The sequence below is a fragment of the Plectropomus leopardus genome, chromosome 11 (assembly GCF_008729295.1).
Source record: "Plectropomus leopardus isolate mb chromosome 11, YSFRI_Pleo_2.0, whole genome shotgun sequence".
Lineage (NCBI taxonomy): Eukaryota > Metazoa > Chordata > Actinopteri > Perciformes > Serranidae > Plectropomus > Plectropomus leopardus.
Genome location: NC_056473.1, coordinates 30,019,299 through 30,082,232, shown reverse-complemented (window position 1 = coordinate 30,082,232; position 62,934 = coordinate 30,019,299). Strand labels below are relative to the sequence as shown.

The window sequence follows — 62,934 nt, the reverse complement described above, 5'->3', positions numbered from 1 at the left end:
CTTTCTGCTCAAACCAGTAATGCAGTGGTTCCTAACAGGGGGGTCGCAGTCCAAAAGTGAGTCACAGGTCTATTCTGAAAGGACCGTAGGTGACTCGTGACAATGTGAAAAACATACTGCCTGTTTTGGGTTTTTTTTACTTTTTTTTTTTTTTTTTTTAAACATTTTTGGTGATTTTTATTTTTTTGAGCGAAAAAAAAGCCTCCTTTTTTTAGAGGCAAAAAGCAAAAACATTTTAGAGGAACAAGAAGGTTGCCATTTTCTTTTTCTTTTAAATTACCCCAAATTTTTTAAGGGAAAAAAGCCCTGAGCGATTTTCTTTCTATGAAGGTTCAGGCTCAGCCCCAATGTCTTTAAAAGCTAGAAATGCCCCAGGTTTTTAACTAATTTCACAAAATTTTTGCAATATGTTTTATTTAATTGTGTTTTAAGCCTACTTATTTACATTTTGTCGAATAAAATGTAATATGTGTTAATTCCCCTAACCCTAACCCTTATGTGCAGACCTAAAACTAATAGGAACAATTGCTCTAATAACACCTGTAGCTATGGTCTGCCATTTATTGGTTGCTCTTATTCAAGTTGGAAAGTCTTTTTTGTTCAATTGTTCAGGTTTTACAGACATAAAGCACTACTTTCTTGGTTTTGTTTGCAATTTCTTTCAATATTTGCAAGTTTCTAAAGCAGTCTGCAAAGTTCTGTTCTCCACCTGTGACCGACTGCACTGACAAAAACGTCGACCAGATGGGAGCAAAGTCTGTCTAGAAATATAAAAGTACATGGTACAGTGGAAACAGTGGAATTTTTCAAACGTTTGCAAATGTGTTACTGTTAAAAATTACATTGTCAGAGATTTATGTGTTTATTCACTATGAAAATGTACCTTTATTACTGTGATGCATAACAAGACATGCAGTATAATTTTCTTTCCATTTTTGTCTTCTTTTTGTATTACCACTTTTCTAAGCTGTCCTCAACACTATAAAGTGGATCATTGCAAAAGCTTTGTGGCAAACAAACATTTATAATACGTACATGTTTTACTCATCATGATAATCTTCACAAACACCACTTTTATGGTTGTTGAAGTCTAAAGGTAAAAAGTTAACATTAGGCTATAAACGAACTACACTAAGGTCACATCGCCACCAATACGAGGCTGTAAAGTCATTTTTGTCGCGGTTCGGCATGATGATGTTCTGTATTCTTGTTTTGCCTCAAAAAAGCGTCAAAGTTAACAGCGCAGTTTCTTTAGCTTGTGTTAACCACAGATCTTATTTCAGGCTTCTAACCAAAAACCCATCCAAAAAACCCATCCACTTTGAGACGAGGGAACTGGAGGTGCTCAAATTATAACTAATGTCCTGGTTTTAGGACTCATTACTGTTTAGTTTAAGCTACGACAACTGTTTGACAGTGAAACATGCAAAACGGCTTCCACGCCACAGCAATGTTGTCCTGCGAAAACTCCAAATTTTAGCAACTTTTCATTGTTAAGGTCTTCACCATTCAAATTATTTCTTCTATAGGAGAAGTTAATTAAAGTAGAAAACATGTCATGTCATGCTCAGGCCATAATTATCACATCACTCCGCAGTTCCCCTCACTTCTACAGGCCGTTTTAATGTTTTTCAGCTAATTGTTCTGGCTTTAGAGCCTGAAACTTTAATGTTTTGATTCACTTCTCTTATCAACCATGTTGCCAGCAGCAGGAAGCTGTTTTCAGTGTAAAAAAAACAACAAAAAAACACTGTGCACCACCAATCCAGTACCATATTGCACCTGAAAAAGCAGGCATCCAGCTTGTGAACATACAAACAGCTAAGAGGTGAATGAATGCTGAACTTACCTTCATCAGGCAGAAACAACAACTCCCAATGAATGCTTATGTTGCTCCGCATCACCTGAGTGTGTAAACAGGCAGCAGTTTGCCAACAGATTTTTCACCATCTCAACTTTACTGATTGATGATATCTAAATGTTGTGTTTAGTTTGTTCTGCTGCCCCCAAGTGGGCAGAAAAATCACCTAAAGTGGGTTTAAGTGTAGTCAAGTTTTAGTTCTGGCACAAATCTGACAAGCTTGCAGGTAAAACACCCCCTGTGACATCACTGATCTATAAGCAATAAAAGAGGAACGCTACACAGATGTTTTTGGGATAAAAAGAGCCATGTTAAAGGGAAGATAATAATTTAGCAGTTTGTACAACCCCCAACTTTTTTAGTCCTCATGACATGACGATGCAATTTAATTTCAATACTCACCTGCACTAAGATGTGGCTCCGAGTATTTAAACACTACTGTCTTATTTACTTTGCCTCAACACACTGGTCTCAAAAACGGACAGCAGCAAAATACCTAAAAATGTTAACGTTAAATGTTACCATGTGAAGTCACACAGCGTTATTCTTACTGAGATTTGATGAACAACTGTCAACATACCAGAAATATAACAGTGTACTCGTAAAAATAGTCAATATATACAAATTTAATTTCAACAGTGGGAGAAATTTAAGTGTTTTTTTTTTTATTTTCCGTTTTAAATTTGAATGATATTCAATTTGCATTATTTGAACTTTTTGCAGGGCAGTTCAAAACTTTATAAAAGTTCCTTACAAAGAACACACATACACGCACACACACAAACCGCAAACTCACAGTCACTCAAACAGTTTTGGGCAAATCCCACTACTGGTCTTCAAAGAAGACTTTAGCCATAGCGAGGGCAACCTTGGCGACCTTTTTGTCCTTGGCGTCGGGGCCCATGTTGGCACGTGCAAGTCCTATCCAGTACTGCTCTGTGCGGGTCTGGTAATCCGTCACTGTCTCTCCCTCCTGCACTGCGGGGTGCTCCTCTTCATCTGGAAACACACAGTTATTCAAATTACTGCTTACATTTTAAAAATCATGGTCAAATTTAGTGAGAACAGCTTCTAGCTGGTTTCCTGCCAAATCCAACATCACCTTTAAAAGGAGCCTATCTGCTCCAAATTTCCCAACATGCAGCTCATGGTCACTTCTTCCCGGCTTCATGTTTAACACAGACCGCGTTTTTGGGCTAATACTGCCTCCTGTCCCCGCTCGGACGTGACATAATGGCTTGATATTCCTGCCTTGAATCAGCAATGTAAAAGTGGCCTAAAGATTCAAATTTAACTTCAAATACATTTTTCCCCAAAAAATATTTAGGCCATTTTGGGTAGTCCTTATCACTGTTTGTTGATGTGGGTATGAAGTTTGGTTTTAATTAGTTATTTAATGATATAAAAAGCAGGTGTGACGTCATTATAGACAGCTGTGTGTGCCAATTTCATTTTATTTAATTTAATTTCTTTCATTGGCTTTAAGTTAGGTCTGTTTTTTTTATTGATTTATTGGTTTATTTATTATTTGGTCTTTTTATGGTTTTACTCAATTATGTTATCATCTTTTAGATCTATTTTTCCTATTGTATTTTATTCTTAGTTCTTAGTCATTTAATTCATATGTATTATCCTCTTTCAATGGCTACATGTACTATTATTTTTTTTTCTTTTATAAATTTTGACTCATGTCTTTGTATCTTTTATTTGTTTATTCATCAACTTTATCTGATGAGTTTTTAGTTTTGTTTTTAATGTATTTGATTCCCTTTTATGGTCAGTAAATGGTTTTATTTTGCACCTTATATCCAACACTTGTGCAGCACATTGTGCTTCCACCTGGAATTAAATTTCCTATATAAATAAAGTTTTGCTTTCTTGCTATAACTTATATTATCATGTTTAATGTCAAGCATATACTGATCCAAATACTGTGTTTGTTGCTTATTTTTAAGTTGCATTAAGTGGTAAAGACAGACAGGATCATGCGTAAGTTTAAGAGGCAAAATAATTCCTTGCCTTCCTCATCCTCGCTTTCCTCTTCAGACTCCTCCTCCTCTTCCTCCCCTTCTGCTCCTTTCGCCTCCTCCTCCTCCTCCTCATCTTCCTCTGACTCAGACTCTTCCAGCCACTCCTGCGTCTCTGTGGAGGAAAAATCATTAATCCAAATGAAACCTCACACACTTCTCTCTCATCTAATCGTCCTCCATCTCCTCTCCTGCATCACAAGATATTCAAATGAGTCAAAACAGCAAACTGGCTGCTTTCAGACGAGCTGAACACATTTTTTATCATGTTTTGTTTACTTTATTTTACGTTTTCGATGTGTCTTTTTCACCCACTTGGATCCATTTCAACCAGAACGTCCCACTGGTCCATCTTGTTGAGGTCCAGACAGTAGAAGTCGTTCAGTGTGAACTGACGGTCGCCAACCTCGAACATCCCTCCGTATAGGAAGAGCTTGCCCTGACGCACCGTTGCCATGGCGCTGGACCTCGCACAGGGCTCCACCAGAGGGGCCGAGGCTGAACCAGAGGGGATAAGAAAACATCTGATGGTCAAACCATCTATATTTTTACTGTTTTTTCACATCTTCGCCTTTTGAACTCTGCGATAGAGAAGTGAAACACTAAAAGACGGAAAAAGTGCCTACATTGGTATTTTTGCTTATTGGGGTGTCATTTCATGAAATATCTTCAAATGCTTCATATTTCTAAAATCTGTACAACCTAAGCTCAAAGGCCAATGTAAATACCCCGGTATCTGCGGTGAAATACTACGTTTGCACAGCACATAAAGTAAGATAACAGCTTTTATGGCTGTTTTAACGGGTGAAATAAGTTTAGTCTGTGTGTGTGTGTGCGTGTGTGTGTAATCTTGCCATCGTCCTCGTCCTCCTCTTCCTCCTCCTCCTCCTCCTCCTCCTCCTCCTCCTGAGCTCCAGGGATCACCTCCTTGATGGTCATCACGGTGCCGTCCTCAGTGATAATCTCCTTGATGACCTCCGTGGGTCCTTGAGGTGTCCCCTCCTGCTGCTCCTCCTCTTTCGTCTCCTCTCCCTCCCCCTCTGCTCCACCCTTCTTCCCTCTTCTTCTTTTCTTCTTCTCTGGCTTGTTTCCCTGGACACAGGAACAAAACAATTAAAAATCGCAGACATCGGACGAAGCACCGATAACCTGCTGCTCCCCTGAGAGATGCTGGTTCCAACCAGAGATGAGCACTTTTTGAAAATTGATAGAAATAATTTAGGGATTTTTAGAATTGTTGGTCATTCATTTTTGTGTCTTTCCAAGACAAGGCAGCTTTATGCATAACACATTTCATAAAACAAGTGCTGTACAGAGCAATAAGATATATAACATACTAAAGGATAGAGACTTAAAATAAAAGAATAAATAGAAAATATATAAAATGTGATATTAATTACAAAATGATTTGCAATAACAACAATAAAGAATTAACAAAATAAAATTAAATTTAATTCAAATTCACCACTAAAATGGCAAAAGTGCAGAAAAGAGCCTCAGAGAAAAAAAAAATAATTCAGTTTTTTTTTTTAAATCAAGTTTTAAAATGAATTTGCAGTCATTCTAAAGAAATGATCAAGAGATGATCATGCAGTGGCGGTGGCGAGGGACTTGTTCAGCATCAATTATATACACAGAACAGAGTCTGAAGCTTAAAAACGTCCTCCATCCAAACAAACAGTCACTCTTTCAGCAGGATTGTGGCCTCGCAGCTTACCCTGAGCAGGCCGGGGAACCAGCGGTTCTTCGCTGTGTCGTACAGGTAGAGGTCGTTGTAGAAGTCGCCCTCCAGTGTCTCCTCCTCTTCCTCATCACAAACTCCACCAAACAGCACCGCCCGCCCTGCTGGACCCACCGCCAGAGAAAAACCAGAGCGAGGTGGAGGCTTGTTCCCAGAGGGGTTCAACCTGGACCATGACCACTTCTCTGCAGGACAACCACAAAAAACAAGTAAGAACAGAAACTAAAGGTTCATACACATTATTACCAATAACTTTCCATGACTTTGAAGCAAATTTTAAAGACTAGACATTCTCTTTACTCCTTATCAGTTCTATTTCATTACTATATAAGAGGGGAAAAAAAAGACATTCAGAACAGGATTAGAGCTGAAAATAAATTTGTTATTTGTTCTTTATTTATGAGAGGGGAGGAGGGTAGAGCACAAACAAATGATCTCTTTTTAAAGACAAAATTTTGGGAATTTTCTTTTCTTTGAAAATGTTGGTGATTTTTAAAGAAAACAATTTTGGGGATTTTTTTGCAGAAAATTCATTTATTTTTATTTTTAATTTTGAAGAAAAAATAACGGCTTTTTTTTTCTTTAAAAATGTTTGGCAATTTCTTTTTTCCTTTAAAAATTTCTGGTAATATTAAAGAAAACATGCATTTTCTTTAACAATCACCAAATATTACACCATTTATCACAGCCAGAAAATGTAAAAAAACAGTAGTTATCTTTGGACTTTCAAAAACCTGTGTAAAATCTTGAAAATGTGAAAGAAAATTCCATGCCTTTTCCAAAACGTTCAGGGTATACTTAGTTTTCCAAAACCTTTTCAGGCCTGGAAACTGCTATTTGCAAAATTCATGACTTTTCCATGACTGGAAGCTGAATAGTTTCTATTAATATCTATAATTTGTACTATCTCTGGTAAATTAAGTTGTTTGTACCTTGGCCATCTTTACCCTCTCGCTTGAGAAGGAACATGTCTGAGTGGATGGTTCCCTTCTCTACATCCTTCTTGACTCTCTAGATAAAACACACACACACAATTAAGCAGAACAAATCACAAAAGTATTGTTTAATCAGTATGGGACACAAACACACACTCACCACTTTAGAGTATCCCCCATAAATGATGACACCCGTGCTGTCTGGCGTGGAGGTCATCTGACAGGCGGAGCGCGGGGAGGGGGCGGTGCCTGACGGAGTGAGGCGTGACCAGGAGAAGGTGTCCAGGGAGAAGGAGTAGATGTCATTGTAGTAGATAAAATCCCTGCAGGGGGAGGAGGAGGAAGCAGGAGAGGAAACTGAATCCTTAATTGAAAACAGAAGGATCTGATGCATTTAAGAGCTCGAGGAGTCAACTTAATGACCTTTTGCGAGGAGATCGCTGTTTAGACGACAGTCTGGAGTTCATTCTCACAGTTGCATTAATCAGTTTTATGGTCACTTTGGGGCAGAGCTCCATAACGAGCTAAATATAACTCACTTTTGTCCAATAAGTCCCATAATACTGCCGCAACAAAGACCTCTCATTATGCTGCCTTTGTTTCTTTATACAGAGTAAAACAAAACGGGCATAAATGTGCCCCAGTGTGTGATTTTAGAGAGCATGACGGCGTTCAACAGGCAAACACTCCCTCCAGGATCTTTAACAACAGATGCAATTGCAGCTAATCCCTGTGATTTTTTTGCACAACTTTGCAATTTTGTCCAATCAATGCAACTTTAAGGCAAATTTGACTATTTATTTTAGTGAATTTATTTATTTGGTTACCCATCAGCCACTTCTAGGATAGCAACTACTCTTCCCGGGCTCCACACAAGTAAATATAAAATAGAACAAATATATCATTTTGAAATCAAAGGCAAATATGAATGAAAAACAATGAGAAAACATGAAAACTAAAAACTAAAAATATAAATAAATAGCAATGAAAATAATGATTGTAACAATCACAACAAGTATCCTCACTACATCTGAACAGAATTTAAAGAGAATTAGAAATAGAATTTAAAATGGGTAACACAACAGCATCAGCATTTAGTGTAACATAACATATATGTCAGGTACGGCTTTCTGAACAATAACAATAACATGATAACAGCCGTCAATGATGATAATTGATCATTAAGTTTCAGATATATGAGCAGTGTTTCAAGTCGCTGGAGAGGTAAATGTTTAAGTTTTAACTGCACAAATGGTAAAATGATATAGAATGAAACTTTAATTTTTGATTAATGTACTGTGTTTATATAATAATGTTTTCTATTAATGAACAATGTTAATGGTGGTGATGTCTTTATTTTCTTCAAGCGCTCTCTTAATCTCTTTGTTTTTAAATGTTGTTTTGTTTGTAATCCATGTCATTGTGTTTTTGTGAAGCCAAAGACAATTTTCCACATTTTGGACAAATAAAGATCTAATCTAATCAAATCAAATCTAAACTAATCTATATAGACATACTGTCCTTGGTGATTTTTCGGAAACTTACCTGGTGCTCTCGTGAAAACCTCCAAACACCAGCAGCTGTTTCTTGCCGAGGACCATCCGGTGACCGCTGCGTCCTGATGGACCGCCAGGCGCCCTGGAAAAACACACAGCCTGAAATTATTTTGGATTACTCATTTCTGTAAAATAATGACTGTAAATGTCCAAAGCACCATGCACCTATTGGACTTGGTTCAAGCAGTGATTTTATGGCAGTTTAATTTTTATTACCTAATCAATCAATTTATCTTCTAATAAAACTTACATTAAAAGACTGTAACATAATAATATAAGTAATATAAGTAACTAATTAAGATGTCCTCATAAATGAATTTAAGGTTGAAGATCTTTACAATCAGCAGTTTCAAGGTCAGCAGCCATGATCAGTGTCACCCTCACACAGAAAAGTGTTTCTGCAGAACTTTATGACGTCGCAGTCAAGTTGACCTTTGACCTTTAGGATACAGAACAGTATCACCTCATCATTACATCCAATTAGATATTTGTGTGCAAGTTTGTCTAAATTAGGGTATGAATTCCAAAATTATGGGGTAAAAAACATGTTTTATGAGGTCACAGCGACCTTTGACCTGCAAATTTTAATCACTTCATTCTAGTCCATGTGGATGTTTGTGACAAATTTGAGGAAATTCTCTCAAGGTCTTCATGAGATATCACCTTCATCAAATGAGTCAGGTTACAATGACTTTAACCTTTGACCTCCAAAATCCAATCAGTTCATCCTTGGGTGAAAGTAGATGTTTGTGCCAAATTTGACGAAATTCTCTCGAGGCGTTCTTGAGATATTGAGTTCATGCGACTGCGATGGACGAGGTACAGTGACCTTGACCTTTGACCACCAAATTCGAATGACTTCATCCTTAACTCCGAGTGGACGTTTGTGCCAAATTTGAAAAAAAATTGTCGCTCTTGGCATACAACGTTCAAGTGCCGTATTACCAGCACGGAGTCACAAAAAGTGTTCCTGGTCCCCCTGAGATCTCTGTATTCAAACATTCAGTCTTCATTCATAACTATATTTACGATTCCTCCAAATCATCATCATGTCTATTTTTATAACCCTCTGCACATACTTGATGTTCTCCCACGTGTGTGTAGCCAGGTGCAGCACCCAGAGGTCCTTGTAGTGGTAGAACTGCTCCCCGTTCGGAGAGGCAAACTCTCCCCCAAACACCCAGAGCTGACCCCCACCCTGGGGAACCACCACCGCCTGCAGAGGAGGACAGCAGGGAGGAGTGAGACAGAGGGGAGGAAGACAGGAGGAGAGGGCTGCATAAACAGAGCGAGATAAGGAGGTTTTGATGTCCTCAGATTTAATTGGTTGTCTCGCAGCAGGCCATCAGCCGTGATGACATCACTGATAAGATCCTGTGATCGGTGCTGCAGCAGTCTGCCCTCTTGTGGTTTACATGAACAAACACATAATTGATGAAGGACTTCAAAGAAAAATCACGTTTCAGTGAAGCAAAATGTTGCTATACAAGGGCGTGATTAATACAGATGCAAAATAATCCTGAACACTTTAATTAATATTAGTTCCCTTCTTTTTCCTTACTTGAAAGTTGTGCTGCATGATCATAAACTTTCTACCAAATTGTACCTGCGAACTGCATCACAGTGCAGAAGGAAGTGTGTATCTACTGCGATCTCACCGAGCACGACTGAGCGAGCTAAAGGCAAAGCTCAGCTGAGGAGGACGCCAGCAATGTTTACGTCTCGTGCTGTCACCTGCACGAGTCTCTCGTTATACACTGGCCCTTGACAGGGTGGCTGGTGGCCCCAACCACTTTCTAATTCACAATAACAAATAAAGTGATCCACACTGGGATTGTTTTTGTACTTTTGTGATACAAAAGATGTCAAGGTGCATAAAACAACATCAAAATAGAGCTTGTTTATCAAAAAAAGTGCCCATGGAGGATCTCCTGCAGCCCCTGGCAGAGCTCCTAGCTAAGCCCCTAATGCCTTAAAATCCTAGAAATGTCCAAAATCCTAGGAACATCCAAAAATCTGAGAATCATCCTAAAATCCAGGAAATTATCTAAAATCCTAGACACATTCTAAAATCCTAGGAACATCCAAAAATCTAAGAATCATCCTTATATCCTACAAATGTCCTAAAATCCTACAATCATCCTAGAAAATCCTAGAAACATCTGAAATTCTGAGAAATGTCTTAAAAATCATCCTCCTAAGAAACGTCCTATAATCCTCAAAATGTCCAAAACTTTCCGAAACATCCTAAAATGCTTGAAACACGTATGAGGCTGCTGTCATTTTGCAAAAGTGGCCCCCAAGCAAAGCAGGTTAGGTATCCTCGCTCTCCTCCATGAGTAGATGCACGCCTCCTTCTGCGCAGTGATACAATTGGCAGGTTTAGTTCATGAGAGAGAAATTAGTTCCTGAATGAGACAGTTCACAGCAAGATCTGTGGATTATCTTGAGGAACCCGATCATGATTCCTGGAAAGAGACATTTCTGTTGTGGTTTTCAGATGTATTTTTTGGTGCTTTGAGCACCACAAGCCGAGTGCCATCTGGTTCCATTATTAAGAGAAGGCAGACATTTCTACAGCCAAAATCTCCAAAACTCAGCAACTCACACAAAACAACCAGGACTAATAAAAAGCACCATAGGCAAGAAGAAAAATCTATATTTTTGGTTTTGGGGTGAACTGTCCCTTTAAGGATCCGGACCTCTTGGTGAGCGTACCTGGTGGGAGCAGCGTGGGGGAGGAGGGTTGGGGATCTCAGATTTAACCCAGCTGTTCTTCTTTATGTTGTAGAAAAACAGATCGTTGTACAGGTACGTCTGCAAAAAAAGAAAAAAGAAAGAAAACAGGTTTATAAATAAAGACTATATTCAGTGGAATTTCTGCTGATGAAACAAATGCAGCAAAACTCATGAGCCTCACTGACAGTTTGTGCATGTGGACGATTGTGAAACAGTCAGTTCTACAAAATCTCAGTCGACCAATCGTTTACACTAAGAATAAAGACGGCTTCTGCTTTATACACTTTGTACACTTTGATGTGAATTTTAAAGACCATACATCCTCTGAAACTAACTTTGATGCTTCTTATCAGTTCTTTTACATTACCATATAATAGCTTTTTAAAACATATATTAACATATATAAAAAAACTCATTCAGAATAGGATTAGAATTGAATATTCAAATGTAATTTAGGGACTGTTTGTTGTTTATAAGAAGGGAGGCGGTGCAAATTGGGGGGGGGGCTTGTCAAATATCTTTTCAAGCACTGGGGAGGGGCTTGTGTTTTTAGTTTGGCTTTAAGAGAGAGGAAAGCAACTTTAAATGGCTTTATTTTTTATCTTTTTTACTGTCGATTTTTAGAGAGGAAATTCTAAACACACCAGCACATGGATGTGGAAGGCATGTGTTCTTTAAATAATTTTGGTCTTTTTTTCTTTATAATTTTCTGCAATTTTCAAAGAAATCATGCCTTCCAAGTTTTCTTTTTAAAATCCACTCAAATTAAACCTTTTATTATAGTCAGAAACTGTAAAACTGAAATCGTTGTTGGATTTTTTTTAAAATTTACAATAGCCCATGAACTCATTGTGTTATTATACCAGTCCATGAAACAAAATTTCAATAGTTTCAAAACTTTCAGGGTAAACAGTTTTCCAAAACTTTTCCAGGCCTAGAATTTGCTATTTGCAGATGTCATGACTTTTCTAGGTTTTTCATGACCCTCCAAGTGTTGGTAGTAATAAAAAAATCCTCTCTGCCTCTGTGGCTGTGAGCTGGTGGACACAGATTAATCACCATCACTCAGACTGTTTTACCTTCTTTCCGTTGAAGAATTCTCCCCCAAACAGGATGAGCTCATCTTTCTCAGGATGCGCAGAAAGAGACGCGCTCAATCTGAAAAACATGAAAACACGACAGAGACAAAGATTCAAACATCCTCCTAACGTGGCTGACCAACAAGATTCATGCATAATGTTACAATCTCCTCTCCTCTTAGCCAAACTAGCAGCACGGCTCTAAGGACGGAAAAGTAAGTGTGACGGTCAGTCAGGAGTTGATCGTGAACAAAGAGATGCGGTCTCTCACCTCGGTGATGGAGGTGGACATGTTGACTCTACGACTTGGGTCTTCTTTGCATCCAGATTCTGAAACTCAGCGATCAGAGCCTCTAAATCCTCCTAAAGACAGAGAAGGAAGGAAGAAACCATAATGATGTGTTTCAAACTAATGTTGTGGGTCCTGGCAATCAGTGGTGGTACATTTACTCAAGTACTCTACTTAAGAGCCAGTTTGAAGTACTGAGGTATTCTTTTCATGCCACTTCATACTTTTACTCCACTTCATTTCAGAGGAAAGTATTGTACCTTTTACTTCACTACATTTATCTGACATTTAAAGTTACTTTACAAATTATGATTTTCACATTAAAAAACACGAGTTTATACAATGATGATTTGTTTGAAATAAATGACAAAACAGTTTATACAAGTACAAGTGAAATAAATAGTTAATTAACCAATTAGCTCATTGAAAGAAAAATAATTTTAATTTTAATAATTTTGTGTGGTGTTTTTTTTTTCTTTTTCTCTTTAATAATTTTGAGTTTCACTGGGTTTTTTATTTTCTTTTTAATAATATTGAGATTTGGGAGATTTTTTTTCGTTTTAGTTTTGGGGTGTTTTTTTTAAATCATAATTTTAAATGTTAAAAGTTTTCTATTTCTTAAACATAGTTTTGTATTTTTTTGGGAAGGTGTGTTGTTTTCTTTCTTTTATTTGAGTTGTGTCTGCATAGGGTGCTTTTACTTTTAACACTTGATGTACATATTCCTGATTGTACTTAAATTAAGTAAAATCATATTTTTAATGCAGGACTTTTACTTGTAACAGAGTATTTTCACAATTTTGCATTAGTACTTTCTTTGGTAAAGGCAAAATCCTGTTAACAGCCAGTTTTAATACTTTATTATAATTTAGTTTGAGCGTTGCATTGTTGTTAACATTCATAGTAAAGTGTGCAGTGAAAGACCAGCAGCTTACTAAAAATAACACAAAGCATCAATAAACATCAAACGTCAAAACATATTAACGGACATTTGTACGAAGAGACAAATCTACTGTCACCGCGGTGCAAATATGTCCTCTTTGTCATGTAAAAAACAAAAATATCAACATTTATATTAACAGTTTAGTCCCCCGGTTCGGCTGAGTGTTGTTACCTCCTCTCGTTTGGACCTTTTTGAAACCTTTTTCTCCATTTTGGCGGCTGTTTTCTCCGCTCCCTTCACCTTCTTCTCTTTCTTGCCTTTCTTTCCCATCACTGCTGTCTCACACGGACAGATTTCGCTTAGTTTCCGGCGGTTTTATCGGTTATTTTAGATGAAGTCGGTGTCACATGGAAATCCAAACAAATTGGCATGCCTTGACCCTTTCCTGTGGAAACTGAGATTTACTTCCGGCAACAAACTTGACGTAAGCACGGCGTGGAACTAAACACCGCCCTCTGGCGTGTCGGAGGACAAGTGGACGGAAAATGCAGGACAAAATGTTGAAAATTGCTCCCAAGTGGTGCAAAAAGTGAATGTTTTATTGTTAATACTTAGATTTCGCGGTGTACCGATACGAAATTATAAAGTACACATATCAAGAGATTTTGAATTTTAAATTAAAACAAAAATTATCAGTACACTTAATTCACAATGTCTTATTATTGCAGGATGTGTGTATATATGTATATTTCTCTTTGCATTGTATTCTATGTATTTCTTGTTTTTTATTGTATTAATGTTAACTGGCTGGTTACTTTTTTTCTGCTCAGTGTGCTTTTTGTTGTCATTTATCTTTTTTGTATTTTTCTGTATAATGTTTTTGATGGGGTTTTATTAAAAAAAACTTTCCTCTTTTTTATTTTTTATTTGTTGTTTTCAAGTTGAGGGGGGTACATTTATATAAGCTTATGGCTTCTTGACCTCTCCTGATACAGTTCTTATTCATTTATTTATTTATTGTTTTGGATTTAGTTCAGTTTTATGAGTGTGTGTAAATAAATAAAAAACTACAATAAAATTCCCTTGATGCAATGTGTGTTTCCCGTATTACATAATTTATACACCAGTAGCCTAATTTTACATATTTGAGTTGATTTGATTTATCAGATTATTTTTCTTTATTCCAAAGACAAACACCATTTCACATAAACACACACACAAAAATTAATCAAACAAGAAAACAATACTACAGATGCTGTATACCACAGCAGACATTACAAAAAGTGAATGCAGTGATCACGCGTGGATACACTCTGTGTTCCCATATGCAGTAAGTGTTTGCGTGTTTGAAAACACGTGTCCATTTATCTTCAGTGTGTGTGGAATGTCACAGAGAGAAACGACAGGTGCTAATGAGCAGGAAAGTGTCTTGACACTCTGATATGGCATTTTTCTTTGTCACTAAAGCCCTCATATAACAGGCCATACATGCACACAGCAGCAGTTTCCTCAAAGATGATTTGAACATTGTGCAGATGCAGCAAATACCGCAGAGATAAGGACACTTGGATGACAGTACTGATTATAATCGAAAGAGGGCAGCTGTGTGTTTCTGTGGAGACAGTCTTTAAAAACCTTAACAGAGATACTCAACTTGCTTTTCTTGGGAGCCACTTTTGTAAAATGACAGGAGGTCAGGGGCCAGTCGCAGCATCCACATACATTTTTATGGATTTTAAGACATTTCTAGGATTTAAGGACATTTTTCAGGATTTTAGGCCTTTTTTATTTTAGGATGTTTCTAGAATTTGAGGACCTGCAGCTCGTGAGTTGAGTATCACTGCCCTAACAGACAACTTTGGCCACAGTATATCTCATTATCTCTTTGATTTTAAGAAGTTAAGACATATATTTTATTGGCTGACACTCAAAGAGATAAAATGTCCAACTAATCCCTTATGCTGAGTAATGCTGTCTGCTATCTTTTATCTTTTTTTTTTTTTATTTTTTTTTACAAATAAATACTGCCAACTGCAAAATTAAATGTCACAGTCACAATGATTGCAGAGATTGCTATATATATTGCTTTCACAATATCAGTGAGGATGTCTCTTCTATGATTTCCGCTCCTTTGAATAGATCGTCCCTCTCTGGTTAAATGGAGGTGTTATCACCTTCATTTCTATCACCTTTGATTATTTCGTATCTGTTCACAGTGATTAAAAACGCAGGAGACAATGTTCAGAGCGGACCTATGAATTCATCAGTGCTGTCTTCTGCTGTGGCTCTTTCCAACCATCTGTCAGCATATTGTGATATTCATTTTCCTTCCCACCATTTACAAACACTCACAATAGCTCACACACATGCACACACACACACACACACACACACACACACACACACACACACACACACACACACACACAAGCAGCACATGACTGCTCAACCCACCACTCACTCCTGACCGCTAACCTTTGGTGCTTTTCTGAGGCGCCCCGGGGTTTTATGCTGCAACACGTGGGCAAAGGACATGAATTCAAATGAATTTACAGTTGTATTTGATGTGATAATTCCTGTTCAAGTTGTAAAGACAGAGAGAGTAATGTGCTCAGATGAAAAGGTTAGCAGAAAGCAATAGGAACCACAAATTCATCTTCTCCACCTTAGGGTGCTGCACGGCAGTCACGCATTTTATCACAAGTTATCCACTCATGCCACTAAACATAACGTCAGACGACTAATTGAAATTATGAACTACAAATTCACATTGTATCTATTTTCCTAGTAAGTAATAAACCCCACTTCCTTGCAGCCAAACCCACTGAAACGTTTCATTGAAGTCATGTGAGGATGCATGAAACATTAAGCTTTAATGAATGAAAATACCAAAATCATTGGTCGTCTCATCTGGTGGTGGATGTTTGCATCAGATGCAGGTGTTACTTTAACTATAGCTTACACCTACTGCAGGAGGCAGGTTATAATTTCAGTGCAGGCAGAGAAAATTGTCTGCCCACACCATCAACACGGGTTCAGTGGAATATATTTCACTGATTGTCCACGTGTGAGGGACATTTAGATAAAGAGACAGCCTCTTTAAATGAGAGCCAGTGTTGTAGTGTCAGTGAACTACCAAAGATTAGAGGTTTCAGAGTTTATGCTAATTTCAAGTAACATGCAGTCTTTAAAGGTCCGGTGTGTAGGATTAAGGGGATATATTGGCAGAAGCAGAACATAATATTTAAAGTATGTTTTCTTTAGAAGAAGAAGGTAGAAGGTGGATTTATTCGTCTTTTTTTTTTAAACAAAGCTTAAAAAACGAAATTTCATTGGTCATTGAACCTGCAATATCTTTGGAGTTGAAGGAAGAGTTGATTTAAATCAGCAGTATAGTAATATATCAGTATGTAATCACCTGAAAATATAAATTATGTTGTTCTCGTTACCTTAGAATGAGCCGTTTATATCTACACAGAGAGCGCTGATCATCTGCATATCATGTTGCTGCATTCTCAGCTGATGACGTCCAGTGGCGTATCATGCGGACGCGAAAGGTGGCTCTTTGCATCAGGACCTTACGCCGAAAGCAATGCAAAAGCAGACAACTTCGGTATGAGAAACGGCTGGCCTTTCATGATGGTTACTCCAATATGTGAGCATCAGAAGAACAGTTTTCTGATGTAAAACACCATTATTCAGTGTTTACGCTAACAGCCCAGCTCTGACATACAAAGCAGCGCAGAAGACAGAAACTGCTTGTTTTAAAGAAGAAGAGACCTCTGAGGATATTTCAGCTCCCTGTCAAAACCTCCTGAATGTCTGGATCTTAAAATATCATCAGAGAAAGTAAAGTGAGCACACATTAGCAGGTCCCGGGCAAGCTGACTCTGCAGCGTGCAGAAAAGTGTCAGAGAAACACTTACTTGTAACATAAAACTGCTGTATTCAGTGTTTTTACTGGTTGAAATCACTTAGTCCATTTGATTTGCAGCGTAAAAAGACCTCTGCAGATAATTTTGTTCCCGATAAATAAATAAAAAAACCTCTGAACAATAAACACTGACAGAATCCTAAGAGGGAGAAGTATCAGCTTGCTGCAATCTGCAATCCTCCCCACTAAGATGGCATTAAATCGCCTCAAATCTTACACACTGCTCCTTTAATAAATAATGTGAACAATGTCTGCTTCAGTTCCTCCTATTAACGAGTTGCCTTTGTCATTTTCTCATCTCAGAAAGCAGGAATTAACTGTGTTTGTTTGATTTTAATGAACATGTCATGTCGTGTCTCTGAATTGACATGACATGGACTGACTAGATGTGATTTTAAATTACTCGATCTTGCGTGGCATGATCAAGTTTGACCCGACTAGATTTGATTTAAGTTCATTCGAGACAATTTAACTTGACTTGACAACGCAGGTACTTTTCAAGCCCAGTGAGTCAAAGGGAACATCTCTGAGCAAATGTTGTTTACTCTGCTGAAGACAGAAGAACAGATGGCTGCCTCGCACCTGTGCACCTCTGCATGGATACACACACACACACACACACACACACACACTCTCACAAGCACACACACAAATGCTTTTGTGACTCAGCATCCTTGCGTCAATACTGCCCTCAGCACCGGGCCGTCTGCCTGTTAGCCTGAACGTCTGGTCGTGATTGACGCTGGGGAGAGAGAATAAAGAAAAGAGGGATGAGATAAACGGAGACGCTGACACCTGAAATGAGATTCAATAACTGAGGGTGTGGTTATTAGGGTTTTTGAAATAGACACACGAATGAGGAGGCAGGAATACACACACAGTTGTTGACCGATATGGAAAATTGATTTCATGCGCCTGTTGTTTGAAATAAAAGAAACCAATCTTAACGCTCGGCTGTGGGGTAAAATACATTTTTAAAAAAGGGAAGCGTGTCCATTGAAAGTATCTTTAAAAATACAGATATCTTTTAAAATAAATTTCAGCATTTTGAGGGGTCATTTTCTTGTTTGTTTGTTTTTTTAATTGTCTTTTTTTCTTATTTTCTGCCAATTTTCTTGTAACATTTTTTACTGATTTCTTACTAATTTTTTGATCATGTTTTATTAAGTTGCTTTTTGCCTTTCCCAATGTATATAAAAAGAAATCAAACTAAATTGCCTGGGTTTCAAAGGGTTAAACACAGGTGTAGCCTAGTATTTAGCTTCTTGATGTAAAAACAACAGTCAAGAAAACAGTAGTACACAGTAGAAAGCAGCATGGAGGCCTGTGAAAACTTCACAGTGGTTACTTCTTTTTATATATCGCTTACTTATGGACTCTTAATTTCAAACTCGGTGCAGACTAATTTGAAAAGATTTAGGTTTTAGTGCTTCTTGGGCAAAGATAGACAGTATTTTGCGCTGGTGCATCATTGCATCTCGCCCGTTAGGGGCTAAAGTAAATGCATTCTCAGTCTTGGTCCATTTCAATCTGCCACTGATTTTTTAAATTTTTATCATGAGATTAGATTCTTGATTTTTTTAAGACCAACAGTATATTTAGCCCACACCTTTAGCTTCAGAACAGCATGATAAAAAGTATCAGGTCATTTAATTATAATACAAAATATTTGGATGCATTTTTGCTGGAACAAAAGACTAGTGTGTTCAATGATCCTCTATCCTTTTCTTTTTATTCGTCCTCTTTGTCTGTAGTTTAATCAGTCCACAATTAGCTGGCAGCACACACCGTAATATCTTCTCGAAACTAGTTTATGACGCAATAACAGACAGAGGCTTTCCTACTCACTTCCCTTTTCTTTGTTCTCCTTTGAGCCTCATCTTCTGTCTCTTTAATTATTTCCCGAACAAAAACACCAAAAAGGGGGGGCAATACAACAATACAATGTGTAATGAATGTTCCTGTGCAGCTTCCACAACATGCATTGAAAAGGTGCCATGTTCAAACAATAAAATACAGTGCAACTGCATGCAATACATAAACTACATAAAAATAGAATAAAAATTCCAGTGCAGGTTTAATTTAAGTATTTACAAGGTCACTCCTGGTGAGAGCAAATATTTTTGCTTCAACAAATTACGTTGACAAGGTGCTATGGTCAATGATAGTCTTTTTACTTTAAGTATTTGGTTCCCTGTAAACAACAGGGCTTAAAGAGGCAGAGTGTGTAAAGAAAATAGAGATTGGACACGCCTGGAAATCCTGGTGGCAAAGGAATCTATTGTATTTTCAAATCATAAATGCATTGCAATTCTGAGCTCATATACCAAGAATTATGACTTTACACACAGAGTGATCATTTCTTATATTTCTAATTGTTTTAAATATTTTGATTAAAATTCCTCTAAGTATGAAAATGCTATAACATTTTTGTGAGAATCACATGAAATATGTTCTCCTCATAATTTACCAAAGTTTTGTAAAAATACAATTGGCAGCAAGACTATTACAAACATGCGCAGAGGGCCTGGGTGTGTATGTGTGTGCGTGCGTGTGTGTGTGTGTGTGTGTGTGTGTGTGTGTGTGTGTGTGTGTGTGTGTGTGTGTGTGTGTGCGTGTGTTTCACATTGTCTTCCTCTGTGCTCCTTTAAACTTCACAAACAATCGAGACAGACAAGAAAAAGTAAACAGACTGATTGATCCCGAGGCACCACCCAATGTGTGTTTGTGTGAACCTCCATGCACATGAGAGTTCAGTATGTCCCAAGGAGCATGCAAATATGTGTGTGTGTGTGTTTGTGTGTGTGTGTGTGTGTGTGTGTTTGCGTTTGTGTAGGGAAGTGAAAATCAGAGCTCACACCTGTCTGTGTTCCCTGTAGTGTGGATATAAACTGTTTGTTGTACTGCGGTCAGGTTTCCTCTCAGACAGCCTTTATCTGCAGCTGCAAAATGTGAAAAAAAGAGAAAATGGTTAACAGAAAATAGGATGAAACAGAAGTGACAATGTGATATTTTCCATTTTGTGAAGCTGTTAGAAATATGTCCTAAATGAAGAAAAAAAACATAACAGATTATCCACTGAAAAATGAAATACAGTACAGTGCAGTGCAGTTTTAGTAACGGTACAGTTATTTCCTTGCAGACCTCAGTGAGACGGCTGCCAAACTGCAGAACACTGTTTAGACCAGTGACATTTACGGACGTATTAGTGGCCACAAAAGCAGGTATTTTTTAACGAGACGTCTGATATTTCCAGCCATGTTTTTGGCAACCAAACTGGGTCTCTATCAATGAGACGTTAGGACATTCTCAGCCATGTCTGTGGCAACAAAACCAGGTGTTCTTTTAATGAGACGTCAGGACATTTCCAGCTATTTTTGTGTTGACCAAACCAGGTATTTTTTAATGGGTGGGGGGGCTTGTTAGCAAGCCTGTAGTGTATATAACACACACTGTAACATGGCAGTATGTTACATTTGTGTGCACTGTAGCAACCATGAACATACATCCATCCTGAAATCCCAGAAACGTCCTAAATACCAAAAAAATGTCCTCAATCCTAAAAATGTTTTAAAACCCTAAAAATGTCCTAAAATCTGAGAAATGTCCTCAAATCCTATAAATGTCCTAAAATCCTAAAAACATCCTAAAATCCTATAAATGTCCCAAAATCTGAAAAATGACCTCAAATCTTATAAATGTCCTAAAATCTGAAACATGCCCTCAAATCCTTTAAATGTTCCAACTCAGACTCAGTAAATGTCTCTCTGTATCCAAACAATGAGCTAAAATAGGCTCAGACAACCCATTGAGTATAGGTGTAAAAAACTACTACTTGTTGCCATGCCAACATCACCTTTAACGAGCTGCTGAAGACACTTTCCTGTTAATGTTATATTACAGTTGTCATTTCAGTTTTTGAGAAATGTTTGTGGACCTAATACTCCACTTTGTGTAAAGTCAGATATGTGTCCCCTGCTGCGCTCTGAGGGGTGACTCATTGTTTACTCATTTCACACAAAGGCGTTTGACATTTACAGAGTGGTTTATTAGTGGAGGGGTTTATCTCGTCTGGTTTAAAGGCCACAGCTTGTTCGAGGGCGAGCTTGTGAATGAAATTTGGTTGTTTTGTCAGATCATTGAAAAGGCTTCTGAGTGAGATGGAAATCCATTTGTCAATGTGTGGGTACCATGGAGGCCAAATATCCATATTATTTATTTAATATGGATTTAGTATGGTTTATTTAACAGGATATTGTTCCATTGATTCAGAAGCCCACATTGTTGTTATAGCAACCAAAAAAGGTAATGGCTCAAAAAATTGCATGAACCTTGTGAAAAAAAAAGTACAAGAAAAAATCCTGAAAATCTGTAAAAATAAATAAATAAATAAAATAAATAAAAAATAAATAAATAATAATAATAAAATAAAAATAAATAAAAAAAAGAAGGAAATAAATAAATAAAAAAAAGAAGGAAAAATAAAGAAAATAAATAAAAAAGAAAGAAAAATTTTTTTTGTTTTTTTTTTTTTAAAAATGATGAAAATGAATTGCTTTAAAAATTATAATAAATTTTGGAGCATGGTTGTAAATATTTAATTAGGATTTTTTTTTTGAGGAACATTGCTTACCAAGTTGCTCATTGCCTTTTTTCCCCATGTTTTTCTAAGAAATTGTACCAATTTCCTCAGGGTTCAAAGGTTAATATATTTCTGAACTTGGATTTCTTCATCTAATTCAAAACTAGACAGAGTGTTGGTTCATACAGCAGAGGATTATTTATGCAGTCACCCTCAGAAGAGAGCATTCTTTATAGTTTAAGTGACCCCGCAAGCAGGTTTTTCTATGTTTATAGGGATCACATGATGCCCACATGCAATTGAAACTTCCTCAAAAAGGACACCAACAGACTTTAGACATCAATGCTAGGTATTTTTTTTTTAACCTTTTTGTCTTCACTGCTCTCTTAATAAGTCTTTTCCCCCTCTGATTGCTGAATATATTTGTTTCTTTTAAAATAATTTTTTTCCAAAACTCTTTGAAATTAAGGTGGTTACTCGAACCGTTAAGGGTTATCCAAAAAAAAGTGCCAGTGTAGGATCCTCCGCTCTCCCCAACAGGGTATTAGCTAAGCATCAATTGTCCCCAAATCCTACGAACATCCTAAGAACCTAGAAATGTCCTCAAATCTTAGAAACGTCCCAAAATCTTAGAAGTGTCCTAAAATCCCAGAAACTTCCCTAAAATCCAAGAAACATCCTAAAATCTTAGAAACGTTATAAATACAGAGAAATGTCATCAGTGCTAGAAACATTCCAAAATCCTAGAAATGTCCTCAAATCCTAAATGTCCTCAAATTTAAGAAATGCCCTTAAATCCAATAAATGTCCTTAAATCTGAGAAAAATCCTAAAATCCTAATCCATCCTAAAATAAAAAAGGCCTAAAAGCCTAGAAATGTCCAAAATCTTAAAAATGTCCTAAAATCCTAGAAACATCCTAAAATCTTTCAAACGTCATAAATTCAGAGAAATGACCTCAATGCTAAAAACATTCCAAAATCTGAGAAATTTCCTCAAATCCTAAAAGTGTCCTTAAAACCTGAGAAATGCCCTTAAATCCAATAAATGTCCTAAAATCCCAGAAACATCCTAAAATCCTAGAAATGTCCTAAAATCTGAGAAACATCGTAAATACAGAGAAATGTCCTCAATGCTATTCAAAAATCAAGGAATTGTCCTCAAATCCCTAAAGTGTCCTCAAACCCAAGAAATGCTGTTAAATCCAATAAATGTCCTAAAATCCCAGAAACATCCTAAAATCCTGAAACATCCTAAAATTCAAAATTCAAATTCAAATCCTGAAAACATGTATGAAGCTGCTGCGACTGGCCCCTGGCCCCCTGTTATTTTGCAAAAGCGGCCCCCTAGCAAAGCAAGCTGAGTATCTCTGCTATATTGCGTGTGAATGTTTAATGCAGTTCAGCACTTGTCAAACATGTCTGATTGGTTCGATGCTCGTTACGGCTCTCTTTAATGTGTGTGAGGTGATCGGTTACACAAGGACAGCGTGTATGTTATGGCTCAGTCAGGAATGTAGTAACATCAGTGAGCTGTCAGGACTTCATTTGTTTGTTCGCTGCAGTTTGTTGGCTCACGCATACTTCACTTTCAACTCCCAGAAACCAACACACCTTCAACTTAATTATAGCCCCACCAAAACTAAAGTTGAGATTTAAACTCTGGTCTCCAATAGAGGATGTTTTAATGGTTTCCATCAGACAAGCCAACACACACAACCAGTATATTGTTGCTGTATATTGCTATTCAACATGTTTGAACGCCTGAATGTGGCAAACGTATGAGCAATTGGCAGGAGAAAGATATATTTTTAGGATATTTTTATTTTTTTTAAGTACGAGTGAAAAGTGATTATTTGTAACAGATGCCTACAGCCAAGGATGTCATGGAAACATCTGTGATTTGGGCTTTCTGATTAACTCTTTGAGCACATTGGCTTGATTTCTTTAAAAAAACATTGGAATACTGCAATGAGCCACAAAAGAAGAAATGACCCAAAAGTTAGCAAAAAAATTAACTAAAAGTAAAAAAAAAGAAAAAAAAACTGAAAATGAAAAACTACTTTAAAAATTAAAAATTATGTGATTTAATTTTAAAAATGCAATAATTTTTGTAAATAACGTTTTCCCTAGCTTTTTTTTTCTTTTTTCCTAGATATTTTCCCTAGCTTTTTCAAAAATAACTTTCTATATCTACTTTTTGTGGAACATTTCTTAACAAGTTGCTCATTTACTTTTTTCTCATGTTTCTGAAAGAAATTGCACCAATTTGTTCAGGGCTCAAAGTTATAAACACTTCTGAAAGGAGTCTGAAAGCCACACAGCAAAGGTGAGGCCACTCCAGGTTTCAAAGCGTAAGGAGGAGGCATTCCTCTTTCGTTAAGTCATTGTTATTGAGGCAGATTTATAGACTTCATTCCTCCCATCAAAGATGCTATAAAACAGTACGCCTGTGTCTACAGATGCAACAAATCTTTGGATTGGATGAGAAAAATGAAGACAGTTAAAGTTAAAGTTCAGCTGAGGATGAATTTCACTGAGGTTCAACATTCTTTCACATCTGGATTCCTCAATAAAATCTGAGGAATCCAGATGTTGATTTTCATACTTGATTTTTTGTTAACAAAGACAACATAAAATATTTAAAGTTATTCCTTTGAAACCTGGATTGAAACCAGTTTTCTTGTATTCAAGCATTAAACCTGTGAAATTTGTGCATGTTGGTGTCATTTCATTGCTTTCAAAAACACGGGGAAAAATGGCACTTTCCATCTTCGAAAGAAATGACCCCAAAATGCTTTGCTCTTGCGTTCTTGAAAGAAATCAGGCCAGTTTACTCAGATTTTAAAGGGTTAAAGAATCCAATAATCATTCCAATAAACACTCCAAAGTGGACTGTAGTCAATTTAACAAACGATGCACCATCATACACTAACAACACTAACACTAACAACATTCCCCGACAGTTTCATGTTCAGCTCTCACAGATGCATCTTTCGGGCTTTTTGGAGAAAACCCTGTCAGCTGGCTCTCTGAGAAGAGACAAGTAGCTGCGGCCTCTCCGTGAAATGTTGCAGCAACCTGAAGCGGCCTCCACCACGCTGCAATTTCCTAAAACGCTCTTTCAGAGTAACAGAGTTTGTCACTGTTATGCAGATTGACGTCGTCATCGGGCTCTGCTGGTGTCAGACGGGGATCTAATCGATGTTTGGTGACATCACCTTTAACTTTTCTGTGTTACACCCATAAATCATCTACACTCATGCTCATATTTTAAAGATAAAAAACTACCTATATTTTTAGTCTGTTTTGTAATTTAACCCATCTATTTATTGACTATTTATTTATATATTTTAGTCTGTTGTACTGTTTTTATTAATTGGTATATCATTTTACTATTTTTAACATACTTATTATTATTCTACTTTGTGTTGTAATCCTTTAATTTACCTCTTTTCTACTTTTTCCAGTATTTTATTCATTTATTGCTTTTATTTTATTTACTTTTTTATTTATTAAATTCTTATGGTGAAAATAATAATGTCACAGGGGTTACGACGCTCAAAAGATGTATCCACTGATTAGCAGACGTCTCTTTCCTTATGTAAGTCAATGGGAAAAAGTTTTTTGGGACAAATGGCATCGTGTGACAGACTGTAATTCTACTGTTTGGGCACTTTGGAAACTGGTTTCAAAGCTCAGGACACTTCTTGGGGGGCTGGTTCAGACTCCTTAAGCAAATTTAAGTAATTCCAATAAATGCCTTGTAATTTTGTATTTACCACAAATTTGGCCAATCATTGCGGTTTCCTGTGAGTTTAACCCAGATTTATGTCACCAAACTAGCCTCTAGTTGGGGAGATCCAACATAAATGACATTTACCACCAAAAATTACTGCTTTCGGCCGTGAAAGGCTATTCACTGTTGTTCTGTACAAAAGCAAGGGTTAACTTACTTGCACCTCGTCTAAAGCTGTAAAACACAAACAAAAGTCAGCGATTGACAAACAGTTTTTTTACCACAAAACACAGCTGGAGAATGGCTGAAACGTGTAGCCAGCTAGACAAGACAAATCATCATTACAGGGTTTTTGCAGCTACATCTTTTGCAAATACCAAAAGAATCATAATGAGTTTGATTAAATATGCAGTTTGTGGTTACGATAATGTAGTAAAAATCACAAAGTTTAGTTTTATTCCCAATGGAATACACTGCCTTCAGTTTTAATCAATTGTACTGTAAAAATTGCAACTATTTTTGCAATTTTGACTTGCAAAAAAGCATTATAAATTGCGAAATGCATGGCAATTTTTGTTTTGAGTATATAACTCCCATTTGTGCCTTTTCTGCATAAATGTATGGAGTCAATATCTTTATTTTTTTCAAGATAAAAGTCCTCTTTTATGTTTTTATTGGGGCAGATAAATATGTGACTATTCTGTTGTTACTGTTATTAATCTGTTGTTATTGTTATTAATCTGTTGTTGTGTTTTAATGTGTGTTGTTGAATTTTAATGTTTTATTGTATCTTAATGTATTGGACTGCTATGACTACTTAATTTGCCCTCGGGGACTAATAAAGTAAACTATATAAATGCACATGTTCTAGGTGGACGTGTCCCCTGCATCCCCTCTGAAATCTTCACCGAGGGGTTCGACAATCTTGAGTTTAAAGCATAGATCACAAAGACACCAAGCCTTTGGGAAATATTAGCCTTGTCCAAGTAAAAGTCCAAAAACCTGTCTCAGGCCTTGTCAGTCCATGCTGAAGTTGTTTTATTGCCTTTTTTAGGGCTTGTCTTTCCTGCTCTCATACCTTAACTTTATCACGAGGCTGTAAAACTGACCTCAGATCAGTCATCTGCTTCCAGCCCAGACTGCACTGGATGCTCTGGATACTTGAGCGGATTAGTTTGTTTGGTCCGAACATTCAACATCTGTGTGTCATGTTTACCTCAGCAGTCTTGCTTTAATCTTTCATAACTGCCAATAAGCATTCACATGATTATTCAGAACATCAACAACAAACAGAAATATTAAACCTGGATGAAACATTGCCAAATTATTGTATTAAAAACTGGGTATTTACGTGTGACTTAAAAAAAAAACCAACCCAATAACATAGAAATAAAAGCAATAAGTAGCTTGGTAAGAGTTGTTTCACAAATTACAAGAAATAAATCAATTTATGCTTTACTTTCTTTCTTTATTTTTGAAAACTAATTTTCAGATAATTTTATTGTACCTTTTTACTAATTTATTGCCAATTTTTGGATCATTTCTTTTGTCATTGCTCATTGTCTTCTTAGCAGGTTTTTGAAAGAAACAAAGTCAATTTGTTCAGGTTTCAAAGGGTTAAAGCAAAGTTTAAAAAAGTTTATATAGTCCCAATTTAGGCAAACGAGACCATCAGCAAGAAGACTGTTTCAACAGTTTTTTTTAATGTCGGTCCCCAGGTCTGAGTCCCAGAAAAATGAGACGAAACGCTTTACGGCACGCAGACATGAAAAGGCTATGTCCGTATTTTCCTGGACAAAGTTTCGCAATGAGTAATATGTTACGCCAGGTTCACACTAGACACAGAAGCACCACAAAGCCCGTCGAAGCACTAATTTATTTATAAGCGCCTTTCTCAGCACTCAAGGACACTTTACAAAGATAAAACAATTACAAATGCTGTTTTGATGCTGTTTTATGCTCTCTGGCACCTTATGTATACTGAAAGTACAAAAACACAAATTCAAGTGTGAATCACTTTAATTATATTGTGAATTAGAAAATGGTTAAAGGCCATCCGGTAAATAAAATATCCCTAGCTATGGTTTAAAAAAACCATAGCCATAGCCAAAACCATTTTTAAAAAACGAGAAATAATATTAAAAATTTGATATGTCTTTCTTTCACTCCCTTCCAAAACAAAGCCACATGATTGACAGACCAAGATCTTTATGACACGAGGCGGTGGTGCTTAAAGTTACTTAAAGCAGAACTTATGAGAAAAACACAGTTTGGTTTCACTTCAGTCTGTCTTTTATTCTCCAGAATAAAATCAAGAAATACAAATTCATACAAATATCAAGAGGACAGAAAGATCATAGCAGCAGCACAGTGTTTTAATGTTGCCATCCTCTCATGCACTTTTCACAGTTTAAGTCCAGCTCAGTGCAGTCCACTCCGAGAGCTACTGACATCCATCGTAGGGTTAACTTTACGGAAGCAGCCAATGCACAAGTCAGAAGTTACTTTTACTGCTTTTTTAAAACTGCAATATTGTACTACATAACTTTTGCAGTCATCTCTCCTGAGCAGAAACTAATTGTACCAAAGGGTCACAGGAAAATGTCGCTGTTACAGTGGCTACGTCTGCACAATACTGAGGACAAAGCGATTCAGAGGCTTTGGCATTCCACATCCATTCAGTCGTGTCCGATAAGTGGGAACTGAAATGGGATGCAGGAATTTCCAACTGCTTGTGGGTCTTTGATGGATACTGAAGTGCCCGAGCATCAGCACTTTCCTGTCTGGAGCACTGAGGAGGAGGAGTGTGAGAAGAGCATGTGAAGGCAGAGTAAGGCTTTAAGGAGAACAGAAAAGTACTTAAAAGACATGCTGCGTACAGCAGAGTGAGGGAGGAAATCTGACCATCTAGCCTTTTGAATCCTGTCTCTATACTTAACCCTGAAAGACTGTCTGTGCTGTAGAGGCTACAGAGTGAAATGAGTTTAACGAAGATTCAAAGGCAACATAGTAACAGATATACACCTGTATATGTAGGCACAAAGCAGACAGACGGTCACAGTAAAGTATCAGGAAACTGTAAGATCTGAACACCGTAAAGAGAAATTAAAGTTTCAATTTTGCAGGTATTGGTTGAAAACTGCACATTTCTACATAGAAAAATACAAATACAGCCACCTTGAATTTCCTGTTTCTTCCTGATGGTATATGTGTGGGTCCTTGCCTGGACCTTGGCTGGTCCTTGGCTGGAATGAGATTGTGCACCGTCAGGAAACCAGTGGCTGGGAAATGACAGGCAGCCTTCAGGAGGGGGAAATTTTAGGTGGCTGCATCTGTAATTCAATAATAGAAAAAAACATTAAAACCTGACTTTCATTTGTCAAGCTTTTCAAAATAAATCTTAGGATATTCACCAAAAGATACTATTCTGTAAACAAGACAGAAATAAGGTCGTTTTTTAAAATGATTAGAAAACATGCTAATTTTTTTTATAGAAGAGTGACATGTAACTGAGCAGCTTTTTGTTATCAAGGCGCAAAAGAGATCAACCCACATCCAGCCCGTTCTTATTCTGAAGTCATTACATACTGCCGCTTTTGCAATGCTTTTGGCGTAACATCCCGACGCCAAAAGCCACCTTTCATGTCTGCATGATACGCCTCTTGAGAGAAGCTGAGTGTTTTCATATGCCTTTGGACATCACCTGCCATGGCAGCATGATATGCAGATAGTGGGCGTCAATTGAGAACGCAGCTGGACAGACAGTCACGTCTGCATGATACGCTCCTGGACAATATCAGGCTGAAATGCTGCTGCTAACGACACAATATAAGAAGTATGAAGGTCCCTATGGGGCAGGCGGGATGGCCGGTGGATGGATCCAACAAACCCCAGACTTTCATGCGGGAGTCTTGTGTTCGCACTTCGTCTGAATCGTTTTTTCTACGCCTTACCATGTTACCTCTTGTGTCTAATCCTAACCATACGTGCCAGCATGTGCGTCTTGTGACGTTCCAGCATCAATAACCCCATGCTGTGTTGTCTAAACATAACCACATGCAACATAATCCCCTTTATGTGTTTGTTTTGACATCACAGTAGCGGCATCTTACGTCAACAGCAGACGAAAAGATATCTAGAGTGTAATATTAGACGTGGAAGTCCACTGCAAAGCAGCAACATGTGACGACTCAGGATGAGAACGTGTTGTAAGAACACAAGTATTCACAGTCATCTTCCTCAAACCTGTATTGTTTTTTCTGGCCACATGGGGGCAGTACAACCAGCTGTAAACAAACACTGACATGAAGTTGTAAAGCCATAACCGCTAATACGTTAACAAACGATTACCTGTTAAAACATATAGCAGACACAACATTGGCTTTTATTTGGAATCCTGTGTCTGGACACCTGATAAAGTCTGATATTCACTCTGCTTTCAGTTTTGTTTTGTTCTTGAAGAAAACATCTTGCTCTTTAGCTGCTAAATGCTCCACCATGTTTGCTAGCTAGCGCTAACTTCATCAGCATGTTGTTTGGTTCTGGTGAGGTAGCATATAGTTTGTTTGTCATAGATTTTTCACTAAAACAAGGATGGTGTGAGCCGTGAGACCAGAAAAACAGTGAAATTTCACCTAAAATGGTGAAATTTGGAGGCCATGAAACCCAAAAAATGACCTAGAAGATGCTAATGTAATGTAGAATTAAGTGGAAGTGTTGATCGTTTATTTTTCTTTGTTTTTGTGACATTTTTCACATTACACATACTCATCCATTGTTTAAATTCTGGGTCTTCAACAGGGGGTCTGTGACCCCTAGGTGGTCCTCAGAATCACTGCAAGGGGGCTACCAAAATTACTGCAACTTAAAGTTTTTATTGAATGTTTTAGTAAAACTTTGTATAACTGTTTAGTAAAAAGAACAATGTGTCTGGAAATACACATTAATATGAGTCCAACATATTATTAGGGAAGACAATTTGGTCCAATGAAAAAAAACATATTTACTTCACAGTACGCAAAATTAATGATGCTAACTACCCAGGAATTGTATTGCAACTAGCTAAGATAGTTAACGCTAAATCACAGTGTGGCACCTTTTCTCACATTTTCGGCAGTTATCTGTATAATTACAAGTATATCAAGTGTAAAGACTGAGCCATGATTGATTGTTTTGTAATTTTTTAAACAAGAGACTGACACACCATCTACCTCAGAAAACAGCAAAGAGCAAAGAGTGAAGCTAATACACCTTACCATGCTACAACTGCTGCTAAATCAGCAGCTACAGGCAAGTGCAGACGAAAGAAACCCCCAAAATATTCAGAGAATTATCTCAAGTGCAACTCAATTTTTTTTAATGGCCTATATGTAGAAGGGGATCCCTGCCGTCTCTCTTTCAGCTAAGGGGCCCTTATCCTAAAAAAAAGTTGATTACTATTAAAATAATAATTGGAGCAGCTTTAATTAAAAACTAGCCAAAGTTATCGCAGTATATTTTTGGTTATTTGCTCATTTAGCTGATTTTAGTTGCTACTTAGCCACATGAAAAAAAAAAAAGAAAAAGAAAAAGAAAGAAAGAAAAATAAATGACACAAAAAAGCAGACCAAAACCAAACACAACAGAACACAAGAGTGGAAAAAAAAACTCAAGATTTATTTGTAAAGCACTTTCCACAAAATGCCCTGTAAACAAATTAGAGGGACTAATAACAATAAACAACAACAACTTTCCTAAAAATAAATAAATAAACGTCCTACAGTCCTATTCAGGTTAGTTTCCCCATCGGCTTTGCGATGGCTGGAGTGTTAGAAAAGGCTCTACCTCTAAAACATACACATTAACCCGTCCTGCATCCACCGGCTCAGCCGCCTCTGCGGCCGTCACGCTGTTTCTACGGAAACAGAGATGCCGCGGTAATGTCTACTTTTGGTCCGTTGCCAGGAGGAGGGTCGACGTTAATAATACAGCACTAACTTTTCTTTGTAACTGCTGCTGTGTGTGGAAAAAAAGTAAAAACAAAACATGACGAGGAGAAATTAAAAACTAGCAGTTCATACTGTGATCTGAAAATGTGCTCCTTCTTCAACAACTCCCAAAAAACAAAACAAACAAACAAACAAACTCTTCTCTTTCCTGTTTGCATCTCTCCATAGACTGAAGCATATGGTTGTCTATCTGCTTTAATGTAATCCTCTTTAACCTTTCACCCCGCCTACCTCTACCCACTTTAAGGACCCCCGACACACACACACACACACACACACACACACACACACACGCACACACACACACACGCGCACACACAATGATATATCAAACTGTGACAGAACATAACAGAGGATTTGAGTGATTAACAGTGAAACGTTTAAATGTCACCAGTGCCTTTTTGTCCAGAAGATTAATTTGTCTGTGTCCAAAAACACATGAGAAACTGACTGAGCTCGCAACTTAGAAATCCCCCTCCCACCTACACACACACACACACACACACACACACAAATTCTCCATCACATACGCACACACGACACAGACACCCATAACACTAAAAAGGGTGTCAGGTTTCCGTCGTTCACTCTGCTCTAACCCGACACTGTGTGTATTGTTACCTGGCTTTAACACAACATCTGAAACATCATCTCAGTGTGATGACATTTTAACGGCGCTCTGCGAGCCGGGTCCAGTGCGCTGAGATATTGATCCCCAAAGCGAAAATGAGGTCACTGACCTAAAAAATAATTAACAGCAGGAAAATACCACACACTCTGACTTTGGACCCACTTTCCAGTGATTTCCGACATTGGTGTACACACCTCTGTCAATCTGCAATACCCAGAAATCCTGTGAGGTGAGATCAGTAGACTGCACACAGCGTGCTCGTGTTTACCTCTACGGCTGGTCTGCTTTAGACATAAATATGTAACGCAAGTAGACTTTGAACGAGGACTGAGGAGAAAATTTTAAACTTTCTCCTTTCTCTGAGGGATTCCAGAAAAATGAGCCTTATTACTGTAAAAAAAAAACCCATCTCAAACACACCAAGATCTCCAATCACTCACTTCCTACAGCAGCATAGACGACTTTAAAACCACATCGGGTCACAAAAACAGCAGAGAGCAGGGCTGAAACTCAGCAGACAGACACTGAGGGGTCACTGGAGTTAGTGACCGACACGTCACGCCGCCGACCAACGGGCAACAACAGACAACACAAGACTTTTAACTGAAAGTGCTGAAGAATTGTAATGACTGCAGGACCAAAAGTTTCCAATGCAAAGCTTCATGAATATCTGACAAACAGCAACAACTCCAACCTCTACTTTTTAGACGCAAAAGTTGGCTCCAGGAGATTAAAAGTGGATGTTTGCAGGATAAAAAAAAACTTGCTTGTTGCAAAGGTTTTAGGCTTGAGAGAGCTGTTTACAGCTGTTTGTAGGTCAGTGTCGACTCTGCGGAGGCCGACAGCCGCCTCTCAGACACAGCCGGCAACTTCTGCCACAGCTGACAGTTTCACCTTCATTTGCCACATAAGGCACAACATGCTAAATACAACAGGTGTCTCACGAGGGAGGATATTTTACATGGAGTTATTCACAAAAAACAGAAAAATAAAAACAATTCATTGAAATGCATCATAAAAAAAACAACGCATAACAGTCTACAAAGGATAGTTAATGACTAAAAATAGTCCATACTCAATGACAACCCAAAAATGTCAGCAACATAAGAGAACCAAAAAAAAGGAAAAAGTTAAAGACCGCTAAGATGACGGCCTCAGACGCCTGCACGTTTCTGTCTTCATCAGGTCCTTATCAGCACCCTGCAGACAGGGTGTGTGTGTGTGTGTGTGTGTGTGTGTGTAATTGAGAGAGATTGGGGTGAGAGGGGTCAACAGAGGTCAGGCTCATCAGCTGTGATGTCAGAGCCCAGAGGTCACTGTTGATGCAACCTGATTGGCTGCTGGCTGTAGTGAAGGGCCTTTTAGGACTGCTGAGGGACCACCTCCATCATCTTCTGGCAAAAGGCCGTGGTCGAGACTGCAAAACACACACACACACACACACACACACACACACACACACACACACACACACACACACACACACACACACACCACACACACACACACACACACACATACACACACACAAACACAAAAACACACACGCATGAATGATGGCGACTTTCCACAATGCCAAGTGAAGTAACAATAGGGGTCACCAGAGGCCAATAACAAGATATTATCATGATACTTGCGTCACGTTACAATATTGCACAATTCTGATAATTAGAAACATGCTTAGATAGACTGTGATAAATTATATTGCGCATGTTTTTTTCCAACAGCAACAGCATGTCCTGAATGAAAAATTTGTCAGCATCTGTTTTATCTAAAAAGATAAACTGAAGCAAAATGTATGTAATGGACCGAAAAAAACAACGGATTTATTATTCCAATAGGCTAACAAAAGTTTAATTTGTAACATTAATAGCATTAATAACTTTAAACATTGATTATTGGCATCCATACAATGTTGCAACACAAAAATACTAAGCGTTTTCCCCCCTCCCTTAGGTAACAGTTATAGATAATATTCATCATTATCAACAGATATTGGTTTTAAAATTAAATATCTGTATTGGCCAACACGCTGATTTTTGCCAATATGAGAAACAGATATTTTTATCTTTTTATTTTATTGACAAAGTTTTTTTCTTATTTTGCACAATTAATGAATATTACATTCATTGGAAAGCATTGTATTTCCTGTCTCCATGCTGGTGGGCATCATGATAACAGTATGCATAATATGATGTCAATTACACTAAAGAAGAGACTTGATGATCACTAAAAACAGCTGTATAAAGTGGATACACTGATATCGGCATCGGTTATCGACCAAATGAGAATGACGGCAAAAAATCAAATATCGTGCGTCCGTAGTTACAAAAACGTGCAAAGAGACAAGTGTTGTACTCACAGATTCCATTCACCAACCACTTGGGTTTGCTCTTCCACCACACGCCGATTAAGTAGACAGGAATCCCGGTAGCGATGATGCCGAAGCCGATCGCACACTCCTTTGGAGTCTTCCAGAAGGAGACGATGATGAGGAAGAGGCAGGCGAGGACGAAACTCACCGGCAGCAGGATATTCACCTGCAGGGAGAAGAGGAGAGCGGGTTAACACTAAAGGATTCAAAATCGGAGGCTAAACAATGTACTGCTGTGGAGGGTCAGCACCAATTTTAGCCACCTAAAAAAAGTCCCACCACCAACACCTATATCAGTTTAAGTGTTTACTATATTTGCATTTTAAGTTTTTTGTACAGAAAATAGATGGAATTCAATGAAAAGCATTTAAGTTGTACATATAAAGGAAATTCTAAAAAGTGAGAAAAAATTAAAAAACAAATTAAACAAAGAAAGAAGGAAAAAAAACAAGAATCCAAGCACAACAACATCCACACACTCCACTCATTTAGAGTGAAAAGTACACGAGCACATGAGAAAATTTAACAAAAGTAGCCCTTAGATCCGCAGGACCGTAAATCCATAAAATATGACAGAAAAGTTTGCCATTTGTGGAAAAACTTGTCTGTGTATTTATGTTTCTTATGTTTGATTTTTAAAAAGCGATGTCTTTCAGTATGTGAAACAGAAGGAGGGTTAGGGGGTTTCCACTGTAGGAGCGTCTGGCTATAAATTTGTGAAATTAATAATTTCTGTTTGCAGAGTTAAACTGGCACCACTCATCACAGGTGCTGAAGATGGAAATTAATGGACAGAGCTGTAAATGTATTTTGATAACAGATGACATCACAATAAAATTCCCAGACCAAAAGTCCTGTAAGGTATCTCACACTACATTTATAATATTTCACTATTTACTTTTTTTCTATATTTTCACAGCTTTAACGTCAGACAGAGATTCCTGACAGAGAACTAAAGCTGGTATATCGCTGTCTTAAAAGCCAGACTCCACTGAGAAAAACAGTAATTTAACATAGCTGGAAACAGGAGCTGCAGGTCTAACACTGCCTCAGATAATTAGTGCAACTTTGGCATTTAAAATAGTGAGTTTGGATTCATCAAAGTCAAACAATAACACTCACTGGCTAAATGATCGAGGCGGCGCAAGAACAGCAGCTCACATTCAGGGAACCATAATTACTGTTTTTCCTGCTGGAGTCTGGTTTCTTTGATGAGAGCATAGATGAGAATTGAAGCTGTTGAAAAGGGCTGTTTGAAAGGTTAAGCGGTCAACATTTTCTCAATATAGCGTGCATTTAAACTGATGCTGATTTTTTTTTTTTTTAGGTGGCTAACCCCATCCACAGCAGTAAATTGCTCAGCTTGCATATCTGACTCCAGCCTGCTTCTCCAAACTGGAGGCGTGCTGAGTGACGTCTACTGTATGTAATACACTGACTATGGATAAGTACTCCATAAAAAGCCACTTCAAAAAATGTTAATTATTAACCTTTAAATGAACAGTTGACATTTTCATTCGTCACATTCTGGCTGAGAGTTAGATGAGAAAACAGATACTTTGGTGTCCTGGCCAGGTACAGTAACTTCCAGTCACGTAACCTCCTGTAAAACCTGAATGTGTTGTTTTTTGTTTTTGTAAAGATTATTCAGCCAAAAAAAAAAACACTGAGTTATAGGTAAGAAGTGAATTTTGTTACCTGCACAAAGCCAGGCGAGCTATTTCCACATTTCTAGTCCATGTGCTAAGCTGTTCTTCTGCTGCCTCTAGTTCTAGACCAGTGATACTCAACTTATGGCCCGCGGGCAAAATCTGGCCCCTGGTAGGGTGCTGGGTGGCACCCTGACCATTTCCTAATTCACAATAAAAAATAAATCAATACATGTTGAGAATCATTTTTTTTCTACATTTAGTATACATAAGGTGTCAGAGTGCATAAAACAGCTTGTTTATCAAAAAAAGTGTCACAGGAGGATCCCCACACTCCCAGAGAAAGGTCCCTAATGTCCCAAAATCCTAGAAATGTCCTAAAATCAGAGAAATGTCCTAAAATCAGAGAAATGTCCTAAAATCCTAGAACGGGCAACAACTGGCCCCTGGCCTCCTGTCATTTTTGCAAAAGTGCCCCCCAAGTAAAGCAAGTGGAGTATTTTGGTTAAAGGCTCTTTTTTATCTTTTCATCTAACAAAAAAAAGCAAATAAGAGTATTTCCGAAAAATGTCAAACTATTCCTTGGACAGCAACAGTTCCTTTGAAGGGATTGTTTGATCCATGGCACTTTTCATTAACCATATCCATACATTTTAAAAAAATTTGTCTCATTGCTGAAACAGGTACAAACGGTGTCCTATCGTGTTCGACCCGGACGCAGGTTTATCTTTGCTCAGCACATTGTGGTGAGATATCAAAGCTACACGGCCCCCTCCCAACAAAACGACTCAAGCCACAGCGGTGTCTTTAAAAAGGTACTTAAAGTGCAAAAACCAGTGTCAATATGTCAAAATGGATGTACTGGAACAATTACGTAGACCTGGTCAAAAGGAGCAACATTAGCAATCATTTAAAGTCATATTTCTGGACACCTGATGAATATTAATCCAGTATTAAGTCTTCTCTTGGCTCTGATTTTGGTCTTTACAAAGTCCAGACAGAAACATCTGGCTCTTTAGCAGCTAATGCTCCACTCTGCTCCCCAGCTAGTTGCTAAATGTCTCTGCCAGCTGTTTGGGGGTTGGCAGATCATGTACAGTGCCCAAAAAAAATTATATAATTAAAGTGAAAGAAAACAGTAAAGCTGCAAGCCAGAAAACCAAAACAATGAGCTGAAAGGTGCTCACAAGAGGGGGAACTACCGAGAGTTGTGACCTCTCACATTAAACCCGCCCACCATTCATATTACACACATTTGATTCATCGTTATCACAATAATATTAATTATTTTGCACAAAGAACGTGTTAACATTGGGCCTTTTAATGCAATGGGATAGTGTACAATCAGCATTCACACCCGGGTCAAATGACTCTGTACACACACACGGTTTTTATTGTCTCCAGCTCCGATCAGCATTGATGGAAATACAACACCCCTGTGAATGTGTTAACCTCAGCTGTTCTTCAGCCTGTCCGTGACATCAAACACACACACACACACACACACACACACACACACACACACTCACACACTCACACACTCACACACACAGAAAGGCATACTGGTCTGTGCAGGACAGAGTGTACACAGTTCTGCTCTACCGGCAATCGAAATGCAGTCAATAGCCTATTTTTTAGCAGGTTTAACTGTGTTTGAAAAACCTGTGCATGTGCAAATTTTGGTGGAAAAGGGGTATTAGACAACAGTGTACTTTCAACTTTGAGGCAACAGTTTAAGAAAGGCCCTCTCCTATGTCACCATGACAGCACCCCCTGTGCACAAAGCCAGGTCCACAGAGAAATGGTTTGCACAGTCCTGTGTGAAGAAACTTGACCATAACCCTTTGAAACCTGAGCTAACTGGCTTAATTTATTTAAAAAACATGGGGAGACAATGAGCAATGAAATAAGAAATGATCCAAAATTGGCAAGATATTATTTGGAAAAAATACGAGAAGTAAATAAATAAATAATAACTAAAAAGAAATTAAAATAAAAACAAACATAGAGGGAAATGACCAGAAAAAAGTGTTTAACAATGATAAATAATCCTTAAATATGTAACTATGATAATTCTAAAAACATTTTTCTCCCTAGCTTTTTCCTAAACATTTCTCCCCAGCAGTTAAAGGTAATTTTCTAAATATACTAATTTCTTGCAATTTGGGGAACATTTCTTAACAAGTTGCTCGTTGTCTCTCCCGCAAGTTTTTGAAAGAAATTGCACCCATTTGCTCAGAACTCAAAGGGTTAAACACTTGTGAAAGGTGTCTGAAAGCAGCACAAGAAAAGTGATATCATTCCAGGTCTCAAAGGGTTAAAACCATTCAATCTATCCTTTTGGATGAACTGGAACGCCAAATTTCGCCCAACATCGGTGTTGGACCTCACTAATGTTCTTGCAGCTGAATGGAGGCTTCAGCCAGGTTCCACTGAGCCCAAACAATCACTAATGAGTGTTCTGTTCGGGTGACCACAAACTTTTGGACATGTAGACTGGACTAAAGGTGTCATAGATCTACCAGATGAAGACAGAGAGAAGACATTGTTTCTTAACTAAACACATGAATGAGTCAATCTAATTGCGTGATTCTCCGGCGGCTCCGGATCTGTTGAACAGCAGGAATGTGACAGACAAAGAAAGGAGAAAGAAATAGAGTGGGGGAGTGAAAGAGAGAGACAGAGGTCAGCGGAGAGACAGTGCCACCACTGTCCCACCACTCAGTCACACACACACACACACACACACACACACACACGCAAGCATGCACGCATGCACGCATGCACGCACGCACACATACAGTGTTAGGCCAATAGATCTATTTGCCTCTTTCACTTCACTGCCCTGACAGACTCCACCTCTGATCAACACACAACATCAAGCCAGCGGGCAGACGAGTAGAGTGAGGGCGGCCATCAGGCTCGAATAAGGGAAACACACATCACACACCCACACACACACACACACATATATATATGTATATATACATGCACACGCAGCTTGTGGAAGCTCACACACTCACATGCAAACAAAGTGTGACAAGGCACAATGGCGTTCAGTGTTTTGGAGAGTCCTGCAGCAACTGGTCAAGTCAGGAGACATACTGCGCTCCCTCCTGTACACACACACACACGCACGCACATACACTACTACCCAGCAGGCCTCTACACCAGCTGACAAGCATCCAGCTTCTCTTCTGTCCTTTAATCTGCGATCAGTCTCTATTCATCTGAACTCTGCTGAATGGATCTTTTTGTTGGTGGCATGAGACAAAGAAGAAACATTTCCTGCTGCCAAAGCTAACTCGAGCGGGAGTGGATGGCGACAAAGTGAGACTTTCATGTCCAATTGTCCTCAACTGTCTGTCCTTGTCCTTCGATGATCGGCATCAGAAAGTCAGGAAAAAAATAGTACTGTGGTTTTTTAAAATTTTTTCTTATGTTCTGATTGCATCGAGTTTGGCTCACCTTGATCGGTCGCTCCAGCTCTGGCTTCTTATAACGGAGCCACATCATCCCAACGATCGCCATGGCGATGCAGAGCCAGTTGAAGAAGCTGAAGAAGTTTATGACCGAGAAGATGTCTTTGGAGAAGGCGTAGAGCAGCGTCATCAAGCACTGGAGAGAACGACAGAGAAGAAATTAGGAGTGTGCAAGAAACAAAACACTGATCACTGTTGTGTGTGTGTGTGTGTGTGTTTAAAATACTTAAATATTGTTTTTGTTGCTTTATATCTTCAGATATCTCAGCAGTATTATCTGAATACTTTATTACCGCTGTAAGTCTGTGCAGTGGTACTCTTTTGCTTTAAAGACTCAAAGAGAGTACAGTGTAATAGTGATTGTGTGTATAGTGAATTAGAAAATAAAAGTGCATACAGTGAATATAAGTGAGGGCAGTGGAGTCAGCAGGGTGGGGTGGATCATTGACAGCAGACTGGGCAGGTGACCCTCCCGGGAACCCACGAAAAATAACCTGAGAGGGAAGGAAAGACGTGAATACTGAGTGTGAACAGACACATGATTACAATCAGCGCATTTTGTACCCACGATACAATTCTGTGTGTTTATGCAAGTGTTTTTGAGCTCTCACTGAGCACGTTTGCATGCACAAAATAGTCCATTTTTTTTCACTTATTCCAAAATAAAAAACAATATTCCTACAAAACTGTTTACATGGGCAATGGAAAAGAATGCTACACTAACACTCACATTTACATGCAGCTGTGCATTCTCTGTTTTACGTGCCCTAACGTGTCATTCATTACGCTAAAATATGGAAAAGGAGAACAGCTGAAACCACATGTAATTTTGCTTCTTTGCATCAAAATATGATTTTATCGCCTTCTTAAAAAGGTCGGCGTTGCAGCATTTGTCCAAAAACCTGTCAATATTTATGTCTTGCATAAAGTTTGAAAACAGGTGTTTCTCCTTCTGACCAGAAATGTCTCTAAACTGCCGGCAACTTGGTTTGTGTACAACGTATCCATGACAACGCACAGAGATGACCGTAAAAAGACCAAAGGCTGTGTGTTGCAAGCTGCAGTTTTCCAAAATTAGCTGTATACATGTCCAAATAATGCTACTAAAGCGTAATTCGAAACATTTCAATGGAATATGCTGTTTTCATGACCCTCATCAAATGATTAGTATATTTGGATATGAACTTAAATGGGGTTTTTGTGTGTGTGTGTGTGTGTGTGTGTGTGTGTGTGTGAGAGAGTGTGTGTGTCTGTGTGTGTGTGTGTGTGTGTGTATGTTACCTGGATGATGTGAACAGAGAACCATTGACAGATCCAAAGCAGGACAGACCTACAAACACGGGGATGATCCACGCCATTGGACCGAGGTGGTAGTTACCAAAATCCTGCAGGGGACACACACACACACACACACACACACACACACACACACACACACACACACACACACACACACACACACACACACACACACACACACACACAGACAATCATAAGAAGTCAAGTTAAGTAGCAAAGTAGGTCCACTATCACCGGGAAGTGGCATCAACAACAGGATCACACAGTATATTCAAAACACGTATTTGTACCATCAACTTCTGTCAAATAACCGTCTGCAAAATGCCGCTCCTCTGTGGAAACGTTTATACTCAGACAGACACGAGGGTTAAATAAAAGTTGCAATAGCTTCCTGTGTCGGCTTGCTATTGGTCAGAGGCATTAGGCTGCAGCTGGTCCAGAGGAACGAAAAACAGAGCTATGATTTAGGTCTAAAACTTTTATCAATAATGTCACGGCCGTGCCTTTTTTTTGTGAGGACAGAAAACTGGAGATCCAATCAATGAACACGTTAAATTTTAAATGCAACATATTTCACGTAATGTTAGACATATTTGGGGATTTTTATGAGAATATTTGCACCTTAAGGTTTTTCTAGTTTCATGACTTTTCCAGGAATTTCATGACTGTGACGACCTTGTATATAAAGATGTACAATAAACCGGGTAAATCCCACTAAACCATATTCTTCCTGAATCTGATGGTAGTTTCTTGGTTCTGTTTTTGTTTTTTTGCTGTTTTTTTCAGTTCTTTCTCTGTGTTTTCATTCGTGTTGCTGCTAAATTTTACCCATGAAACCATTTTCTTGATTTTCATTCTCACTGAAACTGGCTTCAACATTTAAACCTGGTTTCCGGGTCACAGTGCGCAAAAGTTAAATGTGCACAGTTTACCGCAGTAAGACATGCAAGCATTGAAAAACAGAATACAGATTATAAAATGTGGTTTATCCATCTTACATTTACATTTTTTAATGAACTTAATATATTATAATTATTTTAGGAATTATGCATGACTGATATTATTTAAATTGACATTTCTTTTAGAAATCCTTGCAGACTTTCTGTAGTACTCCACAGTACCCCTAGAGGTACCCGTACCCTCATATGAGAAACTGTGATTAAAGTAACTGTTAACAGTAAAATAGTATGGACTATATTTGTTACCCTTCGCATTAGGAGAGCAGCAGAGAGTAAGTGTGTGCACTCACCACAGCCACGGCCTCTGAGTTGAGCATCTGCTCAGTCGAGAGGGTGGTGAAATACGCCAGGTTGGTGAGAACGTACACCGCCGTGACGATGGGCAGAGAGATGATGATGGCGCGGGGAAGGTTTCTGAGGGCACACAGAGAGTTTAATCAATCACTCGTCTACTAAAAGGTCTGTATTTAATCATAAAGGGATACAAGTCGCCTATTAATACTCACTTGTAAGGCTCGATCATCTCCTCTGTGACAAAATTCAAGTAGTTCCTGTACGCAGAAGAAGAAAACGTTAGAGACATAGTATGCAGCAAATGCAGAATAAACAAATGAAACTATTTTGTATTAATCTGTAAGTGGAAAAGGATGACAGGTGAGTTGAATTTTCCCAAACTGCATTCAACACTTATAAATGACAAATAAATTCTACTTTATAAAGACACATAAAACTGATTTTTACAGCTTAAAGACAAGAAAGACGGTGAAAAGTGACAATTTTATTGATCACAAACCAGGGCTATTATAAACCTTAACAATACATTTCCATGACTTTGAGGCTTGGATCTGCTTGAATGCCTTCAAAGGCATGGTTTCTTTAAAAACTTTTTTTTTCTTAAAATTTTGGTGATTTTTAAAGCAAGAACTTTTGGCGATTTATATCGGGGAGTGTCTTTAAAAGCTTTTGGATTTTTTTCTTTCTTTGTTTGGGCAAAGAACTTCTTCTTTTTCAATGAAATATTTATTTTTAATGAAAAAAGGCACTTTTTTTAAAAAAATGGCTTTTCCTCTTTTTTTTCCTCAAAAAATGTGGGTGATTTTTAAGAAAAACATGCCCTCAAAACCTGCTGGCATGGTTCCTTAAAAATGACACCAACTATCACAGCCAGAAACTGTAAAAACAGAAATTATCATCGGATTTTCAGTTTGTGATGGTCGTCGAACACATCATCTGTTATAATACAGGTTTTATGAAATTAAATTCCATGACTTTTCTAAAACTTTCAAAGTGTATTTGGTTTTTCAAAACTCTTTCAGGCCTGGGAATTGCTATTTGTGATGTCCATGACTTTTCCATGTTTTTCATGACCGTATAAATCTTGTATTTTGCTGATAAGATACTATAATGTTATTTTTTCACAGTACTGGTTCTTGGTTGCATGTGTTCATTTCCGTCCTTCACCATGAGAGGTCACTAACTAGCAGGACGAACGCTTTCTGATCCTAAACTGGAAACTGGGTGATGAACCTGCAGCGCGTCTTGGAGCACAGGTGGGTCGATGTGTAAACTCACCAGCCGCCGTAAGCAAACAGGCCACTGTAGAGAGCCAGACCCAAGCTGCCAAACTCATATGTGGACCCCTTGAAGGAATTTTCTGGAAGAAGATTTTCTGTTCCACCTGGAGAAGAGCAGGGACAAATAATTGAGTTAAGACCAAAAAACAACATCTGTCTGCAATATTTCTCTGCAGGCGAGTTCACCAGCCGACCTGAAGAACCCCAAATGTGGAACAATAAATGAAACAACACTCTGTAGTTCCCCAACACACACAAACACACACCAAAAAGCCTTCGGAGGGGGTGAAACATTCGGCTCAAATCTGTCTCGGTATGTGGATCAGTGAAGGTCTTCGCAGTGAAATTCAGTTAAGACAGGCTGAGACGGTCAATAAGTGATCCAGACTGTGGCGCCGCTCCGTGGATCAACCTGAGACCCGGACGGATCACACAACAGACAAACAAAAGGGACCACAGGGAGAGAGTGAAGTTTTATTGCCTTGCTCAAGGGCAGAGCAGCAGTAGAAGAGGGATGAGGGAGCATTAATGTTATATTTTTCAGCTGATTTATGACATTTTGGTCACAGCCGCTCTCCTCTGACCTCCAGGTTGCTGCTGGTTCGAAGGGATCTGCAGCACATTCCTGACGGAGCGGCTCCCCTCGACACGCACACACATTCTCAGACACAGCGACGGTTACTAAACCAACAGCCCGGGGCAGTGTTGGTACTGGGAGGGTTAGCCCTAAGCCGCCGTGCAGCGTGGGAAACACTCGATTACTGTCTCTGTGACTTACTGCGCTCCTTACAAACAGGCTGATGATGATCACAGCATCCTAAGATCCTGCTGCGACACCTGGTCACTGCCGCCCCACAACACAGGGAAGCTGTGCCGGGGGCCTCTGGGGCCCCACCTGTACAAGCTCATGTCTATAGCTGAGGAACCTTACGGCTGTTTCAACTTGTTCATAAAACCACCTAGAAGTTGATCGGTGTGATGACGATACGCCTCTGGTGACTGCAGCCAGTTCTTCAGGAGATCCGGTGTAACAGGACAAAGACCTCCTCTTACGTGTGCCGGTCATTTCGGCTAATCTCTACAAACATGTACCTCCATATAAATAATAAGCAATAAAAAATATTTTAAAATATTTAATATATAGTTAACTCGACATCAGACGATAGCTGATGGGTTCAGAGACTCTTGAGAATCACTTTTCATGGACAATTGTCAAAACTTTTCCGTAACTTTGCAAGAACCCAAATTTCCATATTGGAAAAGTACGTACTTCACTGTGTCTACGCCTCTTGCAAGCCCAGTTACAGTACTACACACACACACACACACACACACACACACACACACACACACACACACACACACACACCCACACACACCCACCCACACACACACCCACAACCACTGACCCCTCTTACGGGGGTTCGTCTCTTGGCCGGTGTTCGTGGAGAATGAGAACTGACATTTCCGCTCGTATCACGCCTGCAAATAAGTTCTTTGACTAAATGTGCCTTACTTGATATTGCGTGTCATTAATGCAGCTATTGTGCAATGCAATGTTCGTGCTGAAACGATGCATCGTGCTGCTCTAAGTCGATGTTGGAGCATCGTTATGTCAACAGCCAACTGAAGTAAAATTAAATCGCCGTTATGTAAAATTACAGGGAAGGTTATCCCTAAAAGATTGTTTCACAATTCATTTCATTATAAACAACTACTTTTTTATGACTTTTCCAAGCCTGGAAAATGAGACGGTGGAATTACATGACTTTTTCGGGTTTTCCATGATCATGGGAACGCTGCAGACTGCGTTGGAGCCGTTTACCTACAGGCTACCAGATCCTGCTGATGTGGGATTGGTGAAAACGATTCGGACTACAAACAAACAACAATGGGAACTCGGAGCCCTACAAATACCAAAATCTTGTCCGGTTGCCTACAGATACAGATCAGTTTACAGAGATTAGTTGAGAGTCGTTTGATAACAACAAATATGTTGTTTTCAAATGTCAGAAAGTACTTGAAAACACGTCACATTTTACAGTCCATGATGTTGCTTTTAAAAGTCTTGTTTTGTCGAACCTAAAGTCCAAACCCCCAAAATATTCAATTTATAATAATAAAAACCAAAGAAAAGCAACTGAGATGCTGAAGCCAATCAATGTTTAAATTTTTCCTACGAAAGAAAAACTTCTGATGACTTTTTTATTGTCTCTGTTCTACTCCAATTATATCTCTAAATACTTGTAGATAGTCCCAACTAATATATACTTGTAGGCAAATGTACAGCCGACCTAAACACAACCCCAATAAAAATTTGCATGCAAAAAAAAAAAAAATAAGTCAAGTACGAGAACTATTTGGCACTCAGCCATGCACCTCTAAAGTATGACGTGTGCCTCGCAGAGCTTTAACAGCGGGTTTGACGTGTCTGAGAAGAAGAGGAGATGTTTTACATATCAGAAACTTGAGTCATATTTGCAACGCGGGCAATTGCAAACCACTATATCTTTTAATTTCTCTGTCAACACAAAATGTGTCAAACACCAAAGTCGTCTCCGACAGCGCAGGTTCATGTGCGCACCAGATCACGTGTGACGATCATACACCGCAGGCTTTTCTTTACACACAGATACACACGACTCAGCGAAACGCCCCACTGATTCCTAACCTTCACAGCTTCTTATGGTGGTGAAGTCTGAATCACCCTTACTCGTGCTCCTTCTCCAACCGACCGTTATTTTGTGAGATTAGAAAACGATTTGTGGTGGACAAACACAATCATGTCCTCCTTCAGTTCTCTTTGTGTTTCCCCCCTGATCACTTTCCACCACACCGGTCAGGAAACACTCAGAGCTGCGATCGGCTGGTCACATGATACCAGTGCCAGGCAGGGAAAGTGAGACACACACACACACACACACACACACACACACACACACACAGACAGAATGAAATATGCATGCACCATGCACAACACACACACACACTCAAAAGGTGCACAACAAAGACTGAATGAAAGACAGCCTGAGTTCCTATCATTACGCCGGTTTAATTAATCAGGACTAGAGGAAATTAGACCATTAATGGCGCCAATTAACATTTCAAAGTGCGATGACAGTTTTAACTAACTGATTGATTTGGTTTGTTTTGATCTGCTGTAACGATCTGTTGACCAAAAACAGTTAGTCAATGTATCCCTCCGCCCAGTAACTCCCTCTAAAACCACGAACTGTAGTTTTTACCTCTCTTGTTTGTGTAGAGATAAAACAGACAAGATAAGTTACGATAATGAGTGAGCTTTAGTGTTGGTGGGTGTATTTTTTAACCATTTGCTAATTAGCTTGTGGCTCTCGCTTCCTACTTCCTAGCGCACAAACATGAGAGTGGTGTCGATCTTATCAGACCCCCTGAGAGAAAACAAACAAGCATAATTCCCCAAATTTCAGATCTACTCTTTAAAAAGTCTAGTGTAATGATACTAAACCCCCCCAACTGTTATTTTTAATTCACAACAGAAATAAGGTGATTTACACTGGGAATTGTTGTTGTACTTTCAGTATATATAAGGCGCCAGAATGAATAAAACAGCATCTAAACAGAGATTGTTGATCCCCCGAACTACCCGACCGAGGTCCAGGCTAAGCTCCTAATGTCCTAAAATCCTAAAAAAAAAAAATCCTAAAATCCTTGAAATGACCACAAATCCTAAAAATGTCCTAAAATCCTAGAAACATGTATGGGGCTGCGACTGTCCCCTGGCCTCCTGTCATTTTGAGTATCCCTGCTCGAGTGTGCAGGATTTTGTCCATTCTGGGCTATTGTAGAAACAACATGGCGGACTTAATGGAAAAGGACCTGCTCAGTATGTAGATATAAACGGCTCATTTTAAAGTAACAAAAACACAACTATTCTCAGTCTCAAGTGATTATACACTCATAAAAACATAACAATAAGTATTATATTCCCTTTCTGTCCTAAATTCTGCACACTGGACCTTTAAACAGTCACTCAAAACTGAAATTCTCCTCATGATCTCACTTAAAGACATGTTATCATGAAAGTGTGGAAAGTGCAGAACCTAAACAAAAGTCACGCACAGTTTTGAGGATAAGAAAGGTTTTGTTATTTGACTTGTTGCACAGTGATCGCTGGTTCTGAGCTAACAAAACAGTTTAAAGGATCACTTATTGCTCCGATTCCCCACATGCTGTAAAAATGAAGGGCGGCAGGTAGAAATACAAATTACTACAGTTCATGTTTCAAAGGTACACGGTGAACTCTGACAAGAAAACTCCCTTTATGTGGATTAAGTTCAGTCTAACGCATTCGGAAGAATGCAAACAAAGAGGCTGTGGATCAGGAAAAGGCCGAGGAATTACACAGATTAGACCTACTCTAAAACTGAGCTCTCCACGCTTCAGGAAAAAAAAACTATTTGCTAAGACTGTTTTGGGAACCTCCCACTGCGCAAACACACGCCTTTCATTCATGAACACCTCGAGGAGCGCTGCTGTGTGACACAAAAGCGCAAAACCAAAAACGGGTCTGTACGCTAATTGTGTGTTTTATTAAATAAACCGTGTGAGTGTCGGCCAGATGAATAATAAAAAATCGGAGGGGAGTTCGGTGGCCGGTCAGACGGAGATCATTCTCTGCGAGTGTTTCACTTCCAAACAGTGCTGGCAGGTGTCAGATTGAGAAAGCAGGTTTTACTGCAGCTAATCAGATTACTCTGTTCTCTAATCTGAGACAGCAGCAGACTCTGACCTTATGAGCCGCAGCAGAGCTCCATCCACACACACTCACGCCGACGCAGTAAGTTTAGGATGGATCAGAATGAGCAGAGTGTGTGTGGCGTCAGTTTGGTTTATCTTTGACAAACTCCCGTCACCATGGCGACTCGACAGAAACTACTGTTTGTCTACATGATCGTGTAAATTGAGAAGGTAATGGTCATTTTGCAGGTCTGACGTACTTGCATGAAACGTTAAACTTTTGTTTTTGGCCTTTCATTCACACGACAACAGCGTTTTGGGGGCCTGAAAACACAAACTTTTGAAACTGAGAGTAATCTTAAGAAAATGCGACCCCGTGTCGCTGTGTAATCCCGTGAGAACGTAACGTCACGGTCGCACTTGTGGCGTTCATCTAACACCGCCAACTACTGGCCCGGCATGCACACTACAGTGTTTTCGGCTGTTTTTGCTAATCTTTTTATACAAGGATAGTTTTCACAATTTTATCATATGAACGCAGATTTTTTTCAAAATGCAAAGGAAAGGAAAGACTTTTTTTTTAAATTTAAATTGGATGATTTCTGTAAAGTAACCCATTGAATAAAACTTTTCCAGTCTGGAATCAACCTCCTCAAACGATTCATTTATTTCAGAGATTTAATGACTAGTAAACATCCTGTATTATATCTTTTCTTTGTTTTTTTCTCAGTTTCTTTCTGAATCAGCTGCTTAAACAATAATTTCACCCTCTTAATACAGACCTATAAATCACTTACGCTCCTGTAACTGCCAAACAGCAGCCACAGAGGGCTGCAGTGACGAGGCGCCGTCAGCTGAGCGTGTTGATGTAATCACAGCCACGCATCCTGTCTTTTGTCGAAATCTACGTAATCTCATTATCTCAGACAAACAGTGATTAGAGGCACCGTGATGAAAAAGATGAGTGTTCAAGATTTAGGAATGAAGAGATTAGACAAGCTCGCTTTTGAAACAGCGCGGTATAGGACTAGAATTACAAATGAGTCGAGTTAGTCTTCACGCTCCAGCGACAAATATAAACAGGTATTAGGACGGGCCGCGTTTGCGTTCAGTTTATGTGGATTAAAATGACTCAAAGATTGAAGGGCGGATTCAGTTTCTGCTTCTTCTGAGGAAAGAGCTGGAGGAGGATCGTTTAAAGTTCGGGCGTGTTGTTCAGTCGAGATGGGATTAAGGAAAAACTGAAAATAGTTTTGTTATAAAAAATTGAAGTTACTAGTGAGTCATCATGAGAAAATTAGCAATAACTTTGGGTTTTAGACACACAGGAAGCTCAGAAGCACAGATTTCATACGACCGTTTCAAAAACATTAAGGACTCAATTTAACAAAAATCAGCAAATTATCACCAAGGTCTATTTCCTTTATTGTAAAAGCTTAGGAACTAACTTCTTAAAATTATTAACCTGCCTAAAACATGGCAACAAAAAGCCAAAAAATGCCACTGATGTGGTGTAAATTGGCCTGAATTTGACTGTAAATTAATCGACAGGGTTCATGACAGGGTTCAAAAGAGATGGCAATTGATTTTTTTTTTTTTCTTTACATTTTCCAAACTCATGGGCCCGTGGCTTTCAAAAGGCATGTTTTCTTTTTTTTTAAACTTTAAAGAAAATATTTTTTTCTTTGAAAATCTTCAAAAAATACCCCACTTATTATAGCCAGACACTGTAAACACAGAAATTATCATTGGATTCTTTAAATTCTGGCCATCTGGCATTTTGGAAAAATGAACATTTGATTTGTTCAAGGTATATTCAATTTTCCACAACTTTTCCAGGCCTAAAATTTGCTATAAGCATGTTCCATGATTTTTCCAGGTTTTTCCATGACTGTATAAACCCTGAATCAAATGCAATCAAAACCCAATTAAAACTAATCCTATTTTACTTCTAAATTAGATTGCATCACTAAACTGCATCAGTCCACCGTGATGTGAGTTAAGGCCTCCGACATTAGATATAAGGTACATTTTAAACAAAATATGACTTTTTTCTCTGGTCTGTAAGGGCAATATTGTTTATCTTTAGCATTAATGGATTAAAAAAACATCAACATGCAAAGTCAGCTCTGTTTGATTCCATCTCATAACTTTGGCCTCACCGATAGCGTGTTTTGCAGCGCTGAATAACAGAAAGTGTAACTACTCAGAGCTGCTCTACTATCATTATGTTCGGACCACCCACTGCGTTTACCGGGCCGCTCTGTCTAACATCAGGGTAACTTCCAAACTTCACATCCTCTTAGCTCACCTCACTCCAACAAACAACGACTAAATCACTCATCTGCCACTAAAATTAAAAAAAGATAATCTGCTTTAATGTCCTGACAAACAACAGTAATTTTTTAAATTTTTTATTTGATGGGACTCTGCTTAAATAACTAGTTACAGCAGATATTCTTTGAAGTTTTTTTTTTTTTTTAAGTTTTTTTATTACAACCAGCCGCCACAAACCCCCCAGCTTTCCTCTCTAAACTCCGTCTCTTTTTTAGCTCCTCTTCTGAAACACCCCACTCAGTTGTGAGGTCGTGTTTACGCAGCAGACAGTCAGCTGATTTGTGACCTGTGAACTCTGACCTCCAAAACCCACTATGTGTGTGTGTGTGTGTGATGAGGTACTGAGCTCAATGTGGGCCTTTTATTCAAGAACCTCCATTTTTCGTCTTATAACCCTTACAGACAAAAAGAAATGGGTCTAGATTTGTTCAGTCTTGGTGGCATAAAAGACTTTTTTTATGATAGCGCCGGCTGAGTAAATGTAATGTAACATAGAAAGGTATATTTCAACGCCAGCATCAAGGTTAACGTTGGGCTCAAGGCCCTGACACACTTAGTTAACAGTCGGCCATTGGTCAACGCCGAGCGTCAGCGAGCATCTGTTGTCCTAGGTCAGTGAAACTCAACTTATGGTCCTCGGGCCAAATATGGTCCCCGATATGCTGCCTGGTGGTCCTTCAATCATTTTCTAACTCACAGCATGAAACAGATAAATAAAAAAGTGCCAGTGGAGGATTCCCTGCACCCCTAGCTTAGCCCCTAATGTCCTAAAATCCAAGAAATGTCCTAAAATTCAAGAAACGTCCTGAAATTCTAGAAATGTCCTGAAATCCTAGAAACACTGTAAAGTCGTAGACATGTCTTAAAATGCTAGAAAAATCCTTAAAGCCGAGGAATGTACTAAATTCCTAGAAATGTCCAAAAGTCCTGAAAATGTCCTAAAATCCTACAAAAACATCCTAAAATCCTAGAAATGTCCAGAAGACCTGGAAATCTCCTAAAATCACAGAAACTACCTAAAATCCTAGAAACACCCCAAATCCTAGAAACTTCCTAAAATCCTAGAAATGTCCTAAAGTGCAAAAAAATGTGCTAAGATACTATAGATGTTTTAAAATCCTAAAAACATGTATGGAGCTGTTATGCTCGGTGCATAAGAAGAGAAACAAAAAACTAAAATCAAGAGGGAGCAAGATCCAAATAAACATTTTACATTGGGTAAAGTTTATTTTTATATTATATATTCATATATATTTTATTCAATTTTATTTTTTTAGCCATTGAGCTATAACGGTTTGTAACGGTTTGTGTTATTGTAAATATCCTTCGACTTTTCATCTTTTTGACATCGTGTGAGGCCTTTGTTGCCTCTCGTTCTTTGAAGTCTGTGTGTGGGCTTTTTACAGTCGCACATTTTAACAAAATATCAGCAGGTTTCAGAAAAGAAAGACATCATAAACTTTTAATGCTGCCAGGAGGTAACAGAGTACAGAAAGCTGACCTGCTTCTGAATGAAGATGCAGACGTTAATTAAAGTTCTGAGGCAGGAAATGGGCACAGCAATGACGGTAAAACAGAGCGAGCTGACAATCGCTGAATGTATAAATCACATGTGGATAAATCATGATAAAAACAATAAGACATCTAAACTGTATTTGGTTTATTTCCAACTTTAGACATTTTTGTTTTTTGTTTCAGAGGCTTTAACCTTTAAACTGCAGGTTTGATGTCGCAGTTTGAGTGAAAGTGAGACTGTCAAGTGTCTCACAGCTTGGCGAGGGTTAACGTCAGGTGTGAGGGCCGAGGGTCAGAGGTCATAGGTGAGTTCGGTGCTCCAGACACGCAGGAAGGAAACACTCAGCTGAGAAAGGTTACTGATGTGCTCAGCTGCTCCTCACAGTCACCCCTCAGTCTGTGCGAACGTTTTCCTTCGGTCATCTTTCTTTTTACCAAAGACTTTTCCATGATGCCGCGGCAAAGTTTAAAGACCACACACTCTCTGATACGACCAGTGATACTCCTTATCGGATCTTTTTCATTGCTATCTGATGCTTTTTAAAATATGTATTGTTAAGAAAATAATGGATTGAGCACAGGATAGAACTGAATTTTAAATATAACTAATGGACTCTTCGTTATTTATGAGAGACGAATAGGTGGTGCAAAAAGGGGGAAGCATGTCAAATAATATTTAAGCAATAAAAGGTGACATATGTTCTTTTATTTCAGCTTAATGGAGGGGCCCACAACTGTAAATGGCTATATTTTGTTTTGTTTTTTAACCGCCACCAAGGCATGCTTTAAGAAAATTTTTTTTAAAAATTTGGCAATTTTTAGAGAAAAATTTTTGCCTTTTTTTTTAAATTATTGGCGATTTTTGAGGTAAACAGTCTGGCTTTTTAAAAATATTTTTGATGATTTTTAAAGACTACATTTTGGTTTTTTGGCAATTTTTAAAGAAAACATTTTTTCCCAATTTTTTTTTTGAAGAAAACCTTTTGCATTTTTTTTTTCTTGTTTTTCTTTTCTTTTTGGGTCTGTAACAACATTTACTGTACCCAATCTGCAAGACTCGGTCTGCATCTCAAGCTCACTTATTCACATTCAACAGACATACTTGTTGACTTCACTTTTATTGAGTTTCCCCGTGTCCTTGTTTTTGGTAGTGCAGCAGCCGGCAGCTTCTCTGCAGACAGGAAGAGAGCCAGCCACAGAGGCACGACAGCTTGGCAGCACACACACACACACACACACACACACACGCACGCGCGCACAAACACACAAACACACACACAAATGCACGCGCGCACAAACACACAAACACACACAGCAGGACGGAAAGAAGCCTAAAGTTACCTGGTAAAAGTTTTTTTGTGACTGCAAACAAAGCGAACAGGTATTGGCACCTTCCGCATTGATGACTAGAAATAATGGTAGTCTGGTTTCTGTGACGCAGACCCAAATGAACCCCAAAATCTAGGTTAAGAGTTGCACTGCCTGCCTAAAGGGGGCAGAGTTTGATTCCCAGAGCTCCCTTCCTGTCTGTATTAGTCATAACAATGTTATCTTTTTAAAAAAAAAAACCTGATGATTTATGGTGAAAAGGACTCAAGTCTTTGTTTGATCAAACAGACTTTAAGTGTTTGTGTGACTCAGATGTCTCGCAGCTAATTAGCAGATCTTTGTGGTCTCTTCTCCCGTCTTTGGCTGCACTTCACAACATCCTGCGGCCTTAACAAGGGTCGGCCCGACTCCAGGGAGCTAAACACCGCATACCCAGCCTCCACAGATAACCTGCCCACATCAGGCAAAGACAACAGGCCTGGTTGAGATTAACTTCAGCTAGCATGGGATTACACTGCCCGAATTTGATTCAGATATCGTGTCAGAAGCACTGAAACAGACTTGTGCTGACAGGTTTAAACAGAGGAAAAAAGCATCATTGTAGCCTCCTAGATTACCCAAAATCTCCTCAGCTAAAGCTAAGGAAAAATTTGAAAAGTGTTATCTTTCACAGAAAAGCAATTGTGTTTTGCATATGAGACGATTGTTGAAACCTGAGCGAACTGGTTAGATTTAAAATTAAATTTAAAAAAAAAAAAAAAACATAGGGAAAAAAGGAAATGAACAGCAAGAGATGTCCCACAAACTGTGAGAAATTAGAAAAAGGTGACAAGAAAATGACCTGAAAATTTGTAACAAAAGAGGGAGGATAATAAGAAAATTATCAAAAATAAAATAAAATAAGATAAAATAAAACAAAATATAATAAGATAAAAAAATGTCCAGAAAACAACTGCTATAATATTATAAATATATTTTAAAAATTGTTATAGAACAAAAATATACACATGTATTTCTTTTTTATTTAAAAACTTTTTGTGTTATTTCCTTGATTGTTTTCGTTTTTTTGAAACTTTTCTTTCTTTGCTTATTTTCAGGAAATTTTCTTTTAACTTCTTAGTGATTTCTTGCTAATTTTTGAGTCATGTTTTCTTCACTGGCTCATTACCTTTTACAGAAATCAAACCAATTTGCTCAGGTTTCAAAGGGTTAAATTAGCTTCAGCAGACATCATTTCCCACTAAGTGACAAATTGATGCTTTAATGAAATAATAATTTCAGGGCAGGGTTCCCCCACCGAGCGTGTCGCTGTCCGAGTGTCTCTGTCAGAGGAGGATATGAGCACGCACAGCAGGAAAGACTTTATAGAAAACACAGCTGCTCAAGTCAAATCAACCATTTCCTGTTTCGGGTCGCGTGGCACAGACTGCACCGTATGCTCCCGGCATGAATTGTTAAATCTGCTGCTGTGTGTGTTTTAAACCAACTGTCATTTATGTGGCATCTGTGTGAACAAACAACGAACTGTGTGCAAAGAAGGTTACTCCACGAGGGAGCTTTGATATAACACGTGATACACTCAAAGATCTGACAATTCGACTTACAATACTCTTTGAAACCGACCGAAAATGGAAAATAATTGCAAATCTTAATTTATGTTTTCTGCATAACTAACTGTTCAGGTTACTAAAAATTTAGCTGCGTTTACTTAATTTTGTTAAACTGTTGCAACTTAAAAATGACACATGAAATTACCTTGTTCTTCTTAAGTATTCGCAACTTCAGTAAAACAAGTTAGTCTGACTTAACTTAATCATTACAAAGAGCATTTTGCCAATGATGAAGTCAGGAGATCAACAAGCTCTGTTTTGTTAACATGTTTAAGAAAATACATATGTGATTGATTAGTATTTAACCAAAAACTTCATAAAAGGTAAATATAGGTAAATATAACTAAATTTTAAGTGACCTTAACAACTAGGTATAAAGTAAAGAAAATAGTTGTATTTTACATTTTTCAAGGCAATTTGTTTCCTAGATTTTTTTTAAGTAAAATCAACTTGTCGGATTTTATTTTTATGATAAAAGTTTTTTAGTTTTATGATAAAATGCAGCATACACACTGTAAAACCTGACAAATGAATCTTAATTTTAAAACATCTGAAATCCGATTGCCTCGAAAAGGAAGTAAATATAACTTAAGTTATAAGTTAAGTTTTAGTTATGCTAAAGTACCTTTTTTAAAGCAATCCGTTTACTACAACTGTTTAAGTAAGATCAGCTTGCCAGACGTTAAAGTGCAGAAATCAAACCTCACTAAAGAGAATAAATTGTTTTTAGGTCGCATGCCTGAAGAACTGAGCAATATGAACAATATTTATATCAAACTTATGTTTTTAATTATAACCTTTTTAAATTAATTTTAAACATGTTAAGTTTTAACATATCTTGCGAAAAAAATTTTTGAATGATACTGAAATAAGCATGATTATTTTATTTTATGATATTTCTGGTTGCTTATCGGTCACTCGTGGTGAGCGAAGTGGCCATAAAAAGACGCTCGTGGCCTTCGGATGGAAACTCGAGAATGCGTGTGCTTGTGCATCTGTGTGTCTGTACGTGCATGCTCTCGTGTGAAGTACCTTGGCCGATCTTCACGAAGCCGATGATGATGATGAGCCCGAGTGCCAGGAGCTTGGCTGCGGCAAAGAAGTCCTGCACTCTGGTGGCCGCCTTCACACTGTAGCAGTTCACAAAGGTCAACAAGACTGCAGAGAGAGAGACAAAAACAGAGCGTAAGAGAGAGAAAGACTAAGTGGCGGCATCCTTAGGAAGCAGCTCTTTGGTTTCTCTCATGAAAGAGCCTCTAACACAATTTAACTCAAAATGTGCACAATAAATTCCACCACGGCATCTTCACTCAGTCTGTTGGATACTGTGAAAGAAAAGATTTCTTTAAGGGCACACAAAGAACCAACTTTCTGCTGGTGTTTTGGATACAAAACAGCTTCAACCCATTGAAACTGCAGCAGCATCACTTTTCTTGTGCTGCTTTCAAACGCCTTTCACGAGTATTTAAACCCAGAATAAAAGATGCAATTTCTTTGAAAAACAAGGGGAAAAAGACAGTGAGAAAATTTGTAAGAAATGTTCCACAAATTGCGAGAAATTAGTAGATTTAGAACATTATTTAATATATCTCTTAATTATGAAAAAAGAAAAAAAAAACACCCAAAGCTCAAGATTATTTGTTTAAATTGAAACACTTCAAAAAATCTAAATTATAAAGAAAATAGGAGGGGGGGAAATCAAACCCTTAAATATTTAAAAATAGAAAAGAAGAATAGAAAATACAAATACAAGATTTTTTTAATAACTAGGAGAAAATGTCTAGGGGATTATTACACATATAAAATTATTTTACAGAATAATTATAATTTTTGTGTACCTTTTCTTTGTCATTTTTTGTATTTTTATTTTTTTATCTATTTTTTTCAATAACTTTCAGGGAATTTTGTTGTCCTTTTTTTTCCCAAATTTCTTGCTCATTTTTGGGTCATTTCTTCGTTTGTTTCTTCTTCCCATGTTCATGTTCATTCCCATGTTCTTCCCAAGAAATCAAGCCAATCTTCTCAGGTCTCAAAGGGTTAAACAATGTTTTCCTGAACCCCTCTCTGATATATTACCCAAATTTGAGGTAATGAAGTAAAGTGTGTGAGTGTGCATGCATATGTGTGTATTTGTGGCTCTCAAAGCATGCTGGGAGCTGGGGAAGAATTCACAGAGACTAATTCCTGCTGGAATAAAAAATGCTTCCCACTATACCCCTCTTCTTACCCCCAAATGTAACATTATAGTAACCACCCCCTCCTACACACACACACACACACACTCACAGGGTTGTTAAGGTCGCCTCTAACCTTGGACGCCATTAAAAGTGATTAACTAAAGCAGCAGGTCCCTTCAAAGCTCGTCAATCAGGTCGGGGCCACAACAGAAAATCGAGGCAGAGCACAATGAGGCTCTGTGTTAAAGGGACCAAGACAAAGCAGGAGGGAGCGCGAGTACAGTACAGGGACGGACACACACTTACTTAAACACACACAGAAGCCAGCGTCCAAATACACACACACACACACAAAAGGGCATATATGTGCGCGTACATGTATGCACGAATGAACACAGTAACACCGTGATCTCAATTACACAAATTCCCACAGAAACAGGTCAACTGGAAGAGTAGCTCTCGCCAAAATAGACCTATAGAGCTGTGGATGTATGTGTGTGTGCATGTCTGTATGTGTTTGTGTGTGTGTGTGTGTGTGTGTGCAGATTTGGCTCCCAGCCCCACAATGACCCTGACCACCCCACTGCTTACACGGCAGGCATGCACACGCGCAGTGAAGCGTGCACACACACACACACACACACACACACACACAAACACACACAGATAACTGAGCCTCTCAGTCTACGGCTTTGTCATGTGGTCTCAGTCAGGATTTAGCCTTCAGTCAATCTGAAGATTAGGTACTAGGGTTACTAGGCGGCACCACATGCACTCACACACATACCAACATGCATGCGTGCACATTGTGGTGTGTAATCATGTATTCAGATAGAGATGCAGTGTGTGGAGGTGAGATGGTATGTGTGTGTGGGGGGTAATAATAACAAGTAATAAATTGTCTTGTTTTAAATATCTAATTAATATCAAGTTATTCTAAAACTTAGAGCAGAGAAAGGTGTAATGTTATAATTTAGAAGCCTGCAGGTAACAGGAAGTCAAACTACCCCCGCTGATAATGAGCAAAAAATGGCTTTTCCTTGTTGAACTTGAGTTCACCTGTTTACCCTTCGAAACCTGGATCAACATCATCAGTTTCCCTGTGCTGCGCCCAGACGCTTTTCACAGGTTGTTTAATCCTTTGAAACAAACTGGCTTGATTTCTTTGAAAAAAAAAGTGTAAAAAGGTTTCAAGTAATTATCAAAAGCTTATTAGGAGACGTTCGTCATATTTAATGCTTGTCTAATTATTTCAGGCCCTGTGGAGCTGTGGTGGACAACCATGAATCTGCTGTCACCCTGTGCACAGATTAATGTCAACTGTTGTGTGTTTCTGTGTCATTTTTGTTTGTGTGTTTCCAAAGTTTTTACACTTGCTGCAACACACATTGCACTCTGTGACGAACAAAAAAATTTAATTGAATTTATGTTTTGAAAGTGAGTTAAACAAAACTCTGAGAATGAAATAATACTAGTTCTATCCAACATAAGGTATACCAGTACACATTATCATTCTTAGCGGTGGACACTCTGGTATAGTTGTCTCTCTGAGAGACATTAGTATATATAAATATTGACTGATTTTTAAACCATTATTTTATGCTGTGCTTGTGAAGTCTCTATTGCATGTGATGTTTTGTCTTTTTTTTTATATGGAGCCTGCAGTCTGGAATAAAAGATATGGAGAAAATAAACTTAAAGAAAGATAAGCATTTAAATTTCATCACCATTGGGTCATAGAAAATAGTCAAATAAAAACAAGAATGCTCAGCCTTCAGGTTTAATGTAATTTTTCTTGATATAACCTAATTAAAGTATTAGTAGTACTCTGAATACATCCTTTTTTAATTACTCTTATTTGATTTATTCTTGTTGACCTTTTGTTAACTTAATTTGTTCTTTTTGTTTGACTCTCTGTTTGGCATGTTTGTTTTTTATTATTCCCAAAGTTCCTGCCTTTGCTTTGTCTGTCAAAGCACACGTTTTAAAAATAAGAAAATTAAATTGGGTGCCACTTTATGTTAATATTAGCAAGTGATGCTCGCGAGCGTCCTTCACGAGAGCTGATGTAATAACGCGGCATTTTTCACCACTCCCGTTTGATGCTGCGCGCGAAGATGTGTTTTTAATGTGTGCGCGTGTGGTTCAATGGCACACGTGGAGACATGGCATTGAAGCGGCTCGCGCTAACTGTAGGTTTTGTATGTGAGTGGACTCAGCAGGTCGGTTCATTTATCTCCGTCAAATACAAGACGGAAGTGTAACTTAACACTTTTACATTCCTGCAATTGAAACACAACAAACAACACAGCGACCCACAAAATTGCATCATCCCCGTGCAGCTCGGCTCGATTCGGGTACTCACGGATGCAGAGGCAGGCCACGAGCTTGGCCCCGGTCTCGGGCACCGGGCACACGGGGAAAATGGGCTTCAGGAGGTAGGTGGCGAACACGTAGGCGACGATGTACTGCGAGGACGGCCGGATGATGAGCAGCTCGATCCAGAGTTTGAGGAAAGCCGGCAGGGAGCCGTACACCTCCAGGATGTAGGCGTAGTCCCCACCGGACTTGGTGATGGTGGTCCCCAGCTCCGCGTAGCACAGCGCTCCCACCGTGGAGAACACCCCGCAGACCGCCCACACCACCAGGGACAGACCCACCGAGCCGGCCTCCTTCACCACGCCGGTCGGGGTGACGAAGATGCCGGAGCCGATGATGGTGCCCACGATGATGGCCACGCCGTTGAGCAGGGTGATGGTCCTTTTCAGGACGACCCCCTCCCCCGCTGCCTCTCCTCCGACGGCGCGGCCGCCGGGGTCGCTCCCCGGTGTCTGGTTGAAGTCCCCCTTATCCCCGCGCCGCCCCCGGGACAGCATCCTCTCCGTGACCTGCTTGTCCTCCTCCCTGTCCGCCGACGAGTTTGAGTTTCTCTTTTTTAACCCTGACATACTGAGTTTCCTCTTTCTTCTTCCCCTCTCAAAGCTTCCCGCTCTCTGTCGCCAGTGTCTTCGTCCTGTCGGTCCGGTGTGCGGTGTGATGCCGGCCGGGCTCAGCCACGAGGAGTCCGCGGTGTGCGTGTGTGTATTTTGGAGTGACTCAGAGCAGCGTGCTTTCTCGTATCTCTACTCTGTCAGCGTACAAAGACACCGTGGAAATCGGCATGATGGCCCTCCTCTCCTCCGTCAAGGCCGGCCCCTGCTTTCAGCTCGGCGTGTCCTCAAACAAAACCGGCATCACTGTGGCCCTTTTCCGTCCTCCAGCGGCGGAGGGCGGTACTGCTCCTCCCTAAACACACCTCATCCACAGCCCCTCCTAATCTGGGTCTGAGGGACCCCACATGAGGGCCCCCAGTCATCGCTACATGCAACCTGTGAAAGGAAGAAGTACGCACATCCTTACGTATAAATACAGTTACCACCCTGTTAAAATACTTTGTCACAAGTAAAAGTCTTGCACTGAAAATGTGACCTAAAGTATCCAGAAATCCAGAAAAGTCCAGAAAACACAAACAAACACCCACTAAACTAAAAATTATTGGAAAATTGAAAAAAACCCAAAAAAAAACCCCACCCAAACCCTTCAAAATAAAAAATAAATAAACAAAAAAACATAAAACTCTTATTTTATATATTTTTTAACATAATAAAAACACCTTAAACCTTTTTAAAACGTTGGGAGAACATGTCTCAAACTTAAAATTATTAAGAAAAAAAAAAACATCCACGTACATCTCAAAATAACATAAAAAACAACACCCAAACAAATTATTATTTAAAAAACCATTTGATTATCAAAAGAAATCACCCTCACACCTCAAATTTATTTTTTAAAAATTGAGAAAACACCTAAGAAACTCTAAATTATGAAAGGAAATAGAAAAAAAATGTCCCCAATATTAAAATAATAATAGTAATAAACATCCAAAAACCTCAAAATATTTTTTAACAAAAAAAAACCTTCAAAAAACTCTTAATTATTCAAAATTTAAAAAAAAAAAAAAAAAACCCACCCATAACCTCTACATTATAAAAAACATACAAAATAACCTCACATTGTTTTTTAAAATGGAAAAACCAGCCAAAAACTCTTTTTTATTATAAAAAGATTAAAAAAAAAAAAAAAAAAAAAAAAAACACATACACATCAAATAAAAAGAAATTAACACCAAAAAAAGTCAAAATTATTTTAAAAAAAATGAAAAATAATTGGCAAATCAACTAATGGTTGTAGCTGTTCATTTACAACCTGTTTGGTAATTTATTTTTTTGCAAAACATCATATTTTATAAACTCTTAAAAAAACATTTATGCAAAAATCTTAATTTGTCAAGATTGTTAAATAACTAAAGCATTCAGATAAATGTCTTGACATTGAAAGTGCAATGTTTCCCTCTCTAATGTAGTGGGGGAAAAATATAAAGTGGCATGAAAAGAATACTGAAGAAAAGTACCTCAATTTTGTAGTTAAGTACAGTACTTAAGTAAATGTACCTAGTTAAGCACCACAGAACAGGAGTTAGAATCAGTGAACAATGTGGAGTCTATCCATTTTTTCTCCGGCCAGACACCCAAACCAGCTGAGCCGGATTTATGACGTTGTTATCTCTGAGAGGGACTCTGGAAATAGCCTGTGGGGAGTCGACACCCAGTAAGAATGGGAATCTGCAACATCTTGTGTCATTTATGGATCCGGTCCATCCTCTTTAAATCATTTCACCACCTAATTTCCTTCGCTCAGCATCATGAGAGTCAAGCAAAGAGTGTGACTCATTATTTTAAGCAGTGTAAAGTTTCAAGCTGCAGCAGCCGATTTGCATCACTGGATTGCTATGCAAACGTTGAAAGTGAAATAACATCCTTTTTTATGGAAATTCTCGTATTTATTTAGCACACTGTTTTTTTTAAGCATTGTTCCTTTCGTTATGATTTCTATCCGACATCACGGATCCAACAGACCATACCACACTTCAGTGTTTCCCTAAAACTAGGTGGACGTGGAAGGTCCTGACAGAGCGGCACCATGTGACGAGTTCAGAGTGACAGTGTGTTGCAGCGACGTGGAACAGACGCACCAAAACAACCCCCTACACACAAACACACACACACACACACACGCTCATCTGCTACAGAGCCGTGTACACCGCTCTGCTCTACTGGCACACCAAAACTAAAAATCAAACTGAATTTCAGGAATTTGATTAATTCATAGGAGAACACAAACTTCACGCTAAATGTAAAAGTGGGCCAAAAGCCTCTGAAAGACAAAAACGACAACACAATGTCAGCAACATTTTGTGGATTTTCTCTCTGTCATCATACCTAGAAATAATTATTTTATGATTTTTTAAAATATTTTGTAGATTTCCTCTTTTAGCAATAAACTCTAAACCTTTCTTGTACAGTGGATGTCACAATAGACTTCCTGTTCAAATTCTGCAGAATTTTGGCAACAAAGTAGCGCGATTATGTTTGACAAAGAACAGAAATATGATGCGTGTAAAGAACCAGACAAGTTTCGATGACACTGATCGCAGGCTTCATTCACCCATCAGATGCCCCAGATCTGTGACGAGAACAGTGAAGGCGGCTTCGCAGGAAAGGAGTGGGCTGACTTTCGGGCAGGGTTGTGTGTGCGTAGTTGGATCCAGCTCTGCCTTTAGTGCCAGAGTTTTAAACTTTAGATGCGGTATGGTGAGTTTAATGTTCTGGCTGAGTGTAACCCTTTAAGACCTGAAAATTGGCCTGATTTATTTCAAGAACAGAAGAAGGGAGACTTTGTAAGAAATTATCTGAAAAAAAAATAGCAAGAGATTAGTTAAAATTTACAGGAAAATGGTCTGAAAATTAACAAAAAAAGAAAAGAAAAAGACAAAAAAAAAAAACAAAAATACCTTTAAAAGTGCTAAAAAAAATAAATAAATATATTTCTG

The 62,934-nt window shown here is 38.5% G+C and overlaps 2 protein-coding genes across 2 annotated transcripts; both read right to left on the bottom strand.

Moving 5' to 3' along the window:
- Positions 1-2,015: 2,015 nt before the first annotated feature.
- klhdc4 (kelch domain containing 4) lies at positions 2,016-13,549 on the bottom strand. Its single transcript, XM_042496241.1, has 13 exons — positions 13,342-13,549; positions 12,210-12,301; positions 11,939-12,017; positions 10,839-10,937; positions 9,200-9,336; positions 8,110-8,202; positions 6,725-6,887; positions 6,562-6,640; positions 5,606-5,814; positions 4,743-4,980; positions 4,204-4,395; positions 3,881-4,003; positions 2,016-2,860 (listed from the first exon to the last, which is right to left on the bottom strand). The coding sequence occupies exons 1-13, from the start codon at positions 13,438-13,440 to the stop codon at positions 2,688-2,690; spliced, it is 1,776 nt and encodes a 591-aa protein (XP_042352175.1). The 5' UTR covers positions 13,441-13,549; the 3' UTR covers positions 2,016-2,687.
- A 17,448-nt stretch (positions 13,550-30,997) lies between these two features.
- slc7a5 (solute carrier family 7 member 5) lies at positions 30,998-60,233 on the bottom strand. The gene is made up of 10 exons (XM_042495874.1): positions 59,371-60,233; positions 55,861-55,986; positions 43,317-43,422; positions 42,251-42,295; positions 42,035-42,158; positions 40,768-40,871; positions 39,884-39,980; positions 39,473-39,622; positions 34,344-34,521; positions 30,998-33,398 (listed from the first exon to the last, which is right to left on the bottom strand). The coding sequence occupies exons 1-10, from the start codon at positions 59,951-59,953 to the stop codon at positions 33,343-33,345; spliced, it is 1,569 nt and encodes a 522-aa protein (XP_042351808.1). The 5' UTR covers positions 59,954-60,233; the 3' UTR covers positions 30,998-33,342.
- Positions 60,234-62,934: the final 2,701 nt, after the last annotated feature.

Coding starts and splice junctions, on each gene's coding strand:
- klhdc4 (XM_042496241.1), bottom strand. CDS start 13,440: ATGGGAAAGAAAGGCAAGAAAGAGAAGAAGGTGAAGGGAGCGGAGAAA. Junction 12,302..13,341: donor AAAGGTCCAAACGAGAGGAG/GTAACAACACTC, acceptor CTCTGTCTTTAG/GAGGATTTAGAGGCTCTGAT. Junction 6,888..8,109: donor GGTTTTCACGAGAGCACCAG/GTAAGTTTCCGA, acceptor CTCCCCCTGCAG/GGATTTTATCTACTACAATG.
- slc7a5 (XM_042495874.1), bottom strand. CDS start 59,953: ATGTCAGGGTTAAAAAAGAGAAACTCAAACTCGTCGGCGGACAGGGAG. Junction 55,987..59,370: donor CGTGGCCTGCCTCTGCATCC/GTGAGTACCCGA, acceptor CTCTCTCTGCAG/TCTTGTTGACCTTTGTGAAC. Junction 34,522..39,472: donor AGCTGGAGCGACCGATCAAG/GTGAGCCAAACT, acceptor TTCTCCCTGCAG/GTGAATATCCTGCTGCCGGT.